We start from the raw sequence: 71499 nt of genomic DNA on the forward strand, positions 1-71499 counted from the left end.
AGATTCCAGAGCTTATTGCTCCCTGATATTATCTATGAGCTTCATTTCCTGCTATTATGAAAAACAAATTAAAACGCTTCATTGACCCTTATTATGCAATTTACACAGCCGTTAGTTGTTATTAAGGAGTATTTAAGCACAGAAATACATTTGAATCTGATATTTGTTCACCTTAACACAAACTAGGGGGGAATAATTGATGTTTCAAAACCTTACACAGTGCTTTAAAAAAAATACAGTGGACCAAAATTCCTTATATTGTTATTATTGATGCCAATAAAAAATTGCTGATGCATGGGAAAACTAAGGGGAAAGGTGAGACAATAGGCCACATTTGTAAAGGAAAAAGGAAGGAAACATTTCCCTGTACTTTGCAAAGTGTGAAAAGCTCTGCTGTAATGTCCTTTCTCTCACCCTGAGTGTTAGCGAGGGCCGATGTAGGCCTCTTCTCAGGAAAGCCATGCTGCAGGGAGTGGTTCCTCTGGTTCCTCTCTTATCAATGAGTCCCTTCCTCTGCCCGACGGCCTCACCAGCCACACCCTGGCTGCCACAGTTCACACACTGCCCCCCAGCACACACTCACTGGAGGTGAGGGATCATCTGAGCTTCCCACTCACCCATCCAACAAGAATGATTCCACTCCCACATTCACACCTATGGAGTATTGAATGTGCTAGATCTCTGAGGCAGACAGGCTTCAAATGAATAGTAATAGTGATAGAAATGCCATAATACAGAGATTGTCATGGTAATACCTGTCCATCTCCTCAACCACAGGAAGCCATCAGATCAGACTAGTCTGTTGGTGGACTACACAAAATGGACTCAACACAGAGTTAAAGCCTATCTGTTCACTTTCACATAAAAGTGCCAACTGTGACTGAGTGGACTATCCTGGTTAAGTAAATACAAATGGCATGAAATGAAATGAGGAAGTAAAGGGTGGACATGGTGACTGGGACGTCATCGGGGCGTGAGTTTGGTTCTCATTATTTAGGACATAGCAGACGGAGAGGAAGGTACAGTAAAACATCTGGTGCAGATGAAAACATTTACAGTCCAGATCTGGCTCCACATTACATTCCTCCATGGATACACTTAATGACCATGTGCAGAGTGTTTTGGCTGCGAGCTGCTCTTTCATGACCCTTGTGTAGGCCTTGCTCAGTTTCACGCAGGAGGAGTGGAGGTAATGGGTCAGGGAGGGGGTGTGTCTGGAACAGGGTTGGACTGGAACAGGGTGTGGTTTGACATATAGCTTCTGAATCAGCTAGTTCTGAGGGCAGGAAGAAAGCCTATGATGCCAGGGCAGAGCTGGTCAGCAGGTGCGCTTGATTTAGCTCAGAGCTTGCACTTTTGGGACTATTCCATTGGTTCCATCGTACAGGACAAATTAAGTCAAGCGCAGCTCAAGTTGAAGGGGCTTGGAGCCCACTAATACAATGTTACTTACGTCAAAAGATTAGAGGGCAAGGGCCCAGGCAGGCGTTGTAGCGGTACAGGTAAGGAGGAAAGGAGGAAGAGAGAGAGAATGATAGGAGGATATGGGAACGACTGAACCCTACACCCCAATGTGACTCTGATAAACTGTGTGTGTACCCCTGGCCATGGGAACAGAGGCTTTAACCTCTGGTGCTACACAGACCTGTTTGACGTCACTATGATGGAAACATCGACATGGGCACTGGGCAAATGGCCATTTCGCCCTAGAGAAGGGATGTCACAGAAACTGTGTGCCACCGTTTACATGGCAAGGCCCTGGACGATCGTTCAGTCACCATTTACAGTGGGGAAAAAAAGTATTTAGTCAGCCACCAATTGTGCAAGTTCTCCCACTTAAAAAGATGAGAGAGGCCTGTAATTTTCATCATAGGTACACGTCAACTATGACAGACAAATTGAGAATTTTTTTCTCCAGAAAATCACATTGTAGGATTTTTTATGAATTTATTTGCAAATTATGGTGGAAAAAAAGTATTTGGTCACCTACAAACAAGCAAGATTTCTGTCTCTCACAGACCTGTAACTTCTTCTTTAAGAGGCTCCTCTGTCCTCCACTCGTTACCTGTATTAATGGCACCTGTTTGAACTTATCAGTATAAAAGACACCTGTCCACAACCTCAAACAGTCACACTCCAAACTCCACTATGGCCAAGACCAAAGAGCTGTCAAAGGACACCAGAAACAAAATTGTAGACCTGCACCAGGCTGGGAAGACTGAATCTGCAATAGGTAAGCAGCTTGGTTTGAAGAAATCAACTGTGGGAGCAATTATTAGGAAATGGAAGACATACAAGACCACTGATAATCTCCCTCGATCTGGGGCTCCACGCAAGATCTCACCCCGTGGGGTCAAAATGATCACAAGAACGGTGAGCAAAACTCCCAGAACCACACGGGGGGACCTAGTGAATGACCTGCAGAGAGCTGGGACCAAAGTAACAAAGCCTACCATCAGTAACACACTACGCCGCCAGGGACTCAAATCCTGCAGTGCCAGACGTGTCCCCGTGCTTAAGCCAGTACATGTCCAGGCCCGTCTGAAGTTTGCTAGAGTGCATTTGGATGATACAGAAGAGGATTGGGAGAATGTCATATGGTCAGATGAAACCAAAAAAGAACTTTTTGGTAAAAACTCAACTCGTCGTGTTTGGAGGACAAAGAATGCTGAGTTGCATCCAAAGAACACCATACTTACTGTGAAGCATGGAGGTGGAAACATCATGCTTTGGGGCTGTTTTTCTGCAAAGGGACAAGGACGACTGATCCGTGTAAAGGAAAGAATGAATGGGGCCATGTATCGTGAGATTTTGAGTGAAAACCTCCTTCCATCCGCAAGGGTATTGAAGATGAAACGTGGCTGGGTCTTTCAGCATGACAATGATCCCAAACACACCGCCCGGGCAACGAAGGAGTGGCTTCGTAAGAAGCATTTCAAGGTCCTGGAGTGGCCTAGCCAGTCTCCAGATCTCAACCCCATAGAACATCTTTGGAGGGAGTTGAAAGTCTGTGTTGCCCAGCGACAGCCCCAAAACATCACTGCTCTAGAGGAGATCTGCATGGAGGAATGGGCCAAAATACCAGCAACAGTGTGTGAAAACCTTGTGAAGACTTACAGAAAACATTTGACCTGTGTCATTGCCAACAAAGGGTATATAACAAAGTATTGAGAAACTTTTGTTATTGACCAAATACTTATTTTCCACCATAATTTGCAAATAAATTCATTAAAAATCCTACAATGTGATTTTCTGGATTTATTTTTCTCATTTTGTCTGTCATAGTTGACGTGTACCTATGATGAAAATTACAGGCCTCTCTCATCTTTTTAAGTGGGAGAACTTGCACAATTGGTGGCTGACTAAATACTTTTTTTCCCCACTGTACATGGCAAGGCCCTGGACGATCTTTCAGTCACCGTTTACAAGCAAGGCCCTGGACAATCATTCAGTCACCGTTTACATGGCAAGGCCCTGGACGATCGTTCAGTCACCGTTTACAAGCAAGGCCCTGGACGATTGTTCAGTCACCGTTTACATGGCAAGGCCCTGGACAATCGTTCAGTCACCGTTTACATGGCAAGGCCCTGGACGATCTTTCAGTCACCATTTACAAGCAAGGCCCTGGACAATCGTTCAGTCACCATTTACATGGCAAGGCCCTGGACGATCGTTCAGTCACCATTTACATAGCAAGGCCCTGGACGATTATTCAGTCATTTCCACATGTAATAGGAGGTAACACTTGGTTAGGTGTAGTATTTAAATATTTCATCCAAATGTTTACAACAGAACCAAGGGTAGTTAGAAAAAGTAGTATGAAGCTTTACAAAGTCAAATCATTATTATTTGTTTTCTGCTGATTATTTAGTTGCAAAAATGTTTATGTTGCTCCTCCATTAAATGAATACTCAATTCTTAAAATGTCCACATTTGAAATTCTCTGAGGTTTTTGGTGCAGGACCAGGCTTTCTGTAGGCGCACATGCAGTGAGAGAACATGCACATACAGAGAGAATCGGTTTGCATATTTAATTATCTCTGAAACAATTAACTGTGAGCCATTTTCAGTTTCACCTCCATTATCCATGCCTGTCAGATAGATACCTGGGTGACCTGGAGCCGCTGTGTGTGTGTGTGTGTTTGTATGTGTGAGCGTGCCTGCGCCTTCCCCTCCATTCATCCAACAACCAGGAAAGGGCTTAACAGGAGAAACGAGTCCAGAGAAATCACTCCTTACTGGGTCATCTCCTCTGACCAATGCCCCCTCTCCTCCCTCCCTCTGTTAGTGTCTGTTATTGTTCTGAGGAGGGCGGGTCCTCCTGGGCTAGAACTGGCTGTTCCCGCTCTTCTCTTCTCCAAACACAGCCACCAACACCACTGAAACCAGCCCCAGATAATAAACAAGATACATCATTTCAACAGCTGGTGATGTGAACATGTTTTACGGCTTGTTCTGTTCTGTAAGTAGCCTCTATCCCAAGACCACCTGATCAGCACCAGTATCAGAGTTGTAGTTCTGTGCCCAGCTCAAAAATCCCACCGCTAGGACCCTGTTCCCTGTTACATTATGCATATCATGCTTTTCCCCTCAGTGTTTCTCTGGAATATTCATGAGCCTCAGAACACCAGTCTCACTTCTAGCTAACAGTGAGAGTAGCTGTTGAACCTGAATTAGTTTCACCACTGAATTCAGGGGGTTTGGGGTGTGGGCAGTGAGATCAGGTTGGTGAAGGGTGAAATAGTGTGTCTGTAGGAGAAGAGTAAAGTAGACGGTGTAATGAAAGCACTTGACTCTGATTGGATTGCAGTGCATCCGCTCTAGTTTGTTATTCTTCATTTCTACACTGAACATGAGGGTGGGAACCTATTTCATGAGCAAATATCAGTGATTCGCCATTTTATCTGCCCCCAACATCCGATGCAGTGTAAATGCCATAACAGCTGATAAGCTACGATAGAAGTGTAACTTCAATATTCTTCCTCTGAAAATAGTATTCACAAAACTGTTGCCCAATGTCAATTAATTATTTTGTGCGATATCATGTTAGTGTTTAATTGTTGCTTTATTCAAGGTGAACACATTTATACAAACAAACATAAATATGAGCGCCCCTCCCCCTCACACACAGAGAGTAAACAGGGGGACATAACTGACATTCCAATGTGGTAACAGCGTAACATTTTTTAAATTTATTTTTATTTAACGCTTCCTTCGAAGCAATATCAATATTTCACTTCTTTAAGTATCATAATAAACCTCAAACAAAAATCTGATGATGGAAGTTCTAAGGTCAGAAAACGGACCAATAAAGTGCATTTATTTGACTGTCTCTATCAACATGGAAGTCCATGGGTGCGTTCCAGGTACACAAACTCTGCACAGGTCTGAGATCAGATTATCTTTATATCATCTGGATAACTATTTAATGTCTCAGGAACCACATCAACATGATAACGATCCTATAAACTGCAAGGACCTAAGTAGAATGAGTGTATCTGGAACGCACCCAAAGTTTTAGGTAGATAATGAAGTAGGGCTGGATCTACACTCTGGAACGCACCCAAAGTCTTAGGCAGGTACTAGGCCTGGATCTGACAGAAGCCTGACACTTTTGGAGTACAGGGTCCAGATCAGACAGCTAGCCAAGTCAGGAAGGAATATTCAGAGTATGCTGATCCAACAGCCTATCAATCAACAGAATTACACAAGACAACCATCCTGCCTGACACTAACAGCTGTGTTTACCCCCACCTCCCACCTAACCCAAATGATAGTCACATTAAATAGCCTAACTGCTGTAGATTCTTATCATTTATCCCTGATGAAACTCTAAAATTTTGTTACACTAATGTTTAAAAACATCCATCTGTGTATTCTCTTCTCAGTGAATCATCGAGCTTATGCTGAACTATCTAGACCCTCTAGACTGCCATTGAGCAACATGGAGACAAAATACTGACTTTGATTGTAAAGACTAACTTTCAGAGGTCACACTAACACAAGTGCCTGTCTGCAACTTGATTGTCCTTTGTGTTTTCCACATGTAATCTCATTGTCAACAAAGGCTTTGGTAAACCTATAATTTCATTGTGTTTTCATGCTTCAAACTGATTGAACAGTAGGCTACATATTTTTGTAACACTTGAGAGTATAGACAGAATACATTCAAGTGTACATTTGACTTCTGACACTTCAGTGTTTTGATTGTTCTGTCTCAGAGAAGCCCTGTGTGACTCATGGTATAGCATAACACTTAATTTAAAGAGACATTAGTGTCCACTGTCCCGTGATGCTGTGCCAGCCAGGACAATTGCCATCCAAAGTCCATGCTATGGTGCAAAAAAATATATTCCATCAGTTCCAGTGAGGACATAGTGACAACAGCCCGACACAGCCCTGAACACACTTAGTCCCATTCCATATGACTCATACAACTCAGCCAACAGACAGGCTAGCAGCTGACCCGTCACTGAGAGCTCCACGAGACACTGAGCATTATGGGTACTGTAGTACATCTTGCCACAGTCAACACCACGTGCCCTGCTCATGGTTAACACCACAACAGTTGAGTCCCCATCCACCACCATTGTTATCTCACGTTAAGTCCTTGTGTAGCTCCAACAAGATGGCGGTTGTGTGTGCGACTATTCAGATAATCTCTTCTTCTTCTTCTGTTGAGCTTTCTGCGTCTTCTTCCGTTTGATGATCATGGCGTGGAGCTTCTCCAGACCTTCCTGTAGCCCCTCCCCTATGATGGCGCAGGCGGGCTGCAGGTGCCAGGGCGTTCCATTACCCAGCTCCCCTAGCGCCAGCGAGCGCTCCATCTCGTGAAGCGGCAGAGAGTTCCTCAGGTCCTGCTTGTTGGCCACCACTAGAACCGGCACCCCCTGGTTCTCCGCTAACCTCGTGATCTTATGGAGCTCAGTCTTGGCTTCCTCTAGGCGCTCGGTGTCGACGGAATCCACCACGAACACGATGCCGTCGGCACACCGCGTGTACGAGCGCCACAGGGGGCGGAGCTTCTCCTGACCGCCCACGTCCCAGAAGTGGAACGCCGCTTTCCGCCAGGACTTTCCGCCGGCGCTCAGGGACACTTTGATCTTCTCCGTGTTGAATCCCTTAGTGGGGACCGTGTTCACAAACTCGTTGAAGCGAAGGCGGTAGAGGACAGTGGTCTTCCCGGCGCAGTCCAGACCCAGGATGACAATATGGAGGGCCTGGAAGGAAGGAAGGCTGGGGAAGATCTGGTCTGATAATCCATTCCCCATCTTGTTACTCACGTTTTGAGGGAGACAGACAGGGGAGCGTCGTGCTGCTGCTGCATCAACAAATAATCACAACGCTTCTCATTCCCTTCAGAGGGGGCTGTGGTGCAGCATTTACCTGGAAATAAAGGAGAGAGAATACAATGTAAGCAGCTGTGAAAAGCACTCAACCAACAAGAACAGCAGTCTATTGCTTTACAATTGGAGGGGCTTTCAACTGTAAGTGAATATAGCCTAGGCCTATAGACTATTTTTCTCCTTTCTCATTGTAAGTGAATATACTCGCCCCCCCCTTTCCATCTTTAATATTTCGGGACATAGGATATGAATGAGAGGAGCCTATTTGCACATGTAGCGTCTAGAGCAGCGCTCGGAGCTCGGTGGATTTCATATGCTAATTCCCATTCAGAGGCAGTAGGCTATCGATATTAAATGACAAGTATGCCGGCGCGCTCCCAACCAAAATCCAATTTTAACTGTCTTCGGGTTGATGATCGTTGCTGTTAGCGCAAGAGCGTGGAATGGCATCAGTCTGCTACCACTAATGGCAAAACAAATGGCTTGGCAGACAGAGGTGTTATGCCAACAAGTGCTATGAAAAAAATAACTATGAATCGAATGCTCTGATATATTAGTAGGCTATGCTAGTTTGCTACTCAATCATCTTGCACGCAGGAACAGGCAGTCTAGGTAGACATCCAATGCAAACTGTCATGAAAAACTGGCGACGATGGTTTGGGTATAGGCTAATTTATGCCACATATTGTACTGTGCGTAACCTCTGTGCATATTCTCTATGCATAGACAAAATAATGCACACATACCTTTGTGATGTAGGCATTTGGACTTCCCAAAACGTGAAAACGAAATCGTTGCAGGGTATCCTTTATGATCTCCTCTCTCTTCCTCACACTATCACCTCCACACCACTACTGAAAGATAAAAGTAGACTGACTCCCTCTAAATTCCATTCCCGCACCACGGGTTCAACCTAGGATGTTTCTAGCGTGAGCTCTGGTTGGCTGACGTCCCAGAGCGCTCCATTTTCTCCTTGTCCGATTGGTGGACCGTTTTCTACTTGTCCGATTGGTGGAGAGCCGTGCCTGTCTCTTATCTGGAACTCATCTATAGGCTACACTTGTGTGGCTGGTGATAGAAAGTTGCTCAGTTTTCACTTTCAAGTTTATTTAATTGCAAGAAACGTCACGAATATGAAGAATATGAAGATCTAGATATATTTTTAAAGATGTGTCCTGCCTAACTTTGTATTTTTAAATAAAGATAGGGCCAATGTATGACGATTTTTAAATTATTTTATAATTAGATCAGATCTGTGCTATGTGCGGAAAAAAAGCAATCATGCAAGATCAAAGAACAGGGTGATTTCCTTTACGGAGGCGAGGACAATCAATAACACATTTACTGTGGTTTGGGTGATCTCTCGGATCTGGTCTGATCTCTTAACGGTTTCAATAGTTTTATCTGAAAGTGGGCTCCACATACGCCAAATTTTAGAATGGCGGTTAATTGACATTTGAAATGAGATTGCAGTGAAATCCCACAGGGCACACACTGGTTGAATCAACGTTGTTTCCACGTAATTTGACGTTGAACTAACGTGGAATAGACGTTGAATTGACGTCTGCGCCCAGTGGGATTGCACCCTCAATTTACTAGTGAAAGTGATATCCCTCATTGGAAAGCCTATGACCCACATTCGATATTTGTAAAGTGATCAAAAGGGACGTTTTCAAGTGCTAGAATATTGTCGGATATGGATAGGGGCGGCAGGTAGTTTAGTGGTTAAGAGCGTTGTGCCAGTAACCGAAAGGTTCTAATCCCCGAGCCGACTAGGTGAAAAATCTGTTGATGTGCCCTTGAGCAAGGCACGTAACCCTAATTGCTCTGGATAAGAGCGTCTGCTAAATGACTAAAATGTAATGTAAATGGATATGAATTACAAGTTCATTTGACAGGCTATCCAAACTAGGGGTCGCCTGATATGAAAATGGGGTCACATGAGAATTTCAAAAATCCAGAGAAAAAAATTATATATACAAAATAATACATATATTATAATATTGCCTTTGTATCTCAAAATAATTGTAATGTGGTTAACCTTCAAAATCGTAATAAAAAAATGTCTAATGAAAAAAATTGAATTAAACCAGGAGCGCCCACAGATCATGGAAAAAGGCTGCGCTTGACCGTTGCACTTGAACCATTCCCATGGTAAATAGCTAGGCCCGCTACACTATGAAACCATACACCAGGGTTCTTCAATTCCGGTCCTGGAGGGCCGAAACACTTCTGTTTTTTATTTCTACCTGGTAGTTAATTGCACTCACCTGGTGTCCCAGGTCTGAATTAGCCCCTGATTAGAAGGAGAGGATGAAAAACAGAGGTGTTTCGGCCCTACAGGACCAGAATTGAAGAACCCTGCCATACACTATTACACAGACTTTGATATTACCAACCGCAATTGATATGGTGAAAACAACCTCCAAAGTCAGATAACACTGTTAAAGGAAGAATTTATACAATTGAAAGCAATCAAGAGGAAACTCCCCAGCTTACAGTGCCTGCCGCTGAAAAACATCCCCACAGCATGATGCCATGACACCATGTTTCACCGTAGGGACGGGGCCAGGTTTCCTTCAGACGTGACGCTTGGCATTCAGGCCAAAGAGTTCAATCTTGGTTTCATCAGACCAGAGAATCTTGTTTCTCATGGTCTGAGAGTCTTTAGGTGCCTTTTGGCAAACTCCAAGCAGGCTGTCATGTGCCTTTTACTGAGGAGTGGCTTCTGTCTGGCCACTCCACCATAAAGGCCTAATTGGTGGAGTGCTGCAGAGATGGTTGTCCTTCTGGAAGGTTCTCCCATCTCCACAGAGGAACTTTGGAGCTCTGTCAGAGTGACCATCGGGTTCTTGGCCCTTCTCCCCCGATTGCTCAGTTTGGCTGGGCGGCCAGCTCTAGGAAGAGTCTTGGTGGTTCCAAACGTCTTCCATTTAAGAATGATTGAGGCCACTGTATTCTTGGGGACCTTCAATGCTGCATAATGTTTTTGGTACCCTTCCCCAGATCTGTGCCTCGACACAATCCTGTGTCAGAGCTCTATGGGCAATTCGTTCGACCTCATGGCTTGGATTTTGCTCTGACATGCACTGTCAACTGTGGGACCTTATATAGACAGGTGTGTGCCTTTCCAAATCATGTCCAATCAATTGAATTTACCACAGGTGGACTCCAATCAAGTTGTAGAAACATCTCATGGATGATCAATGGAAACAGGATGCACCTGTGCTCAATTTCGAGTCTCATAGCAAAGGGTCTGAATACTTATGTAAATAAGGTATTTCTGTTTTTTGTTTTTAATACATTTGCAAAAATGTCTAAAAACCTGTTTTCACTTTGTCATTATGGGGTATTGTGTGTAGATTGCTGAGGAAATTGTTTTATTTAATCCATTTTAGAATAAGGCTGTAACGTAACAAAATGTGGAAAAAGTCAAGGGGTCTGTAACTTCGATTGTAAACTATATCAAACCACATCCATGGATTTAATGTGCAGGGGAAATACAAAAACCTTCTACAGATGAGTGACCAAATCAGTGGATCCAGAGGAAATAACTCTTTAGTCTTTCAAAAGCAAACCATGCTCTCGTCTGCATTAAAACCAAATATCGATCCAGGTTGGATGTGACAGCAGGGATGAGCACTGTCTGTGCATCTTGACCACTGTCGACCACGCCCCCTGACTTTGAGACGCTCCGACCCGACATTCATCAAGCACACCCATCTCATTAGCGATGGTGAGTTAAGAGACATTATGTCAGACTAATTTGCAATTGACTGTCATAGCCTCACATTAAAAGTATGTGATGGTGAGTTGAGAAGACAATCAGAAATACTGTTAGAATGTTTTTCAATTGACTGCCATAGCCCCAAATAAAAATAGTAAACATTGGCTGTTAATTACATAATTTTTTTCACATGGTTGGGGTCACGAGAATTTTTAGATATCAAAATAGGGTTGTGGGCCAAAAAAGTTTGGTAATCCCTGGGTTAGACTTTTAGCCGTGTAATTACCAGACTGATTAACGAACCATTCATGTAAGATTGCGAGTCTTGGTTAGACATGAGAACAACTTTAGAAATTTGAAATGAAAAGAAAAAGCCTCTTGTTCATTCTCTTTTTCAGAACTCTCAGCAGGAGTTACGCATTTTCTATCATGTTTAATGACAAAGGCATTCAAACTTCCATACTCACCAATACACAAATGACAAACTCCATTCAGAAAAATACAACAAATAGCAACATTTTGGTCTTATGTCTTTGTAACGAGAAAAAAACCAAACAACAAAGATGTCCAAGCAGTGCACATCATCTTGACACCTGACACATATCAGGCCTAAATGTAAAGCAAAAAAATACAAATAAAAGTAAAGGGCTTTTCACACTGCACATTCTTAGCACAACACTAGTCCATTAAGGGCTAGTTTACACTTCTTTCACACTAGTATTCCCACGGGGGGCCAGTATAAAAAAAATATATGTATAAGATATGAGCGTCTGCTAAATGACTAAAATGTAAATGTAAATGTAGTATGTGTAAACCCTTGGCTGAATACAGAGTGAATGTTATAACCGTTATAACTGTCTAAACTGTGTTATAACAGTGTTATAACTGTTGGGATTCATTGATGCTAAATCTGCAGTGTCTTCATGGTCCTGGCCACGGTGTCTGAGTTCCAGCGTGCTGCGTCCCACCCCAGGAACCACCCTGTGAAGGTGGGGGGCTCATGACCCTGCTTCACCATCACTATGGAGGTCCTCTTATCCCTACCCCCCGGATCCGTCTCTATGTATGTCTTGGCTGTAAGGAAGGGAGCACATAGACACTGTCAATCAATGGGATAAACCATAGAAAAGAGTGTGTTCACACCTCAAATACACTGAGTGTACAAAACATTAGGAACACCTTCCTAATATTGAGTTGCCCCGCCTTTTGCCCTCAGAACAGCCTCAATTCAATTCTACAAGGTGTTGAAAGCGTTCCACTGGAATGCTGGCCCTTGTTGACTCCAATGCTTCCCACAGATGTTTCAAGTTGGCTGGATGTCCTTTGAGTGGTGGACCATTCTAGATACACACGGGAAACTGTTGAGCGTGGAAAACCCAGCAGCGTTGCAATTCTTGACACAAAACGGTGTGCCTGGCACCTACTACCATATCCTGTTCAAAGGCACTTAAATCTTCTGTCTTGCCTCTCTGAATGGCAAACATACACAAGCAATGTCTCAATGCTTAAAAATCCTTCTTTAACCTCTCTCCTCCCCTTCATCTACACTGATTGAAGTGGATTTAACAAGTGACATCAATAAGGGATCATAGCTTTCACTGGGATTCACTTGGTCAGTCTTTGTCATGGAAAGAGCAGGTGTTCCTAATGTTTTGTACACTCAGTGTATATTAAAAGGTATATACTGAATGTATATATATATATATAAATTATACATAAAAGTGAAGGGTCTGAATATAAATATATATATATATATATATATATATATATATATATATATATATATATATATATATATATATATATACATATATATATATATATATACACTGCTCAAAGAAATAAAGGGAACACTAAAATAACACATCCCAGATCTGAATGAATGAAATAATCTTATTAAATACTTTTTTCTTTACATAGTTGAATGTGCTGACAACAAAATCACACAAAAATTATCAATGGAAATCAAATTTATCAACCCATGCAGGTCTGGATTTGGAGTCACCCTCAAAATTAAAGTGGAAAACCACACTACAGGCTGAACCAACTTTGATGTAATGTCCTTAAAACAAGTCAAAATGAGGCTCAGTAGTGTGTGTGGCCTCCACGTGCCTGTATGACCTCCCTACAACACCTGGGCATGCTCCAGATGAGGTGGCGGATGGTCTCCTGAGGGATCTCCTCCCAGACCTGAAATAAAGCATCCGCCAACTCCTGGACAGTCTGTGGTGCAACGTGGCGTTGGTGGATGGCGCGAGACATGATGTCCCAGATGTGCTCAATTGGATTCAGGTCTGGGGAACGGGCGGGCCAGTCCATAGCATCAATGCCTTCCTCTTGCAGGAACTGCTGACACACTCCAGCCACATGAGGTCTAGCATTGTCTTGCATTAGGAGGAACCCAGGGCAACCGCACCAGCATATGGTCTCACAAGGGGTCTGAGGATCTCATCTCGGTACCTAATGGCAGTCAGGCTACCTCTGGCAAGCACATGGAGGGCTGTGCGGCCCCCCAAAGAAATGCCACCCCACACCATGACTGACCCACCACCAAACCGGTCATGCTGGAGGATGTTGCAGGCAGCAGAACGTTCTCCACGGCGTCTCCAGACTCTGTCACGTCTGTCACGTGCTCAGTGTGAACCTGCTTTCATCTGTGAAGAGCAGAGGGCGCCAGTAGCGAATTTGCCAATCTTGCTGTTCTCTGGCAAATGCCAAACGTCCTGCAAGGTGTTGGGCTGTAAGCACAACCCCCACCTGTGGACGTCGGGCCCTCATACCACCCTCATGGAGTCTGTTTCTGACCGTTTGAGCAGACACATGCACATTTGTGGCCTGCTGGAGGTCATTTTGCAGGGCTCTGGCAGTGCTCCTCCTGCTCCTCCTTGCACAAAGGCGGAGGTAGCAGTCCTGCTGCTGGGTTGTTGCCCTCCTACGGCCTCCTCCACGTCTCCTGATGTACTGGCCTGTCTCCTGGTAGCGCCTCCATGCTCTGGACACTACGCTGACAGACACAGCAAACCTTATTGCCACAACTCGCATTGATGTGCCATCCTGGATGAGCTGCACTGCCTGAGCCACTTGTGTGGGTTGTAGACTCCGTCTCTTGCTACCACTAGAGTGAAAGCACCGCCAGCATTCAAAAGTGACCAAAACATCAGCCAGGAAGCATAGGAACTAAGAAGTGGTCTGTGGTCACCACCTGCAAAACCAGTCCTTTATTGGGGGTGTCTTGCTAATTGCCTATAATTTCCACCTGTTGTCTATTCCATTTGCACAACAGCATGTGACATTTATTGTCAATCAGTGTTGCTTCCTAAGTGGACAGTTTGATTTTACAGAAGTGTGATTGACTTGGAGTTACATTGTGTTGTTTAAGTGTTCCCTTTATTTTTTTGAGAAGTGTATATACAGTACCAGTCAAAAGTTTGGACACACCTACTCATTCAAGGGTTTTTCTTAATTTTTACTATTTTTTACATTGTATATTAATAGTGAAGACATCAAAACTATGACAGAACACATATGGAATCATTTAGTAACCAAAGAAGTGTTAAACAAATCAAAATATATTTTATATTTGAGATTCTTCAAATAGCCACCCTTTGCCTTGATGACAGCTTTGCACACTCTTGGCATTCTCTCAACCAGCTTCACCTGGAATGCTTTTCCAACAGTCTTGAAGGAGTTCCCTCATATGCTGAGCACTTTTTGGCTGCTTTTACTTCAGTCTGCGGTCCCGACTCATCACAAACCATCTCAATTTGGTTGAGGTCGGGGGATTGTGGAGGCCAGGTCATCTGATGTAGCACTCCATCACTCTCCTTCTTGGTAAAATAGCCCTTACACAGCCAGGAGGTGTGTTGGGTCATTGTCCTGTTGAAAAACAAATGATAGTCCCACTAAGCCCAAACCAGATGGGACGGCATATCGCTGCAGAATGCTGTGGTAGCCATGCTGGTTAAGTGTGCCTTGAATTCTAAATAAATCACAGACAGTGTCACCAGCAAAGCAACCCCACACCATAACACCTCCTCCTCCATGCTTTACGGTGGGAAATACACATGCGGAGTTCATCCATTCACCCACACCGTGTCTCACAAAGACTCTGCGGTTGGAACAAAAAATCTCCAATTTGGATTCCAGACCAAAGGACAAATTTCCACCGGTCTAATGTCCATTGCTCGTGTTTCTTGGCCCAAGCAAGTCTCTTCTTATTATTGGTGTCCTTTAGTAGTGGTTTCTTTGCAGCAATTCGACCATGAAGGCCTGATTCACACAGTCTCCTCTGAACAGTTGATGTTGAGATGTGTCTGTTACTTGAACTCTGTGAAGCATTTATTTGGGCTGCAATTTCTGAGGCTGGTAAGTCTAATTAACTTATCCTCTGCAGCAGAGGTAACTCTGGGTCTTCCATTCCTGTGGCGGTCCTCATGAGAGGCAGTTTCATCATAGCGCTTGATGGTTTTTGTGACTGCACTTGAAGAAACTTTCAAAGTTGTTGAAATGTTCCGTATTGACTGACCTTCATGTCTTAAAGTAATGATGGACTGTTGTTTCTCTTTCTTATTTGAGCTGTTCTTGCCATAATATGGACTTGGTCTTTTACCAAATAGGGCTATCTTCCGTATACCTCCCCTACCTTGTCACAACACAACTGATTGGCTGAAATGCATTAAGAAGGAAAGAAATTCCACAAATTAACTTTTAAGAAGGCACATCTGTTAATTGAAATGCATTCCAGGTGACTACCTCATGAAGCTGGATGAGAGAATGCCAAGAGTGTGCAAATCTGTCATCAAGGCAAAGGGTGGCTATTTGAAGAATCTCAAATATTAAATATATTTTGATTAGTTTAACACTTTTTTGGTTACTACATGATTCCATATGTGTTATTTCATAGTTTTGATGTCTTCACTATTATTCTACAATGTAGAAAATAGTAAAAATAAAGAAAAACCCTTGAATGAGTAGGTGTTCTAAAACTTTTTACGGGTAGTGTAAACTATACATTAAACTTACTTTACCAAAAATAAATTACTCCCCACACACACAAGGCAAGGACCATAACTCACCGGATTTTACAGATTCAGTTCTCTCAACTTCATTGGCATCTTTGCCAATCCAGACAAACACCTATCATAAAACATTAACATCAATATAGTGCAACCTCCATAGAGGTAAAAATGGGCTGAACATTTTAATTTGGGGATGTGTAACAAGCTCCATACGTGATCCCAGATGTCCAACAGCATCACGTCATCCTCTGCCAGGTCCTCCTGACTGAACTCTCCTGGAACCTCCTCAATCTGCAGAGAGTATTTTTAATCTATTTGTGTGTGTGTGTGTGTGTGTGCGAGCGTGCGTGTGTGTGGTACTCACTATGAACCTGCCAGTCTTGTTGGAGCAGGCGAACAGACGAGGTTGTTGAGTGAGGCTCTTACTCTCCAATCTCTCTGATGTCTGGTACTCCTTCTTCCCCCCTAATGCTGCCCAGAGGTCCGCTACAACCAAACATAACAAATCTGCTTGAGTTTCTGTGCATCTTGAATTGGTGATATACATTTTAGGACTAAAAACCTCAATCTGCCTTGAGACTTTCCTTGTCTCAGTGTGTCCTCTGGTGACTGTCCTGAGTACTACATCACATCATTATTACGGCGCCATATCAAGGTCCATATTCATAAAGCTTCTCAGAGTAGGAGTACTAGATTAGCACTCCTCCCCTGAGACGCTTTCTGAATATGGGCCAGGCCAAGGAATCTGTATGATATTCTCACCTGGTTCCTGTCCCTCTACGATGCGTTGTGTCTGACACATCAGCACCTGACTCAGGTACTGGGCCCCCTGCTCCTCGTCCTCGCTGGCGCCCTTACCCACCCACAGGTAGCTCCCCCCCGCGGGCAGCTTCAGCAGGTAGGCATCATTAGAGTTCAGGCTGCCAGCCTCCGCCTCCACCTGCCACAACACACACACACACAACAGACTAAAAGCTGAGGAAAGGCTGACCTCCATCTAGATGACAGGAAACGACAAATGAGCATCATAAATGCCAATGCAAAAAACTGTAATTTAGCATAATCGGTGCATAAACCCTCTTCAGAAGATAGTGTATAAACTGCATTTATGAGTGTTTACCTTCCATCACTGCCAATGAAACAACCATAGGTGTGTGTCTGTGTGGGAGAACATTCTAACCTCTGCGACGCGTGTGATGGTGCCCAGGTTACGTCGGACCTGGAACAGGCGTGTGGGGGCCGCAGGTGCCTGGCCTCCGATGCGTGAGGTACCACTCTTGTACACGATGAGGGGCTTGGCTTTGAACAGACTCAGGAGATGGGCAGGCTCTTTTCCTTGGGACACTCTCACCTAGGAAACCAAAAGAGATTATTAACGCATATCCAATTTGGTACAGGAGCTCATGGATAGCAAAGCCATCGCTGGAGGGTCAGGTAGAGACCTATGCTATAGACAATCACTAGGTGGCACTATAACACATATACAGTGGGAGATTCTCATTTGGTCAAAAAGACCGTCCTCTCCTCGACTACTCCGTCCTCTCTCCTCTGTGACCCAGAAACCGATAAGTGGTCGAGGGGAGTGTCAATTAGTTAGTAGGTAAACGAAGGAGTCTGCTCCCCTCCTCAATTACCTACTTCGACAGAGGATGCACAAGAGTATCCTTGCAGCGTCTAGCACAGAAGTGTTTTACAATAAGCCACACCCCCTTTGAATCAGCTATTGTTTTCTTGAAGGAGAAAAGCATGCATACATTTCAAAACAATACTCTACTTAATGTTTATCTATAAAATGTCTGCCCCAACTAGCTAAAAAATGTTGGATCACTTTACACATTTATTTTGGGAATCCACCCCTGTAAACATAATTTTAAGAGCCATCTGCATTTTTGTCAAAAAAAATGTATTGACATAGGCTTGTTCTGTTCACTGTTCTCTACCTACTGTATATAGTACTCTAAATACCCCAATTCATGATGTTAAGTTTAAAATAATACAATATCAAAATTGCTGACACCATTCAATCCAATGAGGGTTTGGAACTTTAAAACCAATAATCTTTTTGCAGATAGAACCTTATAGACCTAAACTATTGATTTGCCTGATGATGCACGAGTGGAGAAGAAGAGTCTCATTTCATACAAGTGCATTTCCATGTTTCCTCTCAACCCCTCCATGTCGATTACCTTTTGAACTTTTTCAAAAAGAGGAAAGGACAGGGGAGTTAGTAAAACCAATTGAGAATCTCCCAGTGTGTCTCTACAAGCAGCACCCTTGGCTCAGTTGGTCATAATTCATTAAATCAGATTAAGAGATGCCAACTTCACATACAGAGAAAAGATTCCGTCATGCCCCATAGGCATGGAAAGTAAACCCTGAAGGGATTTAATACAAAGTAGGCTGGAGAGAATAACCTCCTCTAGTATCACACTTTACAACTGTGATATATTTAAAAAATGATTTATAAACTTTACACCGTTTTTAGACGTTTACACCGAGGCCTGACCCCCTGCTCCAACCTCTTCAACCTCAGTGTGTGTGTGGGTGTCTTTCGGAGGGGTTGGGATAAAGCAGAACATGTATTTCCATTGGACATTCATAGACATTGGACAATAAGAGATCCTCATCTTAATTTGAGTTAGTCTTACCTGAACTGCGTTCCCTCCCAGAGAGCGATCCAGCTCCACAGTTAGGAAGGCTGAAGCTGTGAGCTCATCTAGAGTGCTGCTAGCCCCCTGCCTGCCACAAGAAGTATAGGGATCAATCAATCCAGCTCCCCCCCACCCACCCATCCAACCAACCAATCAACCAACCAACCAATCAACCGATCAACCAATCAATCAACCAATACATCTAATTGAAAATATACAGGTCTACCAGACTCACCAAGTGTAGATGATCTGTCCTCTCTTATATGTATAGAGGATGATGTAACAGTCTCCTCCATAGAATTGGCCATACGTCTTTGGGTCGACTGGGACTCGACCACTGGTCTCCACTCTGAAGATCTGGAACATGAAACTGGCTATTTTACTATCATTTGTTTACAATCCATGTGATTGGGATTGTCAGTAGAATAAAACACCTGACTCATTTAACATTAGCATATTTGATTATTCACTCCTTGTAACGCTTGCGTAATGAGGAACCATGCCTGATACCTGAAGGCCTGTGTTAGCGCCCCGATCTATTGCTTAGACCTTAGCTCAGTGGGCTACCAAAGTCTTGTGGCGGTAACACTTGGTCCTATACCTGAGTGTCCCCTGTGCTGTCGTCCACCATGTTATACTGGGCTGCCATGCTCTGGGACTCATGGAGCTTGGAGGCGTCGAACTCCACCTGATGTATCTTAGCGATCCTCTCAGTCACAAAGACCTTCCCTAACCCCTCGCTCTGGTTCTTATCCCTCCACCCCTGGAAGAACTGCTTGAAGATAGGAGTCTCCCCACCCTCTGGGAGTACCTGGATCTGGCGATAAAGAGGAGTTGTTTCTATGAACGTCAGTCCTGATCAGTTTAGCAGGACATGAACTGACATGATATTTAAGTCACGAGTTGATCCAACCAAATGATCCAAACATAGCAATTATGACTGATGCTAGATGGATGATAATGAGCATGAACCTGTGTGTTAGGTGGGTAGCCCATCTGCTGGATGAAGCCCTCAGCAGTCTTCATGGCAGTCTTCCTCTCGCTTGGGTTGGCGTTACGGCCTTTATGGGTGATGATGGATGATTCATGCAGAAGAAGAGGTACAAAAAAGATGGGAGGTATAGAAGGATGAGGGGATGAATTTAGATTGTTTGTCAAGATAAAGATGTTAAGCAGTTTAAATATCTACCTTTCCAGACGAAGATCATCTTGCTCTTCCCGTGGTCCAGGATGAAACACTCGTCAGACAGCAGATGGCTCTGAGAGAACGGGTTCTCCTCTGAGACCAGGGTCACCTGCATCGCTCCGGACGCATCAGATACCTGGAAGGAACAACAACGAGATGAGTTTGAATGTGTGTATGTGGTGTGTGTGGTGTGTGTATGTGTGTGTGTGGTGTGTGTGTGTGTATGTGGTGTGTGTGTGTGTGTGGTGTGTGTGTGTGTATGTGTGTGTGTGTCTGTGTGTGTGTGTGTGTGTGTGTGTGTATGTGGTGTGTGTGTGTGTGTGTGTGTGTGTGTGTGTGTGTGTGTGTGTGTATGTGTGTGTGTATGTGTGTGGTGTGTGTGTGTGCATGTGTATATATGTGTGTAAGAGTGTGACCATACCATGTAGAGTTTGGCCATCTTCCTGTTGGAGATATCTGCCACCATATCATCATTGTCATCACCTTCTGGTAGATCTGGCTTGTTGCCAAGCACCTGATAGGGTTGACAGGTAAAAACACAAATACAAAAACCAGGAAGATAAGTCACAGTGACTTGTGTTAATAGAGATAGAAACATGATGGCACACAAAAGTAGATTATTTAACTGTCATACAGTTTTGCAACTAATTTAAAACACTAGACTAGGGAATAAAAGTTAAATATTGTGTTGAATTAGCCTCTGTCACCTCAGTTAACACAGATGGCTCGCTCCCTTCCTCCACGACAAAGATATAATGGTGTGTCAAGGAAGGAAGCTGGTGTTACAGATCAGTAGTCTTGACTTGCATGGTTCCATAGTTCCACCACAACAGCTGAACAACAATGTTTCTACAGTACTCTACCTTAAACTGACAGTACTTTCAGGTAGTGTGTACTCTGAGACAGCTGAACAGAGTAGTTACTCAAAGGTTAGTGAAAAGGCTTGATCGTTTTCCAGAGTGGCTATAGTCCTGATAGGAAGGGAAAACATCACCGTCCCATGATGTGTGCAACGATGACTGATTTAGTTTCCGACCTCTGCCTGAAATGACCTTATCTCAGAATCTGAGAATTATCCAGGAAGCGTCAGAATATGTCAACCCTTTAACCAGATAATCACTTTTGTTGAATTAGCATCTGTCACCTCAGTTAACTCAGACGGCTCGCTCCCTTCCTCCACGACAACCAGCTTTGCTCGGCCATTCCTCTCGTTGTCACGGATACCGGCAGCCACCTGCGCTGCCTTCAGGAGCTCAAACTTGTTGCACTCTGAACCGCACCACTGGTAGATAACCTAGAGACAGGTAACATATATGGTTCAGTTGAAAAGAGGGTTGTTGCACATTTTATGAAGTTCCAGGTGCATAAAGGCTTTAGCTTCGAGGGCTAACTAACAAAATCTTGTGGCAAGCCGACGACCCCGGTTCAAACCCAGTGGGTCACTGTTGTGTGGCAATACATCCTGATTTCTGGCAATATTCAAACAGGAGTGAACAGTATAGCTTTTGGATTTAATTTGGTAAACATTAGAATACCTTGTATATCAAATGAGCTTGATACATACACCCACCTTAAGTCAACATACCGTAGGCCTACATTGTTTTGGACTTAAGACAATAACAGACCTTCATGCCGAACAGACAATATTTGTGTTTCAGCAGAATTTGAAGTTTGTTTACAGAGTCAAGTGTAGACAATGAGTCGGGTTTCTCAGGAAAGTTACAGTCAAACAAATGAACTGTTCTTACAGGGCCACTGAGTGCACTACCATATGTGCCATAAAAGTCTGGACCTCTTGGCAGAGGCAGTGTTACCACCATAGACACTATATCATTGATACATGTTCTATATCTATATGGTAAACTCTCACATAGAGGGAGGCCAAAGTACAATCTACCGATCCATCGATGACTCAATCAGTCAATCAGTAGATCAATCAATGAATCTAAACATACTGCTCCCAGGTCCACGATGAAACAGTCCCCTCTGTTGAAGCTGGACCAGTTGAGGGTGACCTCGGTTGCCCTGACGACGCGGCGACCTTTGATGTGGAATAGTCTCCGAGCTGACAGGTCGTTGGTGACCACGTGATGGAACCCAGAGGCCACGCCTCCGGCCTAGAATAGAACAGGATAGAATAGAATAAAATAGAGTAGAATAGAAAAGAGTCGATTAGGATAGAACAGAATACTTTATTGCCTTCAAGAGGGAATTTGTCTTGCTCAGTTTAAAAGCAATTCAAGACGCAGATGTACATACGTAGTATACATCACATACAAAACAAGGTACACAGTTACGTAGTACCCAACACAAACATCCCTGAAACAACATATAAAAGGCAATGTCAGGGCCTATGAGTACCCTGTGAGGTTGAACAAGGGTAGCGTGTCAAGTAGTAAAATCAAGAAAGGTTCAGGACCAAGAAAACAAACAACGTGTGGAACACATAACTGTTTTCCTTTTCCCTCTACACCAAGTTCCTTTTCCATCCCATGAGTCACTGTTGCTGCCCATGGTCAGGGCCAAACAAAACGTTACAACAAGCGTTTATTTAATAGCACACCTAGCATATGATGCCCAGGGCCTGAAATGTGAAATGTGGCAAATGCAATGAATGTTCACTGCTAAAAATAAGGGTGCTTTCTGGTTCAATATAACACCATATATTCTAGTAGTAAATAGCAGTAAGACAGATAAAGGAACAAATCTAATATTAGTGAAATAAACGGAAATAAAATGCATCAGTAAGACAATACCGTACTTTGTATGTGATGCCTCCCTTGAAGTATCGTGTGAAGGCAGTGGACTCGAACCCCTGCAGTTCTCGGTACTGGACAGGCTTCCCTCCTAGAAAATCATCCAGCTGAACAGTAAAGATAGCCGCTGCCGTGCTCTCATCCTGGCTGCACTCCTTCCCTGAGGAGAGAGCATGAGTGGTACAGTACTTAAATACAATATGATAAATGTTAGTATGAAATGAGAGAGTATTCAAGTTTAGACAGAGAAACTTTAGCACAACTTTAGCACAGACTGCCTGGTTGATGTTATCACTCTGATGCTCATAGTATGCTTTATTGTAAAACTGTGTGGCGTGTGTCTTTTTTGTTCACATCTTTTTTGTCACCCTTGTAGACATATCTTGGCAACAATAATCTCACTGGTGTTGCAGTCAACAAATGTTCGCTCTGAAACAGAATCTACCAGCCTTGCATGTTGCCATTGTAAATGTATGGGTGGCTGCACACCACTACAGAGGTTTAACAACAGGAGCTGGAACCCTGTTAGTGATACCTTGTAGGCCTGATGAGGTAAGTAAACAGTCCAAGTCATACCTGCTATTTTGGTGTGACTAACCTACAGTAGTTAAACATTAGTCTACAGCATGAGGCCATTCTAATTTAATGGGTGACTGAATGAAGGAACTGAGGAAGAAATGTAAGCCCATAGCAGCAAGCAAAATGGGAAGGAAACCCATTGGAGGTCCATTAGTGTCTTTACTGGTTAATGATTCATGATGATGATGAGGGAATGAGGGAGGAGAGGAAGGACAACATAACATCTTAGTGGTGCTATTGATGTTTGTATTCAGATGGGAGTTGGTGAGTGCGGAGAGAGAGAGGAGGAGGAGAGAGAGAGAGAGAGATAGAGAGAGTGAGATAATGATCTAATTATGTGTCAAGGAAGGAAGCTGGTGTTACAGACTTGTATGGTTCCATAGTTCCACCACAACAGCTGAACAACAATGTTTCTACAGTACTCTACCTTAAACTTACAGTACTTTCAGGTAGTGTATACTCTGAGACAGCTGAACAGAGTAGTTACTCAAAGGTTAATGAAAAGGCTTGATCGTTTTCCAGAGTGGCTATAGTCCTGATAGGAAGGGAAAACATAATTGTCCCATGATGTGTGCAATGATGACTGATATAGTGTACAACCTCTGCCTGGAATGACCTTATCTCAGAATCTTAAAATCTGAGAATTATCCAGGAAGCGTGAGGATATGTCAACTCGCCCGACCTTTAACCAGATAATACTTTTGTTTCCTACTTCAGGCAAAAAAATTGTTTTCAGCTCAGCTGATGACAAGATTGGCTGACTTGCTTCTACTTTACTTCTGTCTACAGTAACAGACAACAGCACCTCGAGACCTCACACAGTTGTGAAATGACAGTGACACTACTATGGGGGACAACAACACATACAATACATACACTGAGTATACAAAACATTAAGAACTGCTCTTCCCATAACATAGACTGACCAGGTGAATCCAGCTGAAAGCTATGATCCCTTATTGAGGTCACATGTTAAATCCACTTCAATCAGTGTAGATGAAGGGGAGGAGACAGGTTAAAGAAGGATTTTTAAGCCTTGAGACAATTGAGACATGGATTGTGTATGTGTGCCATTCAGAGGGTGAATGGGCAAGACAAAACATTTATCTGAATATTAACTGAAACACAAGCAAAACCATCTCTCTTGTTCAGTCTTGTATGTACAATCTGTTCTTCTCCTATATTAATACATCTACACAAATATGATCCTATGAAGTTAATGTGTTATAACACTGTTAGTACATTATGCCTTTTGATGCTAAGTTGTTTTATTTCTTGCCAATGTATTTATTAATGTTAATGAAAATATTATGAGAATATTATGCCATTGATTTCAGCCTGTAGCTATAAAACTTTAACATCTATGAAGCACTCCCTAAATGTGTTCACATAAATCTCCAATGTTTGATAACCCTCCGTCAGTAAACAAATCATCCAGCATGTGACATCCTGCTGGAACAGCCTGAGGAAACATGCACGAAAGCACACATGAATGCGCGTACGCGCACACACTCACGCACAAACACATACGCACACACACACACACACATACACACACACTGTCACGACTTCTGCCGCGGCTGCCTCCCCTCCTTGTTCGGGCAGGTTTCGGCGTTCGTCGTCACCGGCTTACTAGCTACTGCCGCTCCCATTCTCATCACTCCACTTGTCTTGTCTTGTCAATCACACACACCTGGTGCTCATCCCCTAATTAGTCTGTGTGTTCCCTCTGCCCCCTTGTCTTTGTGAGTGATTGTTCTATGTGGGAGGAGAGTAGCTCGGTTGAGATACTCTCTCATTTATTTTGCCAGGGTTGATTTTCCCCTGTGTCATTACATTTATTGTATTTTCTGAGACTGTGTTTGGTCAGGGAGAATTGTTTCCCCTGTACCTGTTTCGATTGCCATTGTAGGCGCATTGTATGTCTGGAAGGAATAAATCTGCATCCGGTTATTTTACTCCTGCACCTGACTCCGTCCATCATTCACCACAGAATCACTCACCCGCTGATATGGAGTCAGCAGGAGAAGACCGCATGCCTTGAGTCGTGGCAAGGGTCCAGGAGCATTCCACGATGCTGGCCAGCTTGGGGGAAGCGATGGATCGGGTTCTTCAGGTCGTCCAATGCCTGGAGAGGAGAGGACCCGATCTGTCGAGACCAGCTGGCCAACCGGATCCAGCCACCTACAACCCAGCACCCAGAGACTCATTTTGAGCAGATCACCTTTTTGACTATTGAATCTCCTGCTTAACCGGTATTATTAGGTATCCCGTGGTTAGCCCTTCACAACCCCAATTTCTCATGGCCGCAGAGGGTTCTTACGGGGTGGTCGCGAGAGTGTCCGGGTAGGTGTCTAGGTGTTTCCGTTGGTGCAACCAATTCCAACAACAGTGCTACCAATACCAACAACCAATTCCCCCCGAATACCATGATCTGGCGCTCGCGTTTTCCAAGACGCAGGCGACTAAATTACCACCTCATCGGGAGGGAGATTGCGCGATAAACCTTCGGGTAGACACTGTACCTCCCAGGAGTCATGTGTATCCACTGTCGCAGGCTGAAACGGAGGCTATGGAGACATACGTCACCGAGTCCCTGGGCCAGGGGTATATACGTCCCTCCACTTCACCTGCTTCCTCAAGTTTTTTCTTTGTGAAGAAGAAAGATGGCGGTTTACGCCCGTGCATTGATTATCGACCACTGAACAAGGTGACGATACGATTTAGTTATCCTCTTCCCCTCATTCCTTCAGTGATTGAATCAATGCATGGGGCCGCTTCTTCACCAAATTAGATCTCAGGAGTGCCTACAACCTGGTGCGTATTCGGGAAGGGGATGAGTGGAAAACAGCATTCAGCACAACCTCGGGGCATTATGAATACCAGGTGATGCCCTACGGTTTGATGAATGCTCCATCTGTCTTCCAGTCCTTTGTGAACGAGGTGTTTCGGGACATGCTTGGTCTTGGTGTGGTGGTCTACATCGATGACATCCTGGTGTATTCCGCTACGCGCGCCAAGCATGTATCCCTGGTTCGTAAGGTACTGGTCCGACTGCTGGAAAATGACCTTCATGCCAAAGCAAAAAAGTGTGAGTTTTTCCAGCAGTCAGTCTCCTTCCTTGGATACCGCATTACTACCTCAGGTGTGGAGATGGAGGGAGATCGCATTTCAGCCATGCGTAATTGGCAGACTCCAACCACGGTTAAGGAGGTGCAGCGCTTCCTTGGCTTTGCCAACTACTATCGGAGGTTTATCCGGGGCTTTGGCAAGGTCTCAGCTCCCATTACCTCCTTGTTGAAGGGTGGGCCGTCCCGGCTCCGCTGGTCTGCTGAGGCTGACCTGGCCTTCAGTAGACTGCAGGGTCTGTTCACTTCAGCCCTGGTACTGGCCCTCCTCGATCCATCACTACCGTTCGTAGTGGAAGTGGATGCTTCCGAGGTAGGGATAGGCACTGTCCTGTCTCAATGCTCGGGCACACCACCCAAGCTCCGCCCCTGTGCCTTATTTTCTAAGAAGCTCAGCTCGGCGGAGGAGAACTACGGCATTGGTGATCGGGAGCTGCTGGCTGTTGTCCGAGCATTGACCGTGTGGAGGCATTGGCTCGAAGGGGCGAAACACCCTTTCCTCGTCTGGACAGACCACCGTAACCTGGAGTACATCCGGGCAGCGAGGAGGCTGAATCCTCGCCAGGCCAGTTGGGCCCTCTTTTTCACCCGGTTTGATTTCACACTATAATACATTCCGGGTACGAAGAACGTGAAGGCAGACGCACCGTCCCAGCTGTATGACACAGAGGAGAGGCCCAGAGACAACACCCCCATACTCCCAGCCTCCTGCATCGTGGCGCCGGTAGTATGGGCGATGGACGCGGATATAGAGCGGGCATTACGCACAGATCCATCTCCATCTCAGTGTCCAGCTGGGCTGCGGTCCGTGCCTGCTCTTATCCGCGATCGTTTGATCCACTGGGCACACACGTCACCCTCCTCTGGTCACCCAGGTATCGGTCGTACAGTGCGCTGCCTGACTGATAAATACTGGTGGCCTACCTTGGCTAAGGACGTGAGGTTGTACATCTCCTCCTGCTTGGTGTGCACCCAGAGTAAGGCACCAAGTTGCAACCATTACCAGTTCCACAACGACCATGGTCTCATCTAAGTATTGATTTTCTTACTGATCTTCCCCTGTCCCAAGGTAACACCACCATCCTGGTCATTGTGGACCGCTTTTCGAAGTCCTGCCACCTCCTTCCTCTGCCCGGTCTCCCCACAGCCATAAAAACTGTGGAGGATGAGGCCCTGTTTACTCACGTATTCTGGCACTACGGGGTACCAGAGGATATAGTGTCCGACCGAGGTTCCCAGTTCATGTCTAGGGTCTGGAAGGCGTTCATGGATCGCCTGGGGGTCTCGGTCGGCCTGACCTCTGGATTCCACCCCGAGAGTAATGGGCAGGTGGAAAAGGTTAATCAAGATGTGGGTAGGTTCCTGCGGACCTACTGCCAGGACCGGCCGGGGGAGTGGTCAGTGTTCTTGCCATGGGCAGAATATGACCAGAACTTTCTTCGCCACTCCTACACTAACCTAACGCCCTTCGAATGTGTTTTAGGTTACCAACCGGTTCTGGCACCGTGGCACCAGAGCCAGACCGAGGCTCCTGTGGTGGATGACTGGTTTCGGCGCGCGGAGGAGACTTGGGACGCTGCCCACGTTCACCTCCAGCGTGCCGTGCGTCGTCAGAAGGCCAACGCTGACCACCACTGCAGGGAGGCCCCGGTCTTCGTACCGGGGGTTCAGGTCTGGCTCTCGACCCGGAATCTGCCCCTCCGCCTGCCCTGCCAGAAGCTGAGCCCGCGGTTTGTGGGGCCGTTTAAAGCCCTGAGGGGGATAAACGAGGTCACATACAGGTTATTACTTCCCCCTGATTACCGTATTAACCCCTCGTTTCATGTGTCTCTCCTCAGGCCGGTGGTGGTTGGTCCGCTCCAGGAGTCTGAGGTGCGGGAGGTCCCTCCACCTCCTCTGGACATCGAGGGGGCCCGGGTGTACTAGGTCTGTTCCGTCCTGGATTCGAGGCGTCGGGTGGGGGGCCTTCAGTACCTTGTGGAGTGGGAGGGGTACGGTCCGGAGGAACGGTGCTGGGTCCCGGAGAGGGACATCCTCGATCCCTCCCTGTTGCAGGATTTTCACCATCGCCATCCGGCTTGCCCTGCTTTGTGTCCTCCTGGCCGTCCCCGAGGCCGGGGTCGGCGCGCAGCTGGAGCCGCGCGTCAAAGGGGGGGGGTACTGTCACGACTTCCGCCGCGGCTGCCTCCCCTCCTTGTTCGGGCAGGTTTTGGCGTTCGTCGTCACCGGCTTACTAGCTACTGCCGCTCCCATTCTCATCACTCAGCTTGTCTTGTCTTGTCAATCACACACACCTGGTGCTCATCCCCTAATTAGTCTGTGTATAAGTGTTCCCTCTGCCCCCTTGTCTTTGTGAGTGATTGTTCTATGTGGGAGGAGAGTAGCTCGGTTGAGATACTCTCTCATTTATTTTGCCAGGGTTGATTTTCCCCTGTGTCATTACATTTATTGTATTTTCTGAGACTGTGTTTGGTCAGGGAGAATTGTTTCCCCTGTACCTGTTTCGATTGCCGTTGTAGGCGCATTGTATGTCTGGAAGGAATACATCTGCATCCGGTTATTTTACTCCTGCGCCTGACTCTGTCCATCATTCACCACACACACACTCCAACTCACCCAGCCAGTAGTGCAGGTCGTAGAAACAGCTATCCCGCTGTTTGACAGTGTGGAGGACCACGTACGCGTCCCCAACATAGAAGTTCCCGTGCAGGTTCTCAGGCACAGGGCACAGCTCAATCTTCTCTATCCTCCATATCTGGAGACCGGCTACCCTGCCTGCCTTGTCAAACTCCCTGTGGTAGAGCACCATGGTTCCTCTGATTATCTGGTAGCAGAAGGGGGACGGCTGGATGTGGATCCCAGGTGTGGTGAGAGGAGCGTGGGGTGAGAGAGAAGCACAGACTGCTGCTCTGTTCTCTATCTGGTCCTGGGGAGGAGTGAGTCAATAGCAGCAGTGTGCAGGGCTCTAAGTTGGAGGCTGAGAGGGGGTGGGTGTGTCTTAGATGCTGACAAAGTACACACACACACAGTCTGTATGTGGTTTTTACACTTGTTTTCACTACACATGCAAATTACTGTCTCTATTTATACTCAATATTTCCAGTAAAGGTGCTGCTCTAATAACTTTATTACATCATAATATTAGGCTTGAAATAACTTGCATTCAGATCAGGTCGATAGAGATGTTTATCTTGTAGTTTCAACAGAGCTCAGCAGTGTGTGGTTATTTGTCTTTGCACTTATAAATATAGAGAACCAGAAAAAAAAATCCCCGCAATTGCATCAATTCAGAATTAATCTCTGCGTTGGTTTACAACTATTTGAACAAGAACCTAAATATTAACCAGACATTACAGAATGGTTCCCTTTCAAGTTTCTTATTTCTTGTTTAATATTAGACTGGTCTCTAAAGGTTATGGCTTAGGGGAGGGCCCTAGTTCAAGGTCAAAAGTATGTGGACTCCCTTCAAATTAGTGGATTCGGCTATTTCAGCCACACCCGTTGCTAACAGGTGTATAAAATCGAGCACACATCCATGCAATCTCCATAGACAAACATTGGCAGTAGAATGGCCTTACTGAAGAGCTCATTGACTTTCAACGTGGCACCGTCATAGGATGCCACCTTTCCAACAAGTCAGTTCGTCAAATTTCGGCCCTGCTAGAGCTGCCCCGGTCAACTGTAAGTGCTGTTATTGTGAAGTGGAAACGTCTAGGAGCAACAATGGCTCAGCTGTGAAGTTGTAGGCCACACAAGCTCAGAAAACGGGAACAGTCTTTGCGATTGTAATCTAAACTTGTAGATTTACCAGCCATACCTGCTCCATTCCAACACATTTCACAGCTTGTGGCCAATTATTGAAATACTACAGTGTGTATTACAATTACTCACTACTATCTATTACCTAAGGGTTATATTACAAGACCGATCTGTTAATGTTGTGTAACTAATCTGTTTTGAGTATTGTAGAGTTTTTTTCCCCTAAAAGTCATTTTCTTTTAAAGTCGGTGAAGCCTGTGACCAGTTTCCCCTTAGTGTCAGTTAATGTGAGCGATAGAAGAGGAGGAACCAGACAAGAGATGGATGCTTTAAAATGGATGCTGACGAAACCAGGATAAAAAATACCATGATTTGGGGTATTTTCACGACATTTAATAAATACACTATATTTACAAAAGTATGTGGACTCCCTTCAAATTAGTGGATTCGGCTATTTCAGCCACACCCGTTGCTAACAGGTGTATAAAATCGAGCACACAGCCATGCAATCTCCATAGACAAACATTGGCAGTAGAATGGCCTTACTGAAGAGCTCATTGACTTTCAACGTGGCACCGTCATAGGATGCCACCTTTCCAACAAGTCAGTTCGTCAAATTTCGGCCCTGCTACATTTACATTTACGTCATTTAGCAGACGCTCTTATCCAGAGCGACTTACAGTTAGCACATACATTATTTTATCGAACCCACAACCCTGGCGTTGCAAACGCCATGCTCTACCAACTGAGCTACATCCCCTGCCGGCCATTCCCTCCCCTACCCTGGACCAATTGTGCGCCGCCCCATGGGTCTCCCGGTCGCGGCCGGCTACGACAGAGCCTGGATTCGAACCAGGATCTCTAGTGGCACAGCTAGCACTGCGATGCAGTGCCTTAGACCACTGCGCCACTCGGGAGACTACTAGAGCTGCCCCGGTCAACTGTAAGTGCTGTTATTGTGAAGTGGAAACGTCTAGGAGCAACAATGGCTCAGCTGTGAAGTTGTAGGCCACACAAGCTCAGAAAACGGGAACGCTGAAGCGCATAGCGCGTAAAAATCATCTGTTCTCGGTTGCAACACTCACTACCGAGTTCCAAACTGCCTCTGGAAGCAACATCAGCACAAGAACTGTTCGTTGGGAGCTTCATGAAATGGGTTTCCATGGCCGAGCAGCCGCAGACAAACCTAAGATCACCATGGGCAACGCCAAGCGTCGGCTGGAGTGGTGTAAAGCTTGCCACCATTGGACTCTGGAGCAGTAGACATGCTTCACCATCTGGCAGTCCGACGGACAAATCTGGGTTTGGCAGATGCCAGGAGACCGTTACCTGCCCGAATGCATAGTGCCAACTGTAAAGTTTGGTGGAGGAGGAATAATGGTCTGGGGCTGTTTTTCATGGTTCGGGCTAGGCCCCTGAAGGGAAATCTAAATGCTACAGTATACATTGACATTCTAGATGATTCTGTGCTTCAACTTTGTGGCAACAGTTTGGGGAATGCCTTTTTCTGTTTCAGCATGACAATTCCCCCGTGCACAAAGCGAGGTTCATACAGAAATGATTTGTTGAGATCGGTGTGGAAGAACTTGAATGGCCTGCACAGAGCCCTGACCTCAACCCCATCGAACACCTTTGGGATTAATTGGAACGCAGACTGCGAGCCAGGCCTCATCGCCTAACATCAGTGCCCGACCTCACTAATGCTCTTGTGGCTGAATGGAAGTAAGTCCCCACAGCAATGTTCCAACATCTAGTGGAAAGCCTTCCCAGAAGAGTGGAGGCTGTTTTAGCAGCAAAGCGGAGACCAACTCCATATTAATGCCCATGATTTTGGAATGAGATGTTCGACAAGCAGGTGTCCACATACTTTTGGTAATGTGTAGAATGGTCCTTTAGAGGAAGGATTGTTGACATATAGTTGACATTCATATCTAAAAGCATAATTGGGAAATAATTTTGGCCTTACCCAGGCCTCCTTTAAGTCTCCATAATATTTCATATATAGGCGCTAAAAAGTTAAAATTGGTCATATGAAGCTTTACCGATTGCTCTGTAATATGAGTAGCATTTTTGTTTCAATAACAATTTTGATACATTATTTTATTAATATTTAAAAATATAAACATGAATATTTAAAAAAAGAAAAAGCTATTGATATATTGTTGAACACAATATTCTGCACGGGCATATCAAAGATGGACAGGGATAATATACTACAGTTGAAGTCCGTTTTTCAACCACTCCACAAATTTCTTGTTAACAAACTATAGTTTTGGCAAGTCGGTTAGGACATCTACTTTGTGCATGACACAAGTCATTTTGCCAACAATTGTTTACAGACAGATTATTTCACTTATAATTCACTGTATCACAATTCCAGTGGGTCAGAAGTTTACATACACTAAGTTGACTGTGTCTTTAAACAGCTTGGAAAATTCCAGAAAATCATGTCATGACTTTAGAAGCTTCTGATTGACATCATTTGAGTCAATTGGAGGTGTACCTGTGGATGTATTTCAAGGCCTTCCTTCAAACTCAGTGCCTCTTTGCTTGACATCATCGGAAAATCAAAAGAAATCAGCCAAGACCTCAGAAAAAAAATGTAGACCTCCACAAGTCTGGTTCATCCATGGGAGCAATTTCCAAACGCCTGAAGGTACCACGTTCATCTGTACAAACAATAGTACGCAAGTATTAACACCATGGGACCACGCAGCCGTCATACCGCTCAGGAAGGCGACGCGTTCTGTCTCCTAGAGATTAACGTACTTTGGTGCGAAAAGTGCAAATCAATCCCAGAACAACAGCAAAGGACCTTGTGAAGATGCTGGAGGAAACAGGTACAAAAGTATCTATATCCACAGTAAAACGAGTCCTATATCGACATAACCTGAAAGGCTGCTCAGCAAGGAAGAAGCCACTGCTTCAAAACCACCATAAAAAATCCAGACTATGGTTTGCAACTGCACATGGGGACAAAGATCGTACTTTTTGGAGAAATGTCCTCTGGTCTGATGAAACAAAAATAGAACTGTTTGCCCATAATGACCATTGTTATGTTTGGAGGAAAAAGGGGGTTGCTTGCAAGCCGAAGAGCACCATCCCAACCGTGAAGCACGGGGGGTGGCAGCATCATGCTATAGGGGTGCTTTGCTGCAGGAGGTGGTGCACTTCACAAAATAGATGGCATCATGAGGAAGGAAAATTATGTGGATATATTGAAGCAACATCTCAAGACATCAGTCAGGAAGTTAAAGCTTGGTCGCAAATGGGTCTTCCAAATGGACAATGACCCCAATCATACTTCCAAAGTTGTGGCAAAATGGCTTAAGGACAACAAAGTCAAGGTATTGGAGTGGCCATCACAAAGCCCTGACCTCAATCCTATAGAAAATGTGTGGGCAGAACTGAAAAAGTGTGCGCGAGCAAGCAGGCCTACAAACCTGACTTAGTTACACCAGCTCTTTCAGGAGGAATGGGCCAAAATTCACCCAACTTATTGTGGGAAGCTTGTGGAAGGCTACCCGAAACGTTTGACCCAAGTTAAACAATTTAAAGGCAATAATACCAAATACTAATTGAGTGTATGTAAACTTCTGACCCACTGGGAATGTAATGAAAGAAAAAAATGCTGAAATAAATCATTCTCTGTACTATTATTCTGACATTTCACATTCTTAAAATAAAGTGGTGATCCTAACTGACCTAAAACAGGGACATTTTACTAGGATTAAATGTCAGGAATTGTGAAAAACAGAGTTTAAATGTATTTGGCTAAGGTGTATGTAAACTTCCGACTTCAACTGTATGTTCTTTATAATAGTGAGGTAGGCTACAATATTTATGGCAAGGTAGACCATTTAGTGGAAGTTTACAAGAAGTGGTACTTTGACATTTAGTGCAGTAAAAGTGTGTGTTAGAGTCAAACACAGGCTGTGACCTTTCCACCAGTTATTGATTGCGTGCAGTTAAGCAAACAAGTTCTCAGTCATGTGTCATCTATTACAAGGATATTAGATGGCTCATAATTAAATCAATTGTTTCCTGGAACTACTTATTGGCACTGTTTCAAAGTTAAAGGGTAGAGAGGAACATTGCCAGGTATCTGATGGTCTGCATCTACATCTGCTGGGAATTGGATCTTTGAGAGGTTTAATTAATTATTTTGTAAAGAACATCTATGACATCATAAATACCAGCTAAATTCCAAACATCACCATACTGAATCTTACCCATTGAATAGGCACAACACTCAGTGCTCGACTTGGGCAGGAGATCACCGGAGCAGAGTTCCTGTACCTCACATTTTCTACTGCTTGAGCCCCTGTTCCTCTTCTGGAATATTAGTTCGAAAGTGTTGTGGAGCTCCTGCACCTAAATATAAACAGTACCAGCAACCAAAATGAGTACCTGCACCTATTTCAGTCCAAGTCAAGCACTGATAACACAACCATAACTAGCTATGATGTAGTAATGGCTGTATGATGTAATAAGGCACTACATCGCAGTGCTAGCTGTGCCACTAGAGATCCTGTTTCGAGTCCAGGCTCTGTCGCAGCCGGCCGCGACCGGGAGACCCATGGGCGGCGTACAATTGGTCCAGTGTCGTCCAAGGTAGGGGAGGGTTTGGCCGGCAGGGATGTGCGTTCGTTTCCCACGGGGGGCCAGTATGAAAAAAACTAAACAAAAAAACAAACATGTATGCATTCACTGTAAGTCGCTCTTGATAAGAGCGTCTGCTAAATGACTAAAATGTAAATGTAAATGTAATGTAATAGCCTACTGTATCAATGTATTAACTGACTCCCTTGGCAAACTGTCATAATAGAAGCACAGATCATCTTTCAATCTGTCTGCCTCTACACAGCAGTATAATACATTTAATTAATAACTCCTGAGTGGCGCAGTGGTCTAAGGCACTGCATCGCAGTGCTAACTGTGCCACTAGATCCTGGTTCGAATCCAGGCTCTGTCGCAGCCGGCTGCGACCGGGAGACTCATGGGCGGCGCACAATTGGCCCAGCGTCGTCCAGGGTAGGGGAGGGAATGGCCGGCAGGGATGTAGCTCAGTGGCGTTTGCAACGCCAGGGTTGTGGGTTTCCCACGGGGGGCCAGTATAAAAAGAATATGTATTCACTAACTGTAAGTCGCTCTGGATAAGAGCGTCTGCTAAATGACGTAAATGTAAATGTAATTAAGGACATTTAGGCTTTCTTCTGGGTCAGCATGTTTCACAAGATGAATCATGTGTTTGATTGGGTCAGATATTATGTCTTCATATTGGGTCTCCATGTGAACAAAAGTCTTGCCCTGTCCTGTTGTGTCCTTTGGGGCGCTCAGCCTTAAGAGGACAAGGCCTACACACACAGCCCTTAAAATCAGACTACTATTTTGAACGACAGCCACAGTTCCAACAGTAGAAAACGAGTGCGGAGAAAAATCTAGCATTTTGTCTTTCTCCCTCATCTTGATATGTCATCATCCTGTTTGTCATTATTGCTGCCTGATATCAATCAATAACGTAAATCCACCAACTACATTTCATTTCCCTGAGACATGGAGATATCAAAATGTCTTGTAAATGAACTAGCCAACAGTGTGACGGTATGTACACTAGCTAATCTATAATGACGGTATTCTATTCTATTCCCTACAACATATTCTATAAAGTGTAAACAAATGTACACTACCGTTCAAAAGTTTGGGGTCACTTAGAAATGTCCTTGTTTTCGAAAGAAAAGCAATTTTTTTGTCCATTAAAATAACATCAAATTGATCAGATATACAGTGTAGACATTGTTAATGTTGTAAATGGCTATTGTAGCTGGAAACGGCTGATTTTTTTATGGAATATCTACATAGGCGTACAGAGGCCCATTATCAGCAACCATCAGTCCTGTGTTCCAATGGCACGTTGTGTTTGCTAATCAAGTTTATCATTTTAAAAGGCTAATTGATCATTACAAAACCCTTTTGCAATTATGTTAGTACAGCTGAAAACTGTTGTGCTGATGAAAGAAGCAATAAAACTGGCCTTCTTGAGACTAGTTGAGTATCTGGAGCATCAGCAATTGTGGGTTCGATTACAGGCTCAAAATGGCCAGAAACAAATAACTTTCTTCTGAAACTCGTCAGTCTATTCTTGTTCTGAGAAATGAAGGCTATTCCATGTGAGAACTTGCCAAGAAACTGAAGATCTCGTACAACATTAACAATGTCTACACTGTATTTCTGATCAATTTGATGTTCTTTTAATGGACAAGAAAATTGCTTTTCTGTCAAAAACAAGGACATTTCTAAGTGACCCCAAACTTTTGAACGGTAGTGTACATTAGATTAGAATTAACAACAGTAGAGCATTGCCTTTATTCCAAATGTTTATTGGTGAAAAATCCCAATACAATTTCCTGAGGTTATTGTTCTGTAGTCACAGTCACTGTGTTTCAGTCAGTGAACATGTCCAGGTAGTGCTCCAGTGTGAAGTCCTCCCTGTCAGCCAGTGGGTTGCGGTCCAGGCCATATAATGTGACCCTGGTTGTCTGCTGCCTCAGTCTCTGGGCCTCACTCTTCATCGGCTCTCTCTCTACACTCAGTACTAAAGGCTGAAGCTCTGGCTCTGGGGAGGAGGCAGGCTCAGGGGAAATATAGTCCCAAAAATGGCTAACCACATTGTCAGGTAAGGCAACGTATTGGTCTTCCAAATGGTTGCCTGTATTGGTGCAGTCACCTGGCTGCAGGGGTTCTGTAGTTATAGCTAAAGGGTTCCTAAAATGGCTGTAGGTATTGCTGTAGTCGGAATCACCTGGCTGCTGAGGTTCTGGAGAGGCAGGATACTGGTCCTCAAAATGGCCAACTGTATTGGTGTAGCTGGTGACCCAGTCGCAGTGGGTAGGTGGTGTGAGTAGGTATGGAGTCTCTCTATAGACTGGGCCGATGTTAGGTTGCAGAGGGAGGGAGAAGAGTACGGGTAAGGGAGGAAGCTGCGGGTGGGGGAACATGTTCATGAGAGTGGCATATTGTGAAAGGGTCATGTTGCTCAAAGTGTCCTCGGAGAGGTCTGGGTATCTTGGAACCCCTGAGAGCTCTTCCAACACTTCTGCAAGGAGGTCTTCCTCGTCATTGCCCTCTGCTGGTAGGTAGAATAACTGCTCCAGTTCAGGTCCAATGGCCTGCGTCTCTAGCAGAGATGAGGATATGTCAGATTGCTGAAAGTCTCCAGTGTCTCGGTTTAGTCGGTTAACCCGGTTTCGGCTCCTACTTTTCACTGTTGCTTTTTTTCCTTTACTCACTGCTGTCTTTCTCCCCATTTGATTCACATGTTGGTCAGACTCACTGTCAGTATCTGTTAGTCCCTTAGTACCTGTCTCATCCACCACCTCCACCCCATCTTTCCTCAGCAGTGACATTATCTTCTTGTACTTCTCTGTAGTGCTGTGTTCTTGGCTGGTCCAATCAAAGCTGCCATCTGGGTTCCTCTGTTTAGGTGCAGCATGCTTCTTCTTCTGTTTCTTTCTCTTCTTCTTGTGTGGCTCAGAAGACTCCGAACTCTGGCTCGAGTCTAAAACGTCCTGATGCTGGCTTGTCTCTGGTGTTTCAACAGGGCCCATGGGAATAGTCTCCCCTTGTATCTCTGAAGTGGTCAAGGCCAGCTGGTGAGGTGGGGGACCCTGGTACACAGGAAGACTGTGCCAGGAGGCCAATGGTGCTGCGTGGTACACCTGGTATACCCCACCTGCACGGTAAGGGGCAGGGGCAGCATTGTTCACAAGTAATGTCACTGCTGATCCTGCATACACAAAATGCAAAAATAAACTACAATATGTGTAATATACAATACTATTCGCAGAGACATTATTTTCATATTTGCTGTCAAAGCGAAGGACCCAACCTGACACACACACCACAGGCTGGGAGCAGCACAGGGTCAGCTGGCGGTAAGTGCTTTGCCCAAGGGCACAATAGCACTGGGTATAGAACATAGAAAATTTAAGCCAGCTACTCTCTGGCTGCAAATTCCTCCAGATTTCCCTGTCCGCCCTGGGATTCAAACTCTGGTTACTAGCCTGGTCCAGGATCTATTGGTGCTCTTGCTCCATTGCTGTCGTTGTCAAGCCAAACAACATTGAGGCCACAGCCATGTTATGGCTCATCTGACAGTGTACAAGTCATTTAGGATACAACAAGTTTGCATCAACAACATGTCATCAGTAATATCAACTTACCATGTTCTAGCTGAAAGGCAAAAGGAAGATCACCTTCCAAATCAGGCTGAAAGTGCATGGTTACCAATGTACCTTCAGCCACCTAGTGAAATTAAAAAATGTGCCAAATGCCGCCGAAACAGGCTATATATGCAGACAGGTGTTTATGACGTCACATATGATGTTTATGATGTAAAAACTGTCCCCACTGGCTGTCAACTGTCCCCATGGCAACATTGTGTGAGATCAGCTTTGCTCAGGAGACAACAGTTTTGCAAACATGCATAGAATCAAAATTACCAGTATAATTCCAATTCTATGGGTTCATAAGCGCATTGTGAGTGAATTGTGATGTCACACTGATTCATGTGTTAATTTGCATGTGAGTGTTCCATTTCTTACCAGTTCCTCTGAGGTTGATTAAATAAGAGGCATGAACAAAGACAAGAAAATACAAGATAGACAAATGAGATGTCGAGAACTTTATTCACGCTTTCAGAAAGAAAGGGTAACAGCACAACAAAACTAGGTAGGACAAATCTTAATCCAACCACTTAGAATTTATCATGATGAAAAGCAAATAATTAAAACAAAACACACACCAACTACATGTACACTTAAAAATTGACAAAAAAATCTAGTCAAACACAGTTGTTGATCAAAATAATTTCAGTACCCAACAGCAGTAGACATTCGGAAAGAACAACCTCATCAGCTCATCAAACCACTCTTCTAGTTTGTGTCAGTAGTATTGCAAGACTTCACTCATTCCTAACATTCAATCAAAAGCTGACCCCTCTTCCATACAAGATTAAGGTGCTTGATTAGGAACAAATGACTGTACATATGTTAATAGTTGTGCTCTACGATAATCTAGGAAACTGCTAATTAAATAACTGCAAACTACACGGTTTGAGTATTCATTAAGAAATTCAAGATATATATATATATGAGGGTAGTTTCTATTCATTTGAGTTGTATGTTTCAAAAGGTTTTCCACAATGTAGGTAGGAATCATATTACAAACGTGGTATTAAAAACAGGTTTTCATTAAATCTAGGTAGTTCTACAAACTCTTCAACTGAGTTTGATATGCAGGGAAGTCATTTATCAAAAACGTACAAAGTCCCTTGCAGGTTATCCTCTTTATGCGTGTCATGAAAATATGAAGATGGATCCGATGGAATGTAAAAAATAAGTTGGTCAAAATCAAAATCAGCAGTAGGTAGGTATCACAAAACATGATAAAAAAAAAAAAAAATCAAATTCATGTCAACTGATCACACATTAACACTGGAGATGGATCACCCAACAGAGGGTAATATTAGTAAACTGGTACAAATCCACAATTGTACAGAGCCCTCTAGAGGAGAGCCCGGTCATTACAAGCTTATACACATCAGAACTGCCACATTCTGGCTTCACCCCAAATGCCACCCTATTCCCTACACCAGGGGTTTTCAACTCTTACCCTACGAGGTCCGGAGCCTGCTGGTTTTCTGTTCTACCTGATAATTAAATTGCACACACCTGGTGTCCCAGGTCTAAATCAGTCCCTGATTAGACGGGAACGATGAAAAGACGCAGTGGCACTGGCTTCCAGGTCCAGAGTTTAGCTTGAGGGCCCTAAATAGTGCACTACCTTTGGCCAGAGTCCTAGTAGTGTGTTCTATAGAGAATGGTGTCATTTCAGACTCAGCTCACTGTGCCTCCAAGTTGTGACTTATCAGCAGAATTAAATAATAGACTAGATTAATCTGTCATAATAATACACATTATTAATGTATTACGTGAGGTTTGACTTTGAGAATAGTAGACTGGTCCCAGATCTGTTGGTTCAACTCCTTCGACTATCATACAGATACAGATTTGAGACCAGATTACTGAGAGAACTCTTCCGGAGGTTATCCTCATCCATAGAATGAGGATTATTACTTCATATACATTTACAGTTCAAGTGGTTTAGAAGAGTGTGGAGTGGCATTGTAACATTTTACATTAACACAATGGAGGTTGAATTTGAAAAGCATTAATAAAGTGCATAATGGATAGGTACTGAAATATTATGGTACTTAGTGTTTTTTAGACATTAAAATCATTATTTTCGTCAGTAGACACATTTTTCCCTCCACTGCACATCTGGCATATACTCCCAACACATTGGTGAGCTAACACATAAATGCATGACATCTACAGTGGGGTGTTCATCAGTAGATGAGTGGTGGAGGAAGAAACACAGTGAACCATCTATGGCTGGGGTGGCCAACCCTCCTCTGGAGAACTACTGGGTGCAAACGCTTATCCCTGCTCGAACATTCCTTATTCAACAGACCAGCTGTGTTGGAGAAGGGCTGGAGAAAAAGCTTAAACAACCAGTAGCTCTCCAGGTTTGCCAGATCCCCGATTTAAGACTAGCTTCCAAGGACCCTCTCCAGGAACGGGCTCAGGTCAGGTAGGGCAAGGGGGCATCAGGGGGGGTTACTCTGGGGGAATTGGGGCATTAGACACCTTGGGCTGTGCCCCCCTCACAGTGGTGGTGTTACCTCCACAGTCTACATACTGGTACATCTCCTGAGTGACCTGCTCCATGTGGCCAAAGTACATCGTCGTCACCGTCACCCTGGAAACAACAAGATGATTTATATTGAATTCAATAACTTTTTTTGTACCCTTTAGGACAGGCATGAGATCAGATCAAGTCAATATAGAAAAATACAAATAGGATATTGGTTGGATTTGGGATTAGGTCAATTTCCATTCTGTATGAATAGAGGACGGTATCAGAAAATATCATTATTAATAAGGGGAGGTCATTAACCACACAGAACAAGGTTGACTAACTGTTCTGAGTGCATTAATACGCATTACATGGGAGAATGGAAGCCAGGCTTCGGTGGTTCTGTGTGAATGATTAAAGGGAGGTGTGCAGAGAGTACTTACTGCATCATGACAACGATGTTATGCACCTTTATGGTCTGCAGGCTGCAGTAATCACTAGGACATAGAGGAACAGACACTTCAGTCAGACAATGTGTCCACCAGCCGGCTCTTACTCTGTCGAACCGTCTGGTTTCATTGTGTTTCAGAAAGGGACTTGAATGGAGCCTATGGCTGGAGTGGGAAAAGGTCCCGCTGGATTTTCATTGGCTGATCTCTCAGTCCATCACCATCTAGCGTAACTCTTGAACCTCCCCTCTACATTGTGGATTTCAAAGCGGGAGCAGCGCAAGTGATAAGCTAAACAATGAACGAAGGGAGTTCGGGAAATTGGAAAGTATGCACCGAAGAATTCGTTTTCACATATAAACGTTATATGCCCATTTATATTTATTGCCGATTTTCTGCATTTTCAAAGTCCCATCTAATCCAGCTGTGGCAGGCTGTCCCTCTCCCACCTCTATTTTAACGTGCCCCTTTCAAGTCTGCCTTTGTTCCACACTGTTTGCAGGCTCTACATGAGCCTGGGGACGAGGTTAAGCACACTCAATCTGTACTCCCATATGATTTATTGAAACAAAGTCTTGAGCATTAGGTCTTTATCAGGTTCAGTGTTCTCATAAAGCTATGTGCTGTGCTGGGGTGTGCTGTGTTGTACTTACTACATGTAGCTCATCTCATCTGCTATAATGGTGGGAACCATGTAGTCAACCTGGGAACAACACACAGGGTTATGATCAAAAAGGTGACTAGGGGAAAGAGTGCTTGAAGTGCCAAAATACATAATGTGACAAGTTGAGCGAAGTAGGACCAGGAATAGGGGTCTGAGTCTACTGAACAAAACAGCTATGGCTTGATGGGTCTTGAATTTAGTGAAACTGGAGTTTCTGCTGCATGTCCAATAATGATGACAGAGTTGTAACCACGCTATTCCAGCGTTGTTAACATGCGGTTACCATGTTATTACAGAGTTGTGTACCTGCTCCATGCCCAGAGGACTGATAGCAGTGATGTAATTGATACGGGACTTCCCGATCACCGTCTTGGAGAACTGGACCTGGGCTGAGATGTTGGACACCTCTACACTGTAGTAGTTGTTATTGGTGATGTTCAGAGTGTTCTGGAAGGAAGAATAATATTTTACTGTCATTTTATGATCACAGAAATTAGTATTTGGGGCTTTTAACCTTACCCTCAGAGAAACACACAAACCCTGAGCAGTTTGAAGCCAGAGTTAGCCAGTGCGGCAACCCTGAAGCAGTTTAGGAGTTAAGTGCCTTGCTCAAGGAATCAAATTGCAGGGAATTTGGTATTTGATTACGATCCCCATTAGCTGTTGCAAAAGCTGCAGATACTCTTCCTGGGGTCCACACAAAACATGACATAATACAAAACATTATTAGACAGCTCAAGGCTTTTAAAGGCACACGTAGCCTACATATCAATACATACACACAAACTATCTAGGTCAAATAGGGGAGAGGCGTTGTTTGAAACCAGGTTTGCTGTTTATTTGAGCAATATGAGATGGAACGGAGTTCCATGCAATAATGGCTCTATATAATACTGTACACTTTCTTGAATTTGTTCTGGATTTGGGGACTGAAAAGATCCCTGGTGGCATGTCTGGTGGGGTAAGTGTGTGTGTCAGAGCTGTGTGCAAGTTGACTATGCAAACAGTTTGGGATTTTCAACACATTAATGTTTCTTATAAAAAGAAGAAGTGATGCAGTCAGTCTCTCCTCAACTCTTAGCCAAGCCATGCATAATATTTAGTGGTCCTCTGTAGCTCAGCTGGTAGAGCACGGCGCTTGTAACGCCAAGGTAGTGGGTTCAATCCCCGGGACCACCCATACACACAAAAAATTTATGCACGCATGACTGTAAGTCGCTTTGGATAAAAGCGTCTGCTAAATGGCATATTATTATTATTTATAATGAAGAGCAAGACGTGCCGCTCTGTTTTGGGCCAGCTGCAGCTTGGGAATGGCAGGATACCTAGAATCCCACAACATTTGTGACCAAACTCATATGCCCAAACATGGCCAACTTTCAGAGCAAAGTACAGGTTGATAAGGAAAAGCAGACTCCTCCTGTGACTGTCCACATTGTGACCCAAATCATCATGTGGTTATACCAGAGGAGAGGTGCTCACCGTCACATTGAGATAGACAATCCTCTTGTCCTCGTCGTAGGTGACGAAGATAGACTTGACGCCCACGTAGGAGACGTCTATGGTACGAGGGAACAGGAAGAAGACAGCCAGGCTGGACAGCAGCAGACACACAGCCACCGAGGCCGTCACATACAGCTTTCTGTGGAGAGGAGGGAGAACAAAGGCAGGGTCAGAAGTTAAATAGCAGTTTGACAAATGCAGGGTACAAAGAATATTGTAACAAGAAAGTAATAGCTACTTGCACAGTCGCATCGGAAAACATTATTGTGACGTTTATCCTAGAGCTAGAGATACCAACCCAACAACATTCCACTTACGTTCTCCTAGGCCTGAGTCTCTGGTCACTGTATGGGATCAACGCCACCAGCTGGTTCTCTTGGCCTGCGTAATGCAAGGAAACATTTAAAACACTTAGGCTAATCATCTGACATAACTACAGCACAATATTACAGCAACACTAGGGATGTAACGATCCACCGATAGGCATCAGTCCCTGGTTCAACTGTTTAAGATACGTGTGCATCGGTTCACAGGAGCCTAAACCGATCCAAATGTGGCATGAATCAGTCAGAAATTCTGTTCAAACGTTACAAACCGCCGGTTCACTAATTATTTTTACTCATATAATTTAATTTCCCCTCTACGAAAATACCTCAACATTTTTTGTGACTGAATTGATGCGTCCTCTCCTTCAGTAGCTATCGAACTAAGCATGTAAATGCATATGACAGTCATTGATCTCCAAGTCAGATAACAACTGCACGCACAGAGTGCAGCTGGTCGCGCCAACGAGAGCCTATCCCTGATCTAATATCTGCGCAGCACCTTCAGCATTCAAATTATTGTAAAATGGCTTTGGCAATGTAAAATTATAGGCTTCATTAGTTGGGTGAATTTTTCGATTGCCAGGTTCACCATAAAATAGTTTTGCTTTAAATAGTCAGTGCATTTGGTCATTTTTACATGAACAGGATGAAGTTGTAATTTCATAACAAGGACAGCAATAATTTTTGCGAGCTGCACTGTAGGCCTATGGTCGGAGCGGGAGAAGAGCAGCTCTCCTCTGTAAAGTTCTAAACAGTCAAAACCATTCGCTTTTGAGACGGGTGAAATCCAAAGCTGTGCTATATTAATTCATAGCAAGAGCCTGACCGACAAATAATTTCACAGATATTATTGGCAAATATTGGTATTTTACCAATTTATTGATATCGGCCGCCAATAATTCCACCGATAATAGATAAATAGGATGAAAAGGGCATATATTTATTTTTTAAATGTATCATTAAGGATAGGAGGCTCAAAGAAGAGGTTACCACAGGATAGCGGCAAGTCACTTTCTCAGCAAAACCTCTCACAGAGATAGCCTGGTTCCAAATAGGCATGTGCTTCAGGGAAGAGAACAGAGCTGTGAAGTAGCACAGTCAAGTTATTTGTCATAGAGCCATGAAGGAGTGACTTCACAGCTGCAGTGTTTTTCCTATAAAACCCAGGGGTTATTACTTGACTGTGCCTGGTGCGTGCATGTTTGTGTTCATGTTGTGTCAGAATCTGTGTGTGGGTTTGGGTGTGTGTTTTCATCATGTGTTCAATCATGTGGTGTTCCTAGGTGGGGGTTGATGCTGGCCCTCAGATCTTCTCCTATGCTATTTGCACTTATGCCACAGCCTCGGGGGGAAAAACTCAAGAAAATAGTTTATTCTCCATAAGATTTGTTTCATTAAATTGTGAAATAATCAATGGCTGTTGTGAATATAGGTACATTATGATTCTTGGCATTATGACAATAGTCAAAGGAGTGGGACTGCAAGTTCCAACAGAATCACCTATATTCACAACAGCCCTATTGTCCTGACAGTTTTTCCCAAGGCTACAAAGCGCCACACGGTACCCTTAGTTTTGACACACAAAACAGAAAATCATTTGAATTTTGGAACTAATGTTCCTACAGCATGTCATCACACCCACCAGTGGAGAGAGCCTGCTCTAGCCATTGGTTTTAGGTGGTTTGAACAACCAACTGATATACTATAAACTTAGCACCCGACTGATATGTAGTTTCACCGATATTATCGGTTGATATTGGCCTTTTACTGGAATATATCCATGTCGGCCGATAATAAGATGACAAAGGGAATCTCATGCTTATCTGAACACTTGCAGCCCATATCATGACATGTCATTATTGTCACAATGTAAGAAATTAACATTTGAAGCACATTTCTTGGACAATTGCTCTTTTGGATGGCAATTTATGAGAACAGTGTGAAAAAAAAGTCACTTTTTCATTTCCCCACCGTAAAAACAGCAGGATATATCGGCAGATATATATCGGTAAGTTTTGTCCTCCCATAAAATCTTAGCTAGTCATAGCTAAGTTCTACAGATAAATATAGACATATTACTTAAAACACTATCTGATAAAATGACAAGTTAATCAGTGGATGATGGGGATTTTCAGATACAAAGTGAGGGGGACAAAAAGCATATTGCTATTGGTAAATGCTCAGTCTACCCTATGGCTCAGCCCAGGAGCCTACACACAGCATATACATCATTCTCTCTCTTACACACACACACACACACACACACACACACACACGTCATCTCAGACAGATCCAGCTCAGAAAGGCCCAGCAGTATCAGATTTTAAATTTTACCGAATCGCATCGATTCATTCCACTTATCAAACCGAATCGCACTGAACCTTTTCAAACTAAAAGTATCGTTCCTGTATTGTGTCAGAGCCAATGTACCTAGCTAGATACGTATCGAATCGTGCTTGAAAGAAGAGATTCACATCCCTAAGCAATACTGTACAACATTATTATCCCTCAGAGGGGAAATTCACCAGGCTCCGGGGATAAAATAATATAGTGAGTCTACGGGCAAAGCATGAGTTATTCATATGCCAAATGCAGCCATTGGTCTCATTCCCTCAAGCCCACAGAGTGAGTCAGAGTCACACCATTCATTATCCACAAGAGAGCACCTTTGTGGTTTTCCATACACATCATAACACTTCAACTGCAGTCTGACTATGAAACTGAACAGAACAAAACTCTTACCCAGTCATATTCATTCAAATGGTATAGCATCTTAACCAAGTTATCTGGGACCAGGCTAGTAGTAGTCTCAACTCCTCCTGTTTACCTCTAGGTATCCTGTCTCTACCCTGAGAGTGAACTCTACATAAGTATGCATGTGGTGCTCACCTCTAGGTATCCTCCCAGTGCCCTGGCAGCTGGGACATGTGACGCTGTCCCGGCCTGTGAACTCTACGTAGGGGAACTGGGACACATCCTCTCTCTTCCCATCATCCTCCTGGGTGTCGGTCAGGCTGTCCTGGGAGTCTTCGTGGCATGCCTGCTTGGGCAGGAGGGAAAGGGACTTCCCCATGGTCACGCCTGGAGGAGAGGGTCAGAGGTTACAGGTTGCTGTTTGTTTGTCATGTTTTTTTTAAAATACATTTATACCGAAATGCCAAGACAATAAAAGCGTTTTAAATCATTACGTTTATCTTTCCGTTTTCTTCAAGAGTACCTTGATGGGAAAAGTCCCAAAATAAATGTTTCGTTTAGTAAGTGATGGCGTTCATCCCTATATGTTGTCTTACTGGATGCCTTTTAGAGCAGGGCTGGAGGAAAAAGCCTGTACTGTACACCCAGCAGTAGCTCTCCAGGAGGAGGGTTGGCCAACCAATGCAATACTTGTAGCTATCCATCAATCAGGATTTGACAAAACTAGAAGTTAGCTAGCTATCTAGACATTGATTGGGTAACATTGGCAGGCTGGCTTCTTCAAGTCAACAAGAAATTGCCAAATAACAAGGTCTATAGCTAGATACAGGTTCAATACAATGATATCAAGGGAACCTAGCTAGATAAGCTTGGTAACATGATAACTGGCTTTGGCTAACAAACGGGAAAGTTAATCTTTGTTTAATTCACTGCTCCACTCCACTCATCATGCCAAGTATGCTAACTAGCTAGTTAGCTATATGGCATTGTCATTAATTGAGATTCCTCATCGGTTAGCAAGAGTCATTTGACTGTCGACTGGTTTGTAAACTAGCTAGTAAATCAACTATAATAACATAAGCTGGCTAATTAGCTAGCGAAAATGGCAGCAAAAGGATAACGTTAGCAGGCTAGCTAACGATAGCAACTGCTAGCTAGCATCAGCACAGCAGGCCAGTCTTGTTTGCTATATGCGCTGGAATAAAATGTATAACAGTATACTAGATATTTATTCTACGGTGAAATTAAATTATTATTGTCCGTCTTACCAGAAAACAAGTTGTGTTTTTCCTAGCAATCGTTTTAGGTTATGCAGTTCTTGTTCATCTATCAAACAACCTGACATGCGCAGTGCGTTTGGGATGATGACGTTCTTGTCAGCTGATGAGTAGTCAGAAAATAAATACAAGTTTTGGTCACCTCGGACAACGGGACATAGCTAGAAGGGATCAAGATTCTGTCAAATTAATGCGTTTTAGCTAACTCTAACCCAATTATCCGAACAGCTACGTTAACTCTCCTAACCTGCTGTGTAAATTCTTCTAACCTGCTACGAAACGTCAAATCTGACAAAAGCTGGATTCCTTCTAGCCATGACCCTGTCAACGCCTACAATAAACAATACAAATCCACAATTTAGCGCGCGAGGCTACAAAGTACTTGTTTAACAGAGACGGATTGTACATGTCGATTGATCCTCGCACTAAATTGAAAAACATAGCAAAACAGTACAAGAAAGTACTTCTGCAGGTCCTTGTAACACGTTTTTTGAAGTAAGAATGTGAAAAAGAAGTACTACGCTATTTCAAGCATTTCTATGACTAAGACATGTCCTCCAAACAATCAGCAAATTATCTTCAATTATCGCTACAATTGTAGGCCTACTAATTTGAAATGTTCATATTCTTGCAAACAAAATCTGTAGGAATTCATTAGCTGCAGTTCTGTTTCTATCCACATGATGGCAGTGGCATTTAGTGTTTGAAATCCACCCACCACCGCCTAATGTACTAATTTACTGTGATACGTGTTTTGATTGTGCAACAATAATCTTATAGGCCTATATCTTCTGGAAACATGTGGCTTTTAATCCCTGTTATATCAATGTTTAACCAGCCTCATTCCTTTGTCATCAGCTGGATATCACCCAGATAGTACAGCATTGATTAGCATACAGCCCGCCACACCCTTATAAAGAGCATATCTTTCCCCCATACATCAAATCAAGTTGAATGTTGCTGCAGTGTTATACTAGTCAAATGAGACATAAAATTTTTTTTATTCTTGACTTAAGTAATATACCAAATAGGAAAATCTATAGTAAAACTATTAATAGGGGCTGCATTCCTCATAGGAGTGAAATATACAAAGCAGTTGGGCTTAACTAAAACGCACAGAGGAAAAGTGGGGTGGGGGCAGCAGACTGCTATGGTGCAGTGCACTATACACACCAAATGTAATCAGTTGGCATGCAATTATGCACCAGCAAGAGGTTTTAATGGCCATGCTTATAACAGTGTGTGTTGGAGCACAATATTATAATTTCCCCATCTCTGTTTGCATTGCTGTCTCTGCCCTCATTTGTCCCACTCCCACCACCGATAGATTGGTCTTTGTAGTGTGTGAGTGTGCATGTGTGCGTGTGTGTACTGAGCTGGGTTCAGTGGCAGCGCTACTAATCACTTTCATCATTATGTTCTCTCTCTCTTTTCCTCTGCATTAGGAGCAGTAGTGTAGAGTCTCTAGTCAGTCTGTCATGTTGCGTTCTTTTTATTTAATGTTTATCCCTGTCCCCGTTTACTCTCTTTATATAACAGCATTTTAGTGGTTTTATTATCCATTACTGAGATGATACAAAGAGAATGTGACAAAATATTTAATCCTGGTTTCTCTAATCTAATCTGGCATTGTTTTATGTGGGGCCTGTCCTGCTTTTATGTGGGGCCTGTCCTGCTTTGATGTGGGTCCTGTCCTCTTTTTTCAGGTCAGGATTATTTTCTCTCAAGTGCAATGTTGCATGATTTTAAAATGAAGGCTGACATGATACTAACACAAGTTACACAATTTTTTTATCATTGAAAAAAGGACAAAACAAACAAATGTAGACACATCCAATCACAGCCACAATACCTGGGACAGACTATACCTAGCCTCCATTTCCAGTCTGTCATGTAGTTGTAGGTACAGTTGAAGTCGGAAGTTTACATACACTTAGGTTGGAGTCATTAAAATTCGTTTTTCAACCACTCCACAAGTTTCTTGTTAACAAACTATAGTTTTGGCAAGTCGGTTAGGACATCTACTTTGTGCATGACACAAGTAATTTTTCCAACAATTGTTTACAGACAGATTATTTCACTTATAATTCACTGTATCACAATTCCAGTGGGTCAGAAGTTTACATACACTAAGTTGACTGTGCCTTTAAACAACTTGGAAAATTCCAGAAAATGATGTCATGGCTTTAGAAGCTTCTGATAGGCTAATTGACATCATTTGAGTCAATTGGAGGTGTACCTGTGGATGTATTTAAAGGCCTACCTTCAAACTCAGTGCCTCTTTGCTTGACATCATGAGAAAATGAAAAGAAATCAGCCAAGACCTCAGAAAAAAATGGTAGACCTCCACATTCTGGTTCATCCTTGGGAGCAATTTCCAAACGCCTGAAGGTACCACGTTCATCTGTACAAACAATAGTATGCAAGTATAAACACCATGGGACCACGCAGCCGTCATACCGCTCAGGAAGGAGACGCGTTCTGTCTCCTAGAGATTAACGTACTTTGGTGCGAAAAGTGCAAATCAATCCCAGAACAACAGCAAAGGACCTTGTGAAGATGCTGGAGGAAACAGGTACAAAATTATCTACAGTGGGGAGAACAAGTATTTGATACACTGCCGATTTTGCAGGTTTTCCTACTTACAAAGCATGTAGAGGTCTGTAATTTTGATCATAGGTACACTTCAACTTCAAAAATCCAGAAAATCACATTGTATGATTTTTAAGTAATTAATTTGCATTTTATTGCATGATATAAGTATTTGATACATCAGAAAAGCAGAACTTAATATTTGGTACAGAAACCTTTGTTTGCAATTACAGAGATCATACGTTTCCTGTAGGTCTTGACCAGGTTTGCACACACTGCAGCAGGGATTTTGGCCCACTCCTCCATACAGACCTTCTCCAGATCCTTCAGGTTTCGGGGCTGTCGCTGGGCAATACGGACTTTCAGCTCCCTCCAAAGATTTTCTATTGGGTTCAGGTCTGGAGACTGGCTAGGCCACTCCAGGACCTTGGAGATGCTTCTTACGGAGCCACTCCTTAGTTGCCCTGGCTGTGTGTTTCGGGTCGTTGTCATGCTGGAAGACCCAGCCACGACCCATCTTCAATGCTCTTACTGAGGGAAGGAGGTTGTTGGCCAAGATGTCGCGATACATGGCCCCATCCATCCTCCCCTCAATACGGTGCAGTCGTCCTGTCCCCTTTGCAGAAAAGCATCCCCAAAGAATTATGTTTCCACCTCCATGCTTCACGGTTGGGATGGTGTTCTTGGGGTTGTACTCATCCTTCTTCTTCCTCCAAACACGGCGAGTGGAGTTTAGACCAAAAAGCTCTATTTTTGTCTCATCAGACCACATGATCTTCTCCCATTCCTCCACTGGATCATCCAGATGGTCATTGGCAAACTTCAGACGGGCCTGGAAATGCGCTGGCTTGAGCAGGGTGACCTTGCGTGCGCTGCAGGATTTTAATCCATGACGGCGTAATGTGTTACTAATGGTTTTCTTTGAGACTGTGGTCCCAGCTCTCTTCAGGTCATTGACCAGGTCCTGCCGTGTAGTTCTGGGCTGATCCCTCACCTTCCTCATGATCATTGATGCCCCACGAGGTGAGATCTTGCATGGAGCCCCAGACTGAGGGTGATTGACCGTCATCTTGAACTACTTCCATTTTCTAATAATTGCGCCAACAGTTGTTGCCTTCTCACCAAGCTGCTTGCCTGCCTATTGTCCTGTAGCCCATCCCAGCCTTGTGCAGGTCTACAATTGTATCCCTGATGTCCTTACACAGCTCTCTGGTCTTGGCCATTGTGGAGAGGTTGGAGTCTGTTTGAGTGTGTGGACAGGTGTCTTATATACAGGTAACAAGTTCAAACAGGTGCAGTTAATACAGGTAATGAGTGGAGAACAGGAGGGCTTCTTAAAGAAAAACTAACAGGTCTGTGAGAGCCGGAATTCTTACTGGTTGGTAGGTGATCAAATATTTATGTCATGCAATAAAATGCAAATTAATTACTTAAAAATCATACAATGTGATTTTCTGGATTTTTGTTTTAGATTCCGTCTCTCACAGTTGAAGTGTACCTATGATAAAAATTACAGACCTCTACATACTTTATAAGTAGGAAAACCTGCAAAATCGGCAGTGTATCAAATACTTGTTCTCCCCACTGTATATACACAGTAAAACGAGTCCTATATCGACATGACCTGAAAGGCCGCTCAGCAAGGAAGAAGCTACTGCTCCAAAACTTGGTCTGATTAAACAAAAATAGAACTGTTTGGCCATAATGATCATCGTTATGTTTGGAGGAAAAAGGGGGAAGGCTTGCAAGCCGGAGAACACCATCCCAACCGTGAAGCACGGGGGTGGCAGCATTATGCTGTGGGGGTGCTTTGCTGCAGGAGGGACTGGTGCACTTCACAAAATAGATGGCATCATGAGGAAGGAAAATTATGGAAAAATGGCTTAAGGACAACAAAGTCAAGGTATTGGGGTGGCCATCACAAAGCCCTGACCTCAATCCTATAGCCTATGTGTGGGCAGAACTGAAAAAGCGTGTGCGAGCAAGGAGGCCTACAAACCTGACTTAGTTAATCCAGCTCTGTCATGAGGAATGGGCCAAAATTCACCCAATTTATTGTGGGAAGCTTGTGGAAGGCTACCTGAAATGTTTGACCCAAGTTAAACAATTTAAAGGCAATGCTACCAAATACTAATTGGTGTATGTAAACTTTTGACCCACTGGGAATGTGATGAAAGAAATAAAAGCTGAAATACATAATTCTCTCTACTAATATTCTGACATATCACAATCTTAAAATATAGTGGTGATCCTAACTGACCTAAGACAGGGAAGTTTTACTAGGATTAAATGTCAGGAATTGTGAAAAACTGAGTTTAAATGTATTTGGCTAAGGTGTATGTAAACTTCCGACTTCAACTGTATATGTAATATTTCTGAAACAATTGATGATGAACAAAAACAAGGTTAAATATAAGGCGGTTATAGATATCCTTGAGCTTTGCTTTAAAGAAAGCATTTGATTTGTGTCAAATACTAAACTAAACCTTTACGTGAACATACAAAACACCAGTTATAATTGCCTATATCGTGAAGACTTAGTATGTAACTACCATAAAATATTAAATTAATTTCCCTTTATAGAAAACAGTTTACATGAATCTGTAATTATGATCAAGTCAAAGGAAAGTGATCGCACAATATTTTGGAATTCATAAATATGCATGTAGCCGATGTGCAGTACTGGTGTAATTGTCTGTAATGATTAGAGAAATGCAGACCAAACCAAACTATTGAATAGTCAAATAACTTGTTTTCACTACATTTACATACTTGGAAAATGCATAGTGGGCTGAACGAAAGAAAGACAAACGTCATACAGTACTGTACTGTAACCCACTCTACTCTACTATATCCCACAAGTAAGTGAGAAAGAATGGAAATCCCAACGTCATAAGCAATGTTTAGTGAAATAATTAAAAGGTAACCATTTTAGACCCATATTTGAGATTGTTCATGTTTGAGATGGTTGGTTAGTTCTGCTTCATGCCAGGCCCTACTACTGCTCTAGTCTAACCCAAAGGCCCTGGTCTCCTGCAGGACAGGCTGCCTGCCTGTTCTTAATGAGGGGAGAAACTCAGCTGTGTGTTAGAGGCTTATTAGTAGCTTATAGTCCATCAGGGCCTTGGTCTGACCCTCTGGCCAAGCCCTGAGCTCCCTCCACAGACGGTTCATGGCAATGTGGTTTATACAATGTATAGCGATTTTATAGAGAATGCTTAAAAAAGCAGAAGGCCCTGTGAAGATAATAGAGAAAGCCTGTTTATGGCCCCATTGGACAATGTGATGCATGAATAGAAGCGGTGATGCAAGATACTGTACCATAGAAATATAAGCTACTGTACTCTCCCTCACCCCCCCCTCTCTCTCTCTCTCTCTCCCTGCTTCCCTCTCTCTGTCACTCTCTCTTTCCCTCCAATATGGTTGGCACAGCTGGAGTTTGGAATGAGCACCATGTTGTCACTGGTTGGTTCCCCCAAATCAGAGCGTCAAGCAGAGAGGTGTATTTTATATTTACTGTGTGTGTGTGTGTGTGTGTGTGTGTGTGTGTGTGTGTATGTGTGTTTCATGCTCTGCAGTAAAAAAGCTGTCATATTTCATACACCAACATGTGACAGGACGGCTCACTCCTTATCAAATCAACACAAAGCGTATGACCTTGTCCTCCACCACAGTGAGCTGTCATATAACATACACACACTTGTCACGGGAGGAAAAAACAGTTGTCACACGCGAGGGGCTGCGTCATCGACTGTGTGTCTAGCCTAGAGTAGCAGACCATTTCTGGACTGTTGTTTTTCTACTGTATGTTGTGTGTTTTCAATCGTGATGTCGGTCAATTGTAATGCGGTCATGTGGTTGCTCCGTTGGTCGATCCTCCATATTCTGTATGAATATGATTCAGTCTACTACTAAATTGTGTGTGTGTGTGTGGTGTGTATGGTCCGTTTATGTTTACAGTATGTTCCGCGGAATACTCTATCTAATAAAGCAAATAAAACAATGCATAGGTGATATAGCTCAGTAATGTAGCGGACCTGTGAACCAGGCTGAAGATAATGTTAGACATGATATTTGGTGGGTTTCTAACATGTTCAAGGTCATTTTCTCTTAACCCTTGTCTGGCCCGGAGAGGAGTGGAGCATTAATCTAGTTGACTGGCTCTCTCTCGCTCGCTATCGCTTTCGCTCTGTTTACTTGGATCAGTTCTTCTCCATGTGCAGAAATGAGATAGGCAAGGCTTTACAGTGACCTTTTTTACAGGGAACAATTGTGCGCCTAAGTTGAAAAATGTAGGAGCACACAGAAATGTAGGAGCACAATTAAAAATATTTGAGGTTTCTATTTTTTTAAATTTGTATTATTATATTATTTGGGGGTGGGGGGGTGGATCAGCTTTAATTTTTCAGATAGATTGTGCCTTCTATCAATGTAATTGTCTGCATAATTTTCAATCTCCCATATATTTTGTTGGGGTAAATATATACACTACCAGTCAAAAGTTTGGACACCTACTCATTCAAGGGTTTTTCTTTATTTTTACTATTTTTTACATTGTAGAATAATAGTGAAGACATCAAAATGATGAAATAACATATATGGAATCATGTAGTAACCAAAAAAGTGTTAAACAAATCAAAATATATTTTATATTTGAGATTCTTCAAATAGCCACCCGTTGCCTTGATGACAGCTTTGCACACTCTTGGCATTCTCTCAACTGTTCTCTGATGTTCCACAAAAGTTCTGAACCTTTCTATACTCATAGTTTCTACAGATTGTAAATTAAAGATAAACATTTTTGCTAAGAGTATTATTATATTATTGCTCGATTAACTATGACCCAACAGTGCTATTTGAAGAGTTAGCTCGAGGTAAATGTTGCAATTTTTCAGCCATTCCTGAACCTGCGACCAAGCTACATATGGGCAGTACCAAAACAAGTGATCTAATGATTCTGTCTCTTCGCAGCAAAATCTGGGATGATTGTACAAGCCATTTTCTTTGTAGTAATGACAGTCATGAATCTGCACTCAGTATATTCTCCTAAATAAAAATTCTAGGTCGCACAGTAAAGTATTTAGGTGCATATTTTTTTTACATTTTAGTCATTTAGCAGACGCTCTTATCCAGAGCGACTTACAGGAGCAATTAGGGTTAAGTGCCTTGCTCAAGGGCACATCGACAGATTTTTCACCTAGTCGGCTCGGGGATTAGAACCAGCGACCTTTCGGTTACTGGCACAACGCTCTTAACCAATAAGCTACCTGCCGCATATGCGAATAGAACGGTTGCACTGTAGAGCCCTGATAGGGGAGTAAAGAGGAGTCCTGTCCAGTAGTTGATGCATATGGATGATTCTGTGTTTGCTGGGTTGGCAAAGCAGTGTTTCCAAAGCTCATATTCTGTTTCTCTCTCAGTGATGACAGTGTTGAAGTGTGTGTGTGTGTGTGTGTGTGTGTGTGTGTGTGTGTGTGTGTGTGTGTGTGTTTTCCACCAGCAGTCAGATGAGGCCAGGGGAGTTAAGGGATGTAGCTCAGTTGGTAGAGCATGGCGTTTGCAACGGCAGTATGATTTTTTTTTTGAAAATAACAATAATGTATGCACTCACTTACTGTAAGTCGCTCTGGATAAGAGCGTCTGCTAAATGACTAAAATGTAAAATGTAAAATAAGAACAGTCTAATCACTAATCCCAGAGTGGTGTGTGTGTGTGTGTGGGGGAGGGGGGGGGGGGGCTGCTATGTGCCAGCGTGTTTGTGTCCTACCGTGACTTGGCAGAGACAAGGCAGAGAGGACATCAATTTAGCATAGTAATAATGATAATGGGTATTTTATCACTACATCTTTGGTCACAACCCATGAAAAGCTAGGTGCTCTGTTCTCTGTTTGACCGCAAGTCATCATGATGTCATCAAGGATGTGCTATAGGCTATTTCTACTGAGAAGTGATTCTGAAGAGTTCCAATCAGAGAAGGGTGGGTCCTATTGATTACAACTGATGAACACATCAATTGAATTGGCCTTAGGCACATAACAAACAGGCCTCTTACAAAATTATAGTGAATGTGTATTGGCTTAAGATGGAGTTAACAATGTTGTTCCATATATAAAGTGATACAGTGATTGTATAGGACCTAATGGATATAATGATGATGTTGTTCCCTGTATAAACTGCAGTGGATTGTATAAAGACGGAGCAGGTTGGTATAATCAGTACCTTGGAGAGCGAGCGGTGGACCAGACCTGAAAGTGCACACGGCAGCAGATATTTTCTCACCTTCACAAGAGAGGGACACAGTGACCCTCCCCATGGTGGGGTGGGGTGGGGGAGGGGAGAGAGGCAGAGGGAGGTGTGTATGTGAGTGTGTATGTCTTACTGTGTGTGTGTTTTTGTGTCACTGTGTGCGAGTGTATACGAGCGTACACGTGTTTGTCTGTGTGTGTGAGCTGTGCTTTTTGAGCTCAGGTTAGGCTAACTACCCAAGCGCTCAGTTCTTCTTTGTCTGACTACCCCTCTTCTCCCCTCCTCCAGTCCTATAACGAGTATATAGTGGTTGTGTGGTAATTAGCAGCTGGGAGAGGTTGATTGTCAGCCCTTCTCCCTCTCTGTTTGTCATGCTCCATCAGAGTGTGTGTGTGTGTGTGCCATGCTGCTGTGAATAAGATTGTCGCCATGGTGGCAGAGGGTGACATGCACTCCTTTTGTTGTCTACTTCCTTTGGGATGTGTAGTTATAGAGGGACTGAAGAAGAGACCAGGATGCCATTGTAAGGCAGGCCATAATGACATCACCAGAGATACCGAGACTCAAGTCATCTCTCTCATCAACAAAGGTCGTAAAGGATACAGACACAAAGGCAGACAGAAGCAGACACAGACACCAAAACAGACACGCGTACTTACACATGCCCTTTGCTTTTTGAGATGAAATAGCTCTGGCATCACTTTTGTGATGAGGGCCTCTGATTTGTTATGAGAATGAATATAAAAATGGAAAAACCTGGGGTAAATATTTGAAGATTAACCCAGTGAAGAGTAGGTTATCTCACTCCTTGCTCTGCCCTCTATTAAATCAGAAACGACAGGAAACATTTATTTGAATGTCACAGAATGATTTATGCCCCAAGCCAAATCACCCTGAAACTGTGGGTTATCAAGGCTTCTCAGGACACTGCTCATAACCGTATCAGCCATACATTATGGTGCTAATCACGTATCAGCCATACATTATGGTGCTAATCAGAGAGTCATCAGGATATGCTGATAACGCTTCTTCTTTACAGTTGGAATTGAAATAAAAATGAAATAACACATGTTTTAGCGCTGCCCACTCCAATCTTGGCTGGTTGAATAATCCCTGTGTTTAATTTAGACAAATATGAACTGATCTCGTAAGGCCGGGCTTTCTCTCTCCCAACGGGGACAGTTGAAAAACGGAAGAAAGTAATAAGAGGATAAGAATGGAAGAAGGGGCGATTCCACACCAGGACAGCCAAAAATATTTTTTGGTATCTCAGATTGTTCTGGCAATTCTCACATAGAAACTTTATTGGGAGGAAGGATGTTTGACATGCTTTTTACATTTGTATCACAAACAATTTCTTTGAAAATCATGGAGAAAGTGGCCATATTTGGCCAAAAAAAGTACACAAGTTACAAAATAAAAAATGGTACTATTGAGATATTAATCATTGTTTTTATCTAGACATACACCATATGTTTGAGCACTCTACACTATAAGGAGTATAATGACACCAATATGTTGTCTATATCATGTATGGTTCACAGATCATAGGGTCTTACATGAGGTATGTATCCCTTTGGCAAATCAGATCACAACTCCATTTTGCTCCTCCCTTCCTATAGGCAGAAACTCAAACAGGAAGTACCCGTGCTAAGGTCTATTAAACGCTGGTCTGACCAATCGGAATCCATGCTTCAAGATTGTTTTGATCACACGGACTGGGATATGTTCCGGGTAGCCTCTGAGAATAACGTTGACGTATACACGGACACGGTGACTGAATTCATCAGGAAGTGTATAGGGGATGTTGTTCCCACTGTGACTATTAAAACCTACCCAAACCAGAAACCGTGGATAGATGGCAGCATTCGCGCAAAACTGAAAGCGCAAACCACCTAATTTAATCATGGCAAGGTGACTGGAAATATGGTTGAATACAAACAGTGTAGTTATTCCCTCCGTAAGGCAATCAAACAGGCAAAACATCAGTAGAGAGACAAAGTGGAGTCGCAATTCAACGGCTCAGACACGAGACGTACAGTGAGGGAAAAAAGTACTTGATCCCCTGCTGATGTTGTACGTTTGCCCACTGACAAAGAAATGATCAGTCTATAATTTTAATGGTAGGTTTATTTGAACAAAAAAAAATTATAAATTGATTTGCATTTTAATGAGGGAAATAAGTATTTGACCCCCTCTCAATCAGAAAGATGTCTGGCTCCGAGGTGTCTTTTATACAGGTAACGAGCTGAGATTAGGAGCACACTCTTAAAGGGAGTGCTCCTAATCTCAGCTGTATAAAAGACACCTGTCCACAGAATCAATCAATCAATCAGATTCCAAACTCTCCACCATGGCCAAGACCAAATAGCTCTCCAGGGATGTCAGGGACAAGATTGTAGACCTACACAAGGCTGGAATGGGCTACAAGACCATCGCCAAGCAGCTTGGTGAGAAGGTGACAACAGTTGGTGCGATTATTCGCAAATGGAAGAAACACAAAATAACTGTCAATCTCCCTCGGCCTGGGGCTCCATGCAAGATCTCACCTCGTGGAGTTGGAATGATCATGAGAATGGTGAGGAATCAGACCAGAACTACACGGGAGGATCTTGTCAATGATCTCAAGGCAGCTGGGACCGTAGTCACCATGAATTGGTAACACACTACTGAAATCCTGCAGCACCCGCAAGGTCCCCCTGCTCAAGAAAGCACATATACAGGGCCGTCTGAAGTTTGCCAATGAACATCTGAATGATTCAGAGGAGAACTGGGTGAAAGTGTTGTGGTCAGATGAGACCAAAATCAAGCTCTTTGGCATCAACTCAACTCGCCGTGTTTGGAGGAGGAGGAATGCTGCCTATGACCCCAAGAACCCCATCCCCACCGTCAAACATGGAGGTGGAAACATTATGCTTTGGGGGTGTTTTTCTGCTAAGGGGACAGAACAACTTTGCTGCATCAAAGGGACGATGGACGGGGCCATGTACCGTCAAATCTTGGATGAGAACCTCCTTCCCTCAGCCAGGGCATTGAAAATGGGTCGTGGATGGGTATTCCAGCATGACAATTACCCAAAACACGGCCAAGGCAACAAAGGAGTGGCTCAAGAAGAAGCACATTAAGGTCCTGGAGTGGCCTAGCCAGTCTCCAGACCTTAATCCCATAAAACATCTGTGGAGGGAGCTGAAGGTTCGAGTTGCCAAACATCAGCCTCGAAGCCTTAATGACTTAAGAGGAGTGGGACAAAATCCCTCCTGAGATGTGTGCAAACCTGGTGGCCAACTACAAGAAACGTCTGACCTCTGTGATTGCCAACAAGTCATGTTTTGCAGAGGGGTCAAATACTTATTTCCCTCATTAAAATGCAAATCAATTTATCACATTTTTGACATGCGTTTTTCTGGATTTTGTTGTTGTTATTCTGTCTCTCACTGTTCAAATAAACCTACCATTAAAATTATAGACTGATCATGTGTCACGTTCGTTTAAGGACGGGTCAGACCAAGGCGCAGCGTGAAATGCGTACATGTTTATTTAAATGGTAAACACACGTCAAAACAACAAACCAACGAAACGTGACGTCCTAAGGCTAACCACAAAACAAGCCTAAACACGGAACAAGATCCCACAACTAACGAGTGCCAATAGGCTGCCTAAGTATGATCCCCAATCAGAGACAACGAGCGACAGCTGTCTCTGATTGGGAATCACACCCGGCCAAACACAGAACTACAACACCTAGACTGAAACATAGAAAACACAACATAGAACACCACACCCTGACTCAACATATAAGAGTCCCCTGAGTCAGGGCGTGACGTCATGTCTTTGTCAGTGGGCAAACATACAAAATCAGCAGGGGATCAAATACTTTTTTCCCTCAATGTATGTGGTAGGGTCTACAGACAATCACGGACTACAAAGGGAAAACCAGCCACGTCACGGACACCGACGTCTTGCTCCCGGACAAGCTAAACACCTTCTTCACCCGCTTTGATGATAACACAGTGCCACCGTCGTGTACGCTCCCAAGGACTGTGGGCTCTCGCTCTCTGTGTCCGACGTGAGTAAGACATTTAAACGTGTTAACCCTCGCAAGGCTGCTGGCCCAGATGGCATCCCTAGCCGGGTCCTCAGAGCATGCGCAGACCAGCTGGCTGGAGTGTTTACGGACATATTCAATCTCTCCCTATCCCAGTCTGCTGTCCCCACTTGCTTCAAGATGTTCACCATTGTTCCTGTACCCAAGAAAGCAAAGGTAACTGAACTAATTGACTATCGCCCAGTAGGACTCACTTCTGTCATCATGAAGTGCTTTGAGAGGCTAGTTAAGGATCATATCACCTCTACCTTACCTGACACCCTAGATCCACTTCAATTTGCTTACCGCCCCAATAGATCCACAGACGATGCAATTGCCATCGCACTGCACACTGCCCTATCCCATCTGGACAAGAGGAATACCTACGTAAGAATGCTGTTCATTGACTATAGCTCAGCCTTCGAGACCATAGTACCCTCCAAGCTCATCATTAAGCTCGTCCCTGGGTCTGAACCCCGCCCTGTGCAACTGTGTCCTGGACTTCCTGACGGGCCGCCCCCAGGTGGTGAAGGTAGGACACAACACCTCCACTTAGCTGATACTCAACACAGGGGCCCCACAAGGGTAGGTGCTCAGTCCCCTCCTGTACTCCCTGTTCACCCATGACTGCGTGGCCACGCACGCCTCCAACTCAATCATAAAGTTTGCAGACAACACAACAGTAGTAGGCCTGATTTCCAACAATGACGAGACAGCCTACAGTGAGAGCCCTGGCAAGGGGTTGGCCAGAAAATAACCTCTCCCTCAACGTCAACAAAACGAAGGAGCTGATCGTGGACATCAGGAAACAGCAGAGGGAGCACCCCATATCCACATCGACAGGGCCGATGGAAAGCTTCAAGTCCCTCGGCATACACATCACTGACATTCTGAAATGGTCTACCCACACAGACAGGAGGCTGAAGAAATTCGGCTTGGACCCTAAGACCCTCACAAACTTTTACAGATGCACAATTGAGACCCTCCTGTCGGGTTGTATCACCACATGGTACGGCAACTGCAGCGCCAGCAACCACACGGCTGTCCAGAGGGTGGTCTGCCCAATACATCACCGGGGGCACACTGCCTGCCCTCCAGGACATCTACAGCACCTGATGTCACAGGAAGGCCAAAAAGATCATCAAGGACATCAACCACCCGAGTCACTTTAATAATGTTTACATACTGCTTTACTCATCTCATATGTATATACTGTATTATATTCTACAGTATTTTAGTCAATGCCATTCCTACATTGCTCGTCATAATATTTATATATTTCTTAATTCCATTATTTTACTTTTAGATTTGTGTGTATTGTTGTGAATTGTTAGATTTTACTGCACTGTTGTCACGGATTCTGCCGAGGCTGCTCCTCCTCCTTCGGCGTTCGTCGTCCCCGGAGTACTAGCTACTACCGCTGGATGTTCTCGATGTTTGTTTGGTCTGGTCTTGTGTGTGCACCTGTTTCGTATAGAGTATTGATTATGTCACCTATAAGTTTCCCTTTTGGTTTGTTTGCAGTTGTGTGTAATTGTACGCCTGTCCGATTGGTGTCTCGTTTGATGTTTAGTGTTTTACGCGTGTGTGCGTAATCGTTCGCCTCCTTTGTTTTGAGGCCGTTTGTTTTGTCTTTGTGCATTATAAGTAAAGTCATTTTGGACTTAGCCTCCTTGTCCTGTGCTTGACTCCACCACTGCATCCACATCAGTTTACGTGACAGAATTACACACCTTTCTATGGAGTCAGCAGGAGCAGTGGCGGCGCCCGAGTCGCTGGAGGATCGGGTCAGCTGCCAGGACGCCAGGATCCAGCAACTCGGGTCCGCCATGCAAGAGGTGATGAACACCCTGCGCCGACGGGAGAGAGGAGGCGTGCCCACACCTCCTCCTACCTTACCACCACCATCGGCCAGTCCTCCCATACCAGCAATGGAATCCAGTGGGATTCGGCTCTCGCTCCCGAGGGCGTATGACGGCACCGCAGCCGGGTGTCAGGGGTTCCTCCTGCAGGTGGAACTCTACCTGGCTACCATACACCCGGCGCCCTCGGGATACGAGAGCGTTTCCGCCCTCATCTCCTGTCTCTCCGGCAAGGCGTTGGAGTGGGCCAATGCCGAATGGAGGGGAATAGACACCGCCACCATCACCTATGCAGAGTTCTCCCGCCGCTTCAGGGCGGTTTTCTATCATCCACCTGAGGGTAAAGCGGCGGGGGAGCGTCTGTTCCACCTCCGACAGGGGAAGAGGAGCGCACAGGAGTTCGCCCTGGATTTCCGGACTCTAGCGGCGGATGCGGGGTGGAATGAGAGGGCCCTCATCGACCACTATCGGTGTAGCCTGCGTGAGGACGTTCGTCGAGAGCTGGCCTGCAGGGACACCAATCTATCCTTCAACCAGTTGGTGGACATGTCCATCCGTCTAGATACCCTGCTGGCCACCCGCGGACGTCCCGAGTTGGGGCCGTCCATTCCATCCTCCAGCACCTCCGAGCCGAGCCCTATAGAGCTCGGGGGTGCTGGCGCTAGAGAGAGGAGGAGAGAGAGCCCGAGGGAGGCCGTCCCCTGCACCAACTGTGGTCGTAGAGGACACACTGCGGCTAGGTGCTGGGGAGGGTCTCCAGGGAGTCAGGGCAACAGGTCACGCACTGGGGAGTCATTCCAGGTGAGTAGGCGCCCCACTTACCCAGAGCTCTCTGTTGTTCACTTGTGTATACCTGTAATATTTCCCCAGGTTGCATCTCATTCCCAGCATAAGGCGCTAGTCGATTCAGGCGCAGCTGGGAATTTTATTGATCGGAAATTTTGAGTTAAGTTAGGGATTCCCCTCCTGCCCGTTGATGCTCCCTTCCCTGTCCATGCCCTAGATAGCCGGCCGTTGGGATCTGGGTTGATTAGAGAGGTCACAGCACCACTAAAGATGAATATGCAGGGGGGTCATGAGGAGATCATTCAGTTATATCTGATCGACTCTCCTGCGTATCCCGTGGTGCTGGGGCTTCCTTGGTTAATCGCCCATGATCCCACCATTTCGTGGCAACAGAGGGCTCTCAAGGAGTGGTCTGCCCAGTGTGTTGGGCGATGTCTAGGTGTTTCCGTAGGGGCGACCACGGTGGAGAGTCCGAACCAAGTGCCCGCAATGCACATTCCCCCTGAGTATGAGGATTTGGCACTCGTGTTCAGCAAGACTAGGGCGACGCGGTTGCCACCTCATAGACAGGGAGATTGTGCGATAGACCTCCAGACAGGGGCAGCACTCCCGCGGAGCCATGTGTATCCTCTGTCTCAAGAGGAGACGGCGGCTATGGAGACATACATAGCCGAGTCCCTGAGACAAGGATACATACGGACCTCCACTTCCCCTGCGTCCTCAAGTTTCTTTTTTGTGAAGAAGAAAGATGGAGGGTTGCGCCCGTGTATTGATTACCGTAGTCTCAATCAGATCACTGTTAAATACAGTTATCCTCTTCCTCTGATTGTGAGTATGACAGAATCATTACGCGGAGCGCGTTTCTTCACAAAACTGGATCTCAGGAGCGCCTACAACTTGGTGCGCATTAGGGAGGGAGATGAATGGAAGACAGCATTTAGTACCACCTCGGGTCATTATGAGTATCTCGTCATGCCATACGGGTTAATGAATGCTCCTTCGGTCTTCCAATCCTTTGTGGACGAGATCTTCCGGGACATGCATGGGCAGGGTGTAGTAGTGTACATTGACGACATCCTAGTGTACTCTGCTACACGGGCCGAGCATGTAGCACTGGTGCGCCGAGTGTTGGGTAGGCTGTTGGAGCATGACTTGTATGTCAAGGCAGAGAAATGTCTGTTTTTCCAGGAGTCCATCTCCTTCTTGGGTCATCGGTTGTCCGCGTCAGGGGTGAAGATGGAGGTTGACCGTGTGTAAGCCGTGCGTAATTGGCAAACCCCAACCACTGTTAAAGAGGTGCAGCAGTTTTTGGGTTTTGCCAATTACTACCGGAGGTTTATCCGGGGTTTTGGACAGGTGGCAGCTCCCATTACTTCCCTGCTGAAGGGGGGCCCGGTGCGTTTGCAGTGGTCAGCTGAGGTGGACAGGGCGTTTGGTAAACTGAAGGATCTGTTCACTTCGGCTCCGGTGCTGGCGCACCCGGACCCCGCTTTACCGTTCCAGGTAGAGGTGGACGCGTCAGAGGCAGTGCTGTCGCAACGGTCAGGCACGCCACCTAAACTCTGCCTCTGTGCTTTCTATTCTGAGAAGCTCAGCCCGGCGGAGCGGAATTATGACGTAGGGGACAGGGAGCTGTTAGCCGTAGTTCAAGCCCTAAAGGTGTGGAGGCATTGGCTTGAGGGGGCTCAACACCCTTTTCTCATTCTGACTGACCACCGTAACCTGGAGTACATCCGGGCAGCTAGGAGATTGAACCTTCATCAGGCTAGGTGGAACATGTTTCTGACCCGGTTCGTGTTTAAGATAACGTACATCCCAGGGTCCCAGAACGGTAAGGCAGACGCCCTGTCCCGGCGGTATGACACAGAGGAGAGGTCCATTGAGCCCACTCCCATACTGCTGGAGTCTTGTCTGGTGGCACCGGTGGTGTGGGAGGTCGATACGGAAATCGAGCGGGCGTTACGTACCGACCCTACTCCCCCAGAGTGTCCAGTGGGTCGGACGTACGTGCCGCTCGAGGTCCGTGATTGTCTCATTTATTGGGCTCATACGTCACCCTCCTCTGGACATCCAGGTATCGGCCGGACAGTGCACTGCCTTAGCGCTAAGTACTGGTGGCCAACTTTAGCTAAGGATGTGAGGGTTTATGTCTTCTCCTGCTCGGTGTGCGCTCAGTGTAAGGCGCCTAGACACCTGCCCAGGGGGAAGTTACAACCCCTGCCCGTTCCACAACGGCCGTTGTCCCACCTCTCGGTGGACTTTGTCACGGACCTTCCCCCCTCTCAGGGGAATACCACTATTCTGGTCGTTGTGGATCGGTTCTCTAAGGCCTGTCATCTCATCCCAATGCCGGGTCTCCCTACTGCCCTACAGACCGCTGAGGCTTTGTTTACCCACGTCTTCCGGCACTACGGGGTGCCCGAGGATATAGTGTCTGATCGGGGTTCCCAGTTCACCTCTAGAGTCTGGAGGGCGTTCATGGAACGCTTGGGGGTCTCGGTGAGCCTTACCTCGGGTTACCACCCAGAGGGTAATGGGCAGGTGGAAAGAGTGAACCAGGATGTGGGTAGGTTTCTGAGATCCTATTGCCAGGGCCGGCAGGAGGAGTGGTCGGGGTATATCCCCTGGGCAGAGATGGCCCAGAACTCTCTTCGCCACTCCTCTGCTAACCTAACCCCTTTCCAGTGTGTGTTAGGGTATCAGCCGGTTCTGGCACCATGGCATCAGAGCCAGATCGAGGCTCCTGCGGTGGATGAGTGGTTTCGGCACTCGGAGGAGACGTGGAACGCTGCACACGTCCATCTGCAGCAGGCCATCCGTAGACAGAAGGCGAGCGCCGATCTCCACCGCAGTGAGGGTCCGGTGTACGCACCTGGAGATCGAGTCTGGCTCTCGACTCGAAACCTGCCCCTTCGCCTGCCCTGCCGGAAGCTGGGTCGGCGGTTTGTGGGTCCATTTAAAGTCCTGAGGAGATTGAACGAGGTTTGTTACAAGTTACAACTGCCTATTGATTACCACATTAACCCCTCGTTCCATGTGTCTCTCCTCAGGCCGATGGTAGCTGGTCCACTCCAGGACAGTGAGATAAGAGAGACTCCTCCGCCCCCCCTGGACATCGAGGGGGCTCCGGCGTACTCAGTCCGGTCCATCGTGGATTCGAGACGTCGGATGGGGGGTCTACAATATCTCGTGGAGTGGGAGGGGTACGGCCCGGAGGAACGGTGCTGGGTGCCTAGGAGGGACATTTTAGATCCATCCCTCCTGACTGAGTTCCACCGTAGTCATCCCACGCGCCCTGCTCCGCGTCCTCCTGGTCGTCCCCGAGGCCGGAGTCGGCGCACGGCTGGAGCCGAGCGTCAAGTGGGGGGTACTGTCACGGATTCTGCCGAGGCTGCTCCTCCTCCTTGCTCGGGCAGGCTTCGGCGTTCGTCGTCCCCGGAGTACTAGCTACTACCGCTGGATGTTCTCGATGTTTGTTTGGTCTGGTCTTGTGTGTGCACCTGTTTCGTATAGAGTATTGATTATGTCACCTATAAGTTTCCCTTTTGGTTTGTTTGCAGTTGTGTGTAATTGTACGCCTGTCCGATTGGTGTCTCGTTTGATGTTTAGTGTTTTACGCGTGTGTGCGTAATCGTTCGCCTCCTTTGTTTTGAGGCCGTTTGTTTTGTCTTTGTGCATTATAAGTAAAGTCATTTTGGACTTAGCCTCCTTGTCCTGCGCTTGACCCCACCACTGCATCCACATCAGTTTACGTGACAACTGTTGGAGCTAGGAACACAAGCATTTCGCTACACCCGCAATAATGCTAAAAATGTGTATGTGAGCAATAACATTTGATTTGATTTGATTATAGATCTAAAAGGGGTCTAAAATTGCCACTTTCATCATGATTTTCTAAAAAATAGGCATGTCAAACATTCTTCATCCCAATGTAGTTTATATGTGAAAATTCCTAGATACCCTGAGATACCCACAAATATTTTTGGACTGTCTTGGTGCGTAATCGCCCGGATATGATTTTATTTCCACCTTATTAGACCAAATAAAGAAAGAGAGAGAAAGGAGTGAAGGAGAGAGAAAGTAGTGAAAGCAAGACAGAGAAAGGAGTGAAGGAGAGACAGAGAAAGGAGTGAAGGAGAGAGAAAGTAGTGAAAGAGAGACACAGAAAGGAGTGAAGGAGAGAGAAAGAAGTCATTATCCCTCTTACCTTTTACATTAACCCTCATACCACACTTTTACAAAGGGATGACATGTAATAAAGTTGTATTGTTTTAGCTGATGATTTTGGATATTTGATGACATTGTTAAATAGAAGACTAAACCCAACACGTCACATCTAGTGCATTTGTGAATTATACGGTCAGGCATAAAAAATATATATATATTTACATAAACAGGACAGTGGCAACATTTTTGTTTCTAACATTAGGAGGGTAACATCATAGATGACAATGAACAACCTGCAAAGGCTCATGGGAATAAGGTGGTATTAATAATTGAGCGGCCGTTCAACGTCTCTCCTATCAGCACCATGGGTCACATGGGAAATGAGCCGACCGCCCAGCGCCCCGCTACCCACAAATCCCTGCAGAATTGACATCACAGCTGGTGAACTGAGAAAATCATTACCCTCCAAAGGTTGTGGTTGGCTAATGCAGCTGTAAACTGTCAATGTGGCCCTATCAAAAAGCACTCTGGGGTTCCAAATGTGAGGTAAATCAAATTAGCATCAGCCCCCACCTCTGACCGGGAGGACCTCATTTTACATTTCAATTGATCAGATGGCTGCTATCTATCTCGACCCAAAGTAATTACCATAATTTGTCTTTGGCACTCTCTCCGTGCCATTAAACTGAATGCAATCAATGTCCCTGCACTGTGGCTACATTCTCTGAAGTCCCATTCTCCTCTCAGTGTCTTAAAGTCAAATCTTTGCACTTGCAGTACGCTGAGTACAACCCTACAGAGAACACTGTAGTCAGTGACGTGTGGGCTTGAACCTGCTTCTCTTGCGTAAGACTGCGTTTGCATGTTGAGCTAAAGCCTAGGCACTGAGCCACCTCTGTTAACCCATTTGTTCACACATTTTTCACAGACAATGTAGAAAATAGTAAAAATAAAGAAAAACCCTTGAATGAGTAGGTGCGTCCAAACTTTTGACTGGTACTGTATACATATATATATTTTAAGTATGTAAAAAAGTATGTTTTATTCTCGGTCACAATTGTAACCGATGGGAACAGTGCTCTGCCTATAATAAAATTAACAGACATGTACCTCTATTCCAATATCTATGTAACTCAGCCCACTTTTGTAAGGGTTGGTGTGAGGTGTGACCCAGGTGCGGTGCAGGATATACAGTAGTCAGTAGGCAGAGATGATGAAACAAGGATCTTTATTGGTGGTCCCGAAGCCAGAATACAAAATAACAGACTTATCACGATAAAAGAAAGGCGGAGCAAATAAGTCTCCAAAAACTGGCTGACAGCCAAAATACTAAATACTGCCTACGACTGAAACAAATAACGAAACAGGGAGAACACTTCTCAGGTACCTGTACATTGGTCTCCGATCAGACACTGAGTAGTACTGCTGGACATAGAGAAACTAACCGAGAAAACTGAGCAAGGGAACACAGGGAAGTGAGGGCATAGATACACAGGTGAACAGGTAGACACAGGTGACACCAATAGGATGATGATTAATCCAGACTGTGAGTGAGGAGGTGCCTAAGGTTGTCGGAGGATGACACCTAGTGGGTTGCTCTGGAACTGCGACCCCCTCCTGTAACAACTTTCCCACACACCTAAACCCAATGACCCACACACCCCAGCTCTGTTACCCCCATGCCCTAACCCAAACACCCACATGCCAATACCCTAATAGTGATACAATCAAGTACCGATACACCCATATCCAAGCCCTAAATGCCCTATTTGTTACTCCTAGACCCCAGTTCCTTTGCCAATACACCTCATCCCCTCATCCCTCAACCCTGTTACCCACTTTCCTTAGGTCTATATTCCAAAGTCACCAACAGCAACTATTTGCTGCACACCCCAACCCTGTTGTTTTCATTTCGTAGTCCTGTGACCCCTGACCATAAATAAACTAATAATACAGTGGTATAACACATGTGCCCCATCCCCATTCACTTTTTTCCTACCACAAACATGCTGCCAGAAAGGATTTGAATGAGCAATAGATGTTCATTCAGACCCATTACCTGTATGAGCCTTGTGTATCCCTAAACCCCATTACTCATATGAACGAGGTAAATCCATGGACATTCTCAAATAAAACAGGGCTACCTTACTACTCAAGCCTCAACATTCATACAAACAAGGTGTACACCTGCACGTCTAACCCAATATTGATTAAGAAAAACAGGTCTACTGCTACATGTCATCCCCAATTGTCATAAAAATATGTGTACTTCTGCATTTCAGCCCTAATATTCATACAAACCAGGTCTACACCTGTACTTCAGCTCCAATTTACATACCTACAAAGTGCTTGAACCCAATTAGTAAACTATGCCAGGTCTAAATGTGCCGAAGCCTGAATACCCATAAACTGTAAACCCGGTATACCCCTGCACCTCAGCTCCAGTACTCCTACAAACCAGGTCTACACATTTGACTGAGTCCCAATACTAATATAAACCAGATCTACACCTGCATATCACAGCCCAAATACCCATATGAACCAGATTCACACTACAAGCTCTCACAGTCTCACGTCAGAATTAGACGTTAAACCAAGTTGTTCCAAACGTCAAATTTCGAAGTGGTTAAGTTTAGGCATTAACTCAGACTTTTTAAGCGTAGGAATTAACTCTGAATGGTTAAGGTAAGAGTCCACAACGCGAGGGCCTGGTCAATGAAATTCCCCATGGCACCTGAGTCCACTAGTGCTGTAGAGACAATACATTTTTTAAATGTTTGTCATTTAGCAGACGCTCTTATCCAGAGCGACTTACAAATTGGTGCATTCACCTTATGATAGCCAGTGGGACAACCACTTTACATATATATAGGGGGAGGGTAGAAGGATTACTTTTATCCTATCCCAGGTATTCCTTAAAGAGGTGGGGTTTCAAGTGTCTCCGGAAGGTGGTGAGTGACTCCGCTGTCCTGGCGTCGTGAGGGAGCTTGTTCCACCATTGGGGTGCCATTGCAGCGAACAGTTTTGACTGGGCTGAGCGGGAACTGTGCTTTCGCAGAGGTAGGGGGGCCAGCAGGCCAGAGGTGGATGAACGCAATGCCCTCGTTTGGGTGCAGGGACTGATCAGAGCCTGAAGGCACGGAGGTGCCGTTCCCTTCACAGCTCCGTAGGCAAGCACCATGGTCTTGTAGCAGATGCGAGCTTCAACTGGAAGCCAGTGGAGTGAGCGGAGGAGCGGGGTGACGTGAGAAAACTTGGGAAGGATGAACACCAGACGGGCTGCAGCGTTCTGGATGAGTTGTAGGGGTTTAATGGCACAGGCAGGGAGCCCAGCCAACAGCGAGTTGCAGTAATCCAGACGGGAGATGACAAGTGCCTGGATTAGGACCTGTGCTGCTTCCTGTGTAAGGTAGGGTCGTACTCTGCGAATGTTGTAGAGCATGAACCTACCGCTTTGATGTTAGTGGAGAACGACAGGGAGTTGTCCAGGGTCACGCCAAGGTTCTTTGCACTCTGGGAGGAGGACACAACAGAGTTGTCAACCGTGATGGTGAGATCATGGAGTGGACAGTCCTTCCCCGGGAGGAAGAGCAGCTCCGTCTTGCCGAGGTTCAGCTTGAGGTGGTGATCCATCATCCACACTGATATGTCTGCCAGACATGCAAAGATGCGATTCTCCACCTGGTTATCAAAAGGGGGAAAGGAGAAGATTAATTGTGTGTCATCTGCGTAGCAATGATAGGAGAGACCATGTGAGGATATGACAGAGCCAAGTGACTTGGTGTATAGAGAGAATAGGAGAGGGCCTAGAACTGAGCCCTGGGGGATACCAGTGGTGAGAGCACGTGGTGCGGAGACAGATTCTCGCCACGCCACCTGGTAGGAGCGACCTGTGTGGTAGGACGCAATCCAAGAGTGAGCCGCGCCGGAGATGCCCAACTCGGAGAGGATGGAGAGGAGGATCTGATGGTTCACAGTATCAAAGGCAGCAGATAGGTCTA

The 71499-nt window shown here is 44.7% G+C and overlaps 4 protein-coding genes across 5 annotated transcripts; all 4 read right to left on the bottom strand.

Annotated features, from left to right (window-relative positions):
* Positions 1-5046: 5046 nt before the first annotated feature.
* On the bottom strand, positions 5047-8189 carry LOC121572894 (ADP-ribosylation factor-like protein 4A). Its single transcript, XM_041884927.1, has 2 exons — positions 8093-8189; positions 5047-7386 (listed from the first exon to the last, which is right to left on the bottom strand). Exon 2 carries the CDS (start codon positions 7269-7271, stop codon positions 6648-6650), a length of 624 nt encoding a protein of 207 aa, XP_041740861.1. The 5' UTR covers positions 7272-7386; positions 8093-8189; the 3' UTR covers positions 5047-6647.
* Positions 8190-11458: 3269 nt separating this feature from the next.
* On the bottom strand, positions 11459-29317 carry LOC121571900 (adseverin). Of its 2 annotated transcripts, XM_041883684.1 has the most exons (16): positions 29008-29317; positions 22690-22844; positions 21884-22045; positions 21073-21222; positions 20350-20442; positions 19932-20064; positions 19715-19803; positions 19344-19559; positions 18978-19099; positions 18740-18830; positions 17272-17442; positions 16854-17031; positions 16456-16577; positions 16305-16382; positions 16149-16209; positions 11459-12147 (listed from the first exon to the last, which is right to left on the bottom strand). In XM_041883684.1, the coding sequence occupies exons 1-16, from the start codon at positions 29198-29200 to the stop codon at positions 11978-11980; spliced, it is 2184 nt and encodes a 727-aa protein (XP_041739618.1). In that variant the 5' UTR covers positions 29201-29317; the 3' UTR covers positions 11459-11977. The 2 variants fall into 2 exon arrangements, with proteins under 2 accessions (XP_041739618.1, XP_041739619.1); XM_041883685.1 differs by lacking the exons at positions 21073-21222; positions 21884-22045; positions 22690-22844; positions 29008-29317 and adding an exon at positions 20636-20710.
* Positions 29318-36574: 7257 nt separating this feature from the next.
* Positions 36575-38431, bottom strand: LOC121572895. The gene is made up of 2 exons (XM_041884928.1): positions 38373-38431; positions 36575-37936 (listed from the first exon to the last, which is right to left on the bottom strand). Exons 1-2 carry the CDS (start codon positions 38428-38430, stop codon positions 36594-36596), a joined length of 1401 nt encoding a protein of 466 aa, XP_041740862.1. The 5' UTR covers position 38431; the 3' UTR covers positions 36575-36593.
* A 387-nt stretch (positions 38432-38818) lies between these two features.
* Positions 38819-47858, bottom strand: LOC121571901 (transmembrane protein 106B). Its single transcript, XM_041883687.1, has 8 exons — positions 47753-47858; positions 46680-46871; positions 43782-43845; positions 43444-43603; positions 42268-42408; positions 41951-42000; positions 41292-41345; positions 38819-40971 (listed from the first exon to the last, which is right to left on the bottom strand). The coding sequence occupies exons 2-8, from the start codon at positions 46861-46863 to the stop codon at positions 40830-40832; spliced, it is 795 nt and encodes a 264-aa protein (XP_041739621.1). The 5' UTR covers positions 46864-46871; positions 47753-47858; the 3' UTR covers positions 38819-40829.
* Between the last annotated feature and the right edge of the window lie 23641 nt (positions 47859-71499).

Source organism: Coregonus clupeaformis, chromosome 8, assembly GCF_020615455.1.
Source record: "Coregonus clupeaformis isolate EN_2021a chromosome 8, ASM2061545v1, whole genome shotgun sequence".
In the NCBI taxonomy this organism is placed as follows: domain Eukaryota; kingdom Metazoa; phylum Chordata; class Actinopteri; order Salmoniformes; family Salmonidae; genus Coregonus; species Coregonus clupeaformis.

Excerpts from the sequence above, each read along its gene's own strand:
- LOC121572894 (XM_041884927.1), bottom strand. The coding sequence starts at position 7,271 with ATGGGGAATGGATTATCAGACCAGATCTTCCCCAGCCTTCCTTCCTTC.
- LOC121571900 (XM_041883684.1), bottom strand. The coding sequence starts at position 29,200 with ATGGTGCTCTACCACAGGGAGTTTGACAAGGCAGGCAGGGTAGCCGGT. Across the intron at positions 22,046-22,689 it reads AGGGAGGCATCACATACAAA|GCCGGAGGCGTGGCCTCTGG; the intron begins GTACGGTATTGT and ends GTTCTATTCTAG. Across the intron at positions 19,560-19,714 it reads GCTACCCACCTAACACACAG|ATCCAGGTACTCCCAGAGGG; the intron begins GTTCATGCTCAT and ends CTTTATCGCCAG.
- LOC121572895 (XM_041884928.1), bottom strand. The coding sequence starts at position 38,430 with ATGCACTTTCAGCCTGATTTGGAAGGTGATCTTCCTTTTGCCTTTCAG. Across the intron at positions 37,937-38,372 it reads TGCCTTTCAGCTAGAACATG|GATCAGCAGTGACATTACTT; the intron begins GTAAGTTGATAT and ends TTGTGTATGCAG.
- LOC121571901 (XM_041883687.1), bottom strand. The coding sequence starts at position 46,863 with ATGGGGAAGTCCCTTTCCCTCCTGCCCAAGCAGGCATGCCACGAAGAC. Across the intron at positions 41,346-41,950 it reads GATGAGATGAGCTACATGTA|TGATTACTGCAGCCTGCAGA; the intron begins GTAAGTACAACA and ends TCTATGTCCTAG. Across the intron at positions 40,972-41,291 it reads AACATCGTTGTCATGATGCA|GGTGACGGTGACGACGATGT; the intron begins GTAAGTACTCTC and ends TGTTGTTTCCAG.